This window comes from Urtica dioica, chromosome 12 (genome assembly GCF_054948205.1).
Source record: "Urtica dioica subsp. dioica isolate 48M chromosome 12, U.dioica_male_clone48M_v1_H2, whole genome shotgun sequence".
Taxonomy (NCBI): domain Eukaryota; kingdom Viridiplantae; phylum Streptophyta; class Magnoliopsida; order Rosales; family Urticaceae; genus Urtica; species Urtica dioica.
The window spans coordinates 9793882-9854829 of NC_142767.1; the positions used below are offsets into that span (position 1 = coordinate 9793882).

The 60948-nt window shown below is 39.9% G+C and overlaps 3 protein-coding genes, 1 long non-coding RNA gene and 1 pseudogene across 6 annotated transcripts in view; 2 read left to right on the forward strand and 3 right to left on the reverse strand.

Moving 5' to 3' along the window:
• LOC149379003 (uncharacterized) overlaps positions 1–1638 on the reverse strand; it is a 3532-nt gene extending 1894 nt beyond the window's left edge. For both annotated transcript variants that reach the window (XR_016294202.1, XR_016294203.1), the window contains exons 1-3: positions 1497–1638; positions 933–1037; positions 1–351 (exon numbers count right to left, since the gene is read on the reverse strand). The exon at positions 1–351 is cut by the window's left edge and continues 82 nt beyond it. This is a non-coding gene — a long non-coding RNA (uncharacterized LOC149379003). The remainder of the gene's footprint in view (positions 352–932; positions 1038–1496) is intronic.
• A 270-nt stretch (positions 1639–1908) lies between these two features.
• Positions 1909–2421, forward strand: LOC149379004 (auxin response factor 7-like). Its single transcript, XM_089603927.1, has one exon. It carries the CDS (start codon positions 1909–1911, stop codon positions 2419–2421), a length of 513 nt encoding a protein of 170 aa, XP_089460053.1.
• An 18575-nt stretch (positions 2422–20996) lies between these two features.
• Positions 20997–21401, reverse strand: LOC149379005 (uncharacterized). The gene has a single exon (XM_089603928.1). It carries the CDS (start codon positions 21399–21401, stop codon positions 20997–20999), a length of 405 nt encoding a protein of 134 aa, XP_089460054.1.
• A 144-nt stretch (positions 21402–21545) lies between these two features.
• On the reverse strand, positions 21546–25950 carry LOC149379006 (uncharacterized; annotated as a pseudogene).
• Positions 25951–41556: 15606 nt separating this feature from the next.
• Positions 41557–50170, forward strand: LOC149379007 (gamma-glutamyl hydrolase 1-like). 2 transcript variants are annotated; one of them, XM_089603219.1, is made up of 10 exons: positions 41557–41867; positions 44691–44777; positions 44900–44989; positions 45583–45677; positions 45816–45876; positions 46242–46331; positions 46396–46458; positions 49534–49622; positions 49704–49796; positions 49877–50170. In XM_089603219.1, the coding sequence occupies exons 1-10, from the start codon at positions 41634–41636 to the stop codon at positions 49917–49919; spliced, it is 945 nt and encodes a 314-aa protein (XP_089459345.1). In that variant the 5' UTR covers positions 41557–41633; the 3' UTR covers positions 49920–50170. The 2 variants fall into 2 exon arrangements, with proteins under 2 accessions (XP_089459345.1, XP_089459346.1); XM_089603220.1 differs by lacking the exon at positions 46242–46331.
• Positions 50171–60948: the final 10778 nt, after the last annotated feature.

A 60948-nucleotide genomic window follows, 5' to 3' on the forward strand; every position in this document is an offset into this window, starting at 1 on the left:
CCCATTTGAGCAGAGTTTCAGCCGCGGTAGAAGGGAAAAAAGTTACGTCTTATACTCTTTCCCCCAAACATTCTTGATTCGCATGTGTTCGGTGGCAAGTCATCAAGTGATCAAAGGGCTGGGTTTCTCTCCATCCCTGAAATCTCTCACTCGAGAAAATCTACGGCCTAAGTAAAGGGTTGGGTTTCACTCCTTTTCTCGAACAAATGTGTCGAGAGTTTGAACCTCGAGTCCATAAAGACTGATCCCGACAGTTGTGTTTGCCTAACAAAGGCCGTTCGAACTCTCGTCTTCGACAGAGGCTCTATCGAACTCTCGTCGCATCAGAAACTCCTTCTGACCAACCTCAGTCTGCGAATGAAAATGGGAAATCGTTACATGCCTTGATAAAGCGATGACTAGTCTTGCATTACAAACAAGAGTAATCTAAAATCCTGCCAAACTTTTTATATTACCAAAAGTAAAAAAAAAAAAAACCTCAAAGCCGTATCTCGATTCTCGAAAGATCTAAACATTTACAATTAATATAATAAACTACTTACTGCTTCTAGACGGTCTATAATTAATTAAATGTTAAATCTTTCTCCTAAATGAATCAAGCTAATATAAACCAAACGCAGAATTCATGAAATGCAATTTATTCTGGAATAGCTTATTCAAAGTATTAAATCGAATGAATTAGCACTTAGAAACCGTGAAATCGCATCATTTCAAACCCGAAATCCTGATTTCTGGTCATACCTATTCTCTGGCCTCCAATAACTTTAAGAATAAATAAAAATAAAATCATACCATATCCAAATAGGTCACGGATAATATCAAATCTACACTTATTTTAATGAACTGAGACAAAAACGTTCGAATGAGTAACGGCTTTCCAAACAAAATCAAATCGATGAATTCCATTACAAGCTAGTGGCTAATGGATTTACCTTTGGTATGTCGCTACTCCGATCAATTATAAAGCATTTAAAATTACCATCTCCGTCCTCGGAATCTTTGCCTTCATCAACCGTCAAAGTATCCATCGCACGGATCTGAGCTTGGCAAACATTTTGAAAATTGTAACCAAACAAACAAAGAGTCTTACATTTCGTTCATGGATGAAAATTTAATATACGCAATCTGTAACTTGTAGCTAAATCAGTAGAGCATATCATGATCTTGAAAATATCGTTTCACCGTTGTGACAAATCAAGAGTACACAATAGAAGTTTGAAAAATCATTCAAGCTGCTTATTATTATTCCAACTTCCGTCCAGGATTCATGCAACCAAAATCAATCATATCGATGAAATTCTCTCATGAAAAAATAAAAAGTAACAAAGACTTCATATACTATCAATTACCTAAAAGCTTTCTGAACAAGAAAGCTAAAAACATTGGGAGTTCTTTTGCTACTCAGATTAAACAATGACACTACAGAAAATCAAAGGCGTGTGCGAAAATACAAATTGAAAAAAATGAATGGAATGAGAAGAATCTAGAAACATTACCAAAAGAATAATCACCACGCCGCAGAAGATAGTAAAATCCAGCAAGGTTTCAGGACTGAAAGTTTCGGGGCTTTACGATGTATTTATACCTGATATCTCTGCCATTTTAGGTAATTTAGGATCAAACCTAGCAATGCGATTCTATGTCAAACCATTTTAGGTGATTTCAATAGAGGAATTGGCGGCATAAATCATCAAACTCTTTCCCTGTACTCAGTTTGGTACTCAAACTTTTTTTTTTTTTACGGAAATAATCACTAAACTGTATTTTTAGTACCGACGTTACTCATTTTAACGATTTTTTTTTTTATGGAAGTAAGGCTAAAGCATTTTGTTACCATGGTTAAACATATTCAGTATTATTAATGGTTTTTTTCTTCTGAACGCCAACAACTTCTCGAAGCCGGTGATGATGGTGATGAGAGCCAACTCGGGCCTCACCGACGGCGACGCTCCCTCGTGCTCCACCTCATCTCCCTTCACCAACAACTGCCGAATCTCTCCCTCCAACGCCCTTAACAGAAACCACCAAGCTCCGGCGACCATGTTCCTCGCGGATACGGCGGCGGTGATGGACCACCCTCCCGGGAACTTGGCCCAGGAGCTCCAGATCAAGCCCGATATCAGGGTCAAAAACGAAGTAGTGCCCATAGTGGTGTCGAAAGGACTGGACCAGCTCAAATACAAAGGAGCCACCGCGGATCCGTTGGAGGCTTCGTCTTCGGGGACGTCGTATCTCGATGCCGACACTATGCACCAGACTTTCCCTCTCCCGGCTTTCTGTTTGGACGGCGGCGACGCCCAATCAAGGAGACGCTCTGCGCCGGGACACACTTGCTGGTCTCCGGCAAGGAAGACGACGGAGTTCCGGTCGTGTGGCGGTACAGCCTCGTCCAAGACCGGTGGCTCCAAGGGCCATCGATGATCAACCCCCGCTCCATGTTCGCCGCCGCGGCTTCCGGCGACTTTGGTTACGTCGCCGGTGGGCTCCTCCGGGTCACCAATGAGGCCCACAGCCTCAACTCCGCCGAAAAGTACGTGTTAGATTGAGATACGTGGATTTCCGTCAAAAAAATCGTTAAAATGAGTAACGTCGGTACTAGAAATGCAGTTTAGTGATTATTCCAGTAAAAAAAAAGTTTGAGTACCAAACTGAGTCCAGAGAAAGAGTTTGATGATTTATGCCGCCAATTCCTCATTTCAATAAAAACGATTTTTTTTTTGTCCGGGCGTTAATTGAAAAATAAACTATGAATTGTGCTATAAAGTGTTGTATAGTTTACAATGACACACATATATAGCATATGTTTTAGTGAAATGCTAAGTTTAATTTTTTGTTTTAAAAAATGTATGAACTCCTAGTTTAATTAAAATTACGAAATCATACCATGAAACAGATAACAGTGTCACAAATCTCCATTTCATTGATATTAACTCTTATATAAGAAAAATCTAATCAAATCCAAACCAATACTCTAACTTTCAAATTCCCAATTTTGAAATAAAACTAGACTTAAATTGAAATTAAATAATAAAATTCATATTTTCCAAGATGATTTCATTCCATGTTCGAATTGCAACTTTGAATCCTGGATTATCTGTTTGAATCTGTGATTTTGATGACTATCAGTTGTCGATTTTTACCTCTTTGCATTTTTTTGTGTTCTTCACGATTAAGTGACTGTTGTTTCTTTTTTAGTTTTAAAATAAATTACATATATTGCACGAGTTAATAAAGATAATTGGTGTTTACATATAAATATTATAGTCAGCGTCAATGAAAAATCAATAAAAATTCAATAAAAATAAGATTTGTGACACTGTTGTCTATTTTAGTATATAATTTTATCATTTTAGTTAAGCAGATGCTATGAAGTCGACATTTTTTAAAACCAAATGTTAAACTCTGCATTTCACTAAAACACAAGGTATATATGTGTCATTATGAAAAAGTTTATACATTTATTATATTTTACTTTTGTGCCTATAAATGTATTATTAGCTTAGTTAATTAATTTACTAATTGTATTTCGTTAGTTAGTTAATTAATTCACAACTCTAACTCATTTAAATTTTTATGTGACTGTTGAGGTTGGATTACTTAATCAAATTACTTAAATAACAAATTTAGATTATGCATACTCTATGAACCATGAATTAATTTACTCCATAAGTATGATATTCAAAGTTAATTAATTTACTTTAAAAGTTAATGAAATTTACTACCTAGACATTAATATTTCTTTGCATACTATAATTATGCCCACTCTTCAAACAATGAAGAAACATCTACATTAATGATAAAGTTGTACAAGATGTTGAATAGTCATTTGATCTACATCTTTCACACGTTTACGATAAATTTGAATAGTCCAATAACATCAACACAAACCAAATCTATCAAAGGAAAAACTCCAAAAAATACGAACAAATTATACTGTTTTGGGATTTTAGTACCATTATCTGCTTAATTTGTTATACGATGACTTTTTGGGTTTTATAAACTTATTTAGTTGACGAACTATCAATGAGTTAATAAGTTTGACTATATTGGTTAATTAAATTACCAATTACAAAGACTACTTAACCATTCAACACCAAAAAAAAAAAAAAAAAAATCGACGTGTTTATCATACTAAGTTTGATATGCATAATATGTACATAATTAACGACTACTTAATGAAAAAAAATAAGTTTAAATGTAAAAGAAGAAATGAGTTAAGATGTTAATATACAAACATAGTAAATTTAATAAACATTTAACATGAACACCCATTATTACATTAGGACCACTATTCTAACAGTTTCACTTTAAAGCCTCTCTCTCTCTCTAAAACACTCGTATCAGAGAAAACCTAGTTGGTCGCCGCCGCCTACCCCCTTGGGTCACGGTCGTCGTTAACGCGACTCAGATCCGGGGGGGGAGGGCGGTGTTCGCGCGCAGTCGCGACTCAGATCCGGTGGTGTCTCAAGTCCAAGCGCCAGCGCCGTGCTCTGTTCTGGGAGGGCTTCAGTGGTCGCGCGTCGGGGAGCTCTCGGGCGGTCGCGGTCTCAGGCGGTGGTCGCGGGCTCAGGTCGGTCTCAGGTCGGTCGCGGTCTCAGGCGGTGGTCGCGGTCTCAGGTCGGTCTCAGGCGGTGGTCGCGGGGTCAGGTCGGTCAGGCGGTGGTCGCGGTCGGTCGCGGTCTCAGGTCGGTCACGACTCAGATCCGAGAGGAGAGGGCGTTGCGCCAGCGCCGTTCGCGCGCAGTCGTGACTCAGATCCGGTGGTGTCTTACCTTGACGAAGCTCGGAAGCGCCGTGTTCTCTGTTCTGGGTGGGCTTCAGTGGTCGCGCGTCGATGAGCGCTCGGGCGGTCGCGGTCTCAGGCGGTGGTCGGTCGGGTTCTCTCTCGGAGTTGCGGGACAGACTCGTGCTCACCCACCGGGGAATGCTTTTGGCGTCGGTGGTTCTGAGCGAGTCGTCACGAGATACCTAAGTTTCCATTTGTTTTCTGGTTGTTTAATTTACTATTTTTTTAAGACTTGGTTTTGGTAATATGTTTGTTTTGTTTTCTTGGAGGCGGAATAGCCGTCCTTCACCATCCCAGTGTGGATCTCCTGTTAGATTCGTGTCTATGCAGGTTGAAGAGTCATCTTCTTCATGGTCATCGGACCGCGGTCATTTGGATCTTTCCATCAACCATTATGGGTTTATCGAAAGAGCCAAATGTGTGCTCGATTTTGAGTGTGTTCTTTATTCTTCCTTCTGTTGGAAGTACGCACAATATGAGCGAACACCTGTACTTAGTGTTAGATTCATTCCGATCTAAGTCTGTGTCGTGTCTAAGATGTTATTCGTCTGTATCGATGGGTATTCTACCCGTTTTTTAATGAAAGCTTTGTGCAATTCTAAAAAAAAAAAAAAAAACACCCATTATTACAAGTAGTGTTATAGAAAAGGTGACGTAAATCTATGAAAAGATATAAAATAATACGAAATAACTAAAAACAATAGTTCAAAAAAAGAAGTAAAATAAAAACCAATTTCCATTGTTTGAAACTAAAAAGCAATCATTTCTTTAAGAAATATGTCAACGCCCCATTAATTGAGTAATGCATCTTCTCCGCAACAATAGAAGAAAATGCATATCTTTTCCTCCTGAGTAGCTTGTTTTCCACAAAGTTGCAATCGCGTGCCCACACGGGAAGTCATTCACTTGCCAATAGCAACATGTGCACGATTGTTTGTTGATATAGACAACTTCATTGATTCCATTATTTTTGGTATTCATCAGCTTCAATTATAATCAACTAGTTAATGAAATTGAAAAAAATAGTAATTTAAAAGTAGTTATACAACAAAATAAATCAACAAGGCAATAATTTAAAAGTAAATTAAAAAAATAATTATATAGTAAATTAAATTAACTATAAAGTAAATCAAAGCTATAAAGTAAAATTTACCCTTCGTTTGTAGCAGAATCCTACATTTGAATAGTAAATTTAAACTCTTTTGGAAAATTAATTTATTTCCCAAACTTTGAAATTTTCAGATGTAATTACAAGAATTAGAAGAAAAATTATGAGGCAGAAGAATTCGACATGATGTTATCATGAACCTGGAAGATAATTTTTTTGTTTAATGTAAATCAAAAGAATTGATGAATTTGGAAACAAACCCTAAAAAAATGAATACAAGAAAAAAAAATCCGTGTGGTTAAGAGATATGAAGAACTAAAATACACTAATTAGAGCAAACGAAAATTTTAAGAGCGATCACCAGAGCAAACAATGACAAAGCTGGAATGACAAAAAAAAAAATTATGGGTTTAATACGAAAGAAACATAACACAATGAAACATAACAAGGCTATTATGGAACCAACAAAAAAAATTGGACTATTTTTTTTTTAATAAAATGAAACTTAGGCTAGAATATTAAAAGCATCTAGAGAATGGTTTTGTTCCAACAAATTCTTCTAAGTAGTTTTTGTTGTCGGTTGTTTTCGGAAAACCAAAATCATTAAAATCCCTTGTGACTAATGAGGAATTCTAAGTCAAAATTCCAACTGACCGAGCCACGGAAAAGCCCAACTTGAGCCCAAGAAGGAAAAAGCCCATCCTAAAATAATACAGGTATCCCCATCCTCAACCAAAACAATCCGACTAATGCTGAGCGTCACAGAGCGCGACAGAGGCATAGCCTTTGCACCTTTTTAGCTCTTTTCTTTATTATTATTATTATTATTATTATTATTATTAATATTATTATTATCAAGGTCTCAGCGATAAACAAAGAACGACCTTGAAGCTAGGAGAGCGTACTCGTGACTGTCGAGTTTTGCATACCCGACTTGGGTGCAATCACTTGGTCTAACCTTGGATCGAACCTCTCAAGTAAAAAAATTCTTCGTTCAATTTTCAACGACAACAATTTTAATTTTGAAGAAACAATATCTAATAGCCAAACGAGTACTTGATAAGAGCAATTAATTCGCATTTATCAATACTTTTCGAGAGTGAATCGAGAATTGTTTTTGAGGTATTTGATGTTATTTTTGTAGTTTTTAGTGAAATTACAAGTTTTCGAATCAAAGAGAGCATTTAGAGCTTCAAGAAACAAATGTGTTTGGTAACCATTTCAAAAACAGTTTTTCACTTTTTAAGTTAAGAAAATTGGAAACAAAAAGTGAAAATGGTGTTTGTTTTAATTTTCCGGAAATTTTTTTAAAAAAATTTTGAAGTTGTTTTGTAAAAGAGTAAAGAAAACTGAAAACAAATAAAATGTGTTTTTGGAAAAAAAAAAAAAAAAAATCTTCTATTCTCTCCTCCTTCTCCTCATCTTCTCTTTTCATTTTTTCAAAAACAAAAATGAAAACTGTACCAAACACTTTTTTCAGTTTTTTAATTTCTCAAAAACAAAAATGAAAACTGTACCAAACAGCTTTTTGAAAACAACTGCAAAATAATTTTTCAGTACAACTAAAAAAATTAGAAAATAGAAAACAAAAACTTTTTGAGTTAACTACCTAAAAGGGGCAATCGGCACCTAAACGAAGACTTTTCAAAAAAAAAAGTTAGAGCAAAACAAGAAGCTTAACGCCTTGTTCTGCAGGATTTGGAGATTCTTAGTTGACAAATTTGGATGATTTCTTTACAGAATTGAATAGAGCTTTCTCTTAGCTTTTGAACGCATATTCATTTGCACAAATTAGACAACAAAGCAAGAAGCAATGGTCATTTCAAACACCATTGAGCTCTGCCCCCAGGCGCTGCGCCAACTAGAATTTACTAGTAGGCGGACTATGCCTAAAAGGTTTAGGTGGTGCAACACGCCTGTTCGCAGACCAGGCTCGTTTTCTCTACCTTTTTATGTGTTTTTTATCCTTGGATCAAATCCAAGGGCCTAGATTGCTCCGAAAAAAACCCATATACTTTGTGATATTGTTGGGGTTAGAGATCATTTATAGGAAAAAAAAACCTAGAGCTAATGAGAGCTTGGAGAGAGACGAAGAAGTCATTGAAGGAGATTGAAGCGCTAGAGAAGAAGAAGATGGAGCTGGATAAGAGTTTGTGACACGCTCTCTAACAAATTACCATCCATATCAATTCATAGTTTTATCTTTCTATCTGTTATCTGTATATTTGTTTCTCTTTGAATTCTAGTTGTTTATCATTTTCATTTCTTGTTTAAATTCTAATTAGTTGAGTTAAGATAACTTTTGTTGATCTTAATTGAGACTTGGATTTGTTGAATTGGATTTGATTGTGGATTTTTGTTAAATAGATATGTCTCATTTTACCTATGTGTTGATGCTTTTACTCATATTTGCTTGATTACAACTATGAGTAGCTAAACATGTATGAGGGGTGCAATGTAGTTGGGTGAATTGATTCGATTAGTAGAATACTCTACGTTTGTGCTTAAACGTGGTTTGGTTTATGGTAATCAAGAGAATCGGAGTGGTTAGTATCATTGCTTGACTTAGCTAAGTAGGTAGTGAATCTTTTGACCAGTTTAGACATCGAGAGATGGTAATCGAGTGTGTTTAACCCATCCGCTCATCCACCTACCTATAGATCTATAGAAAGACTAGGGGGTTTGTGTAATTTTTTGAATTCTCGTACTAACGGTGTCGTATATACGCCAAATTTAGAACCTCACTTCCTAACAATAGTATAGGGAAAATAAGGGTCGATCCCACAGAGACACGAATAGTTACGATTCTTTTATTTTCTCAACTAAATTAACCGGGGGATTTTTCTTATAACAATAATAATAATAACACGAGAGAAAATTAACTAGAACAATCAACGAATAAAAATAACGAGAACTTTCACTAATGAGATGAATATGGTCAAGGGATTTCTCGCCACCACTAGCCTAACATGAATTTCCTATTTCGCCATTCCTCCTAATATGTCTACTCAATTACCAGCCGTTAAATACCGAAGTTCAGTTTTTCATAAGATTTGCTCGAACCCAAAAGCACGAATTCTCACACTCAATCCTAATTAATTCCTAACACGCGTTATTGAACTAACCTAGAATTGGCAATACTCTCTAAAAACCGGCTAATCGAGTTTAACTAATCAAGCGCATTAATTAAACAAGGTCTTTCTCACAATATGTTCATAAAAGCATAATCCCATATTTTTGCCACAATTCAAACCGTTGATCATAGACAATCCCGATATTCAAACTAGCTATCAAAGCGTGTATAAATAATTTAGTAAGCTTCCTAAACAATTTAAACACAATTCATAAAAAACATCAAATAGAGAGAAACACAATTTAATAGATTACTCAAGGAACTTTGCAATATTCAATTCAAGTCATAGAACTAGGGTTTTGAAATTTCCCCAAACCAATAAAGAATTTAGCTACACATCATTCAATCAGAAGAACAATAATTAATCAAAGAGAGAAGAATAAGACTGTTTTGGACGTTGCGGCTGTCCACTAGCAATCGCCTCTCCTCCAATGGTCGAACTCTCCTCTTTTTTCTGTGCGTCCCAGTCAGTATTGTCCCTCCTCCCTTGATATTCGACTCCCCTCTTGTTGTGATATCTCATCTCTCATATCCCCCCTTGATATTCGCCATTTCTTTTCTTCGTAGTAGTCTGTAGCCTTTCTTTACTTTATTGGGCCTTATCCCAATCGTAAGATATGGCCCATTATGATTCCAATTCCACGTCAACCATTAAGCTTAAGTGAACCAAAGCTGGTTATCAATTTGATCTTATTTCCCCATATACCACTTTTCCATAAATAATTCCCTCCAGAATTGTCCATTTCCATAATTGCCTTTAACTGCTGGATTTCCACACCTTTATCATTCTTGATCTCTAAGTGAATCTATAATACCATAAACACATTATTTAGATTTATAGATATAATTTAATAATTAAAAATGCATATAAATCTAATATAAAAATGTATAGATTTAACACCCTATCAAATTCCCCCACACTTGAACATTGCTAGTCCTCGAGCAACCATTTATTGAATGAAAATAAAATACTAAAACAACGAAAGAAAAACCGTTAAACCCCTAGGTGGCCCATAGAGGACGAGTGTCGTCTCGTGAGGGCTTCCAGTGATGATACCCACAAACATCTTTTATGTCTCTTTTGCAGTCTCCTGAAAGTAAACAACGCTTCAAACCGTCCAATAAAAACACAAGTGATCCCTAACCATTTATTGAGTGGCATATTTTTCATGTTGAAGTGGTTTAAGTGTATGTGTGTGTGTGTGTGTGTGTGTGTGTGTGTTCAGCCCTGGAGCTGAGCATAATACCTTTCAACCATCAATTCCAATCAAGAACTCGGATGTTTTAATTACCTTCTCAGCATCTTACCTTCTCTATTGGGCTCTGCACTACGTCGAATGCTCCGCACAAGATCAAGAGGTCTTTGCAAAGGTTGTAATGGGGCCGTTGGATTTAATTTTGGCTCATGAGAAACGGGAATAAGGAGAATTTCTGAAAGGTTTCAAGGACTTCATGATAGAAACACTCCTTAGTGACAAAGAATTACCCTTTAATACATAAACAGCAAAAAACTGTAGAACTAATATTGGAGAATCATATACTCTCTTTTTCTTTTCTTTTTTCATTTTTTTTTCGCACATGTCCCGTGTTTATTCACTCAAGTATTGCTGCACTCTCATTCACCAATGTAGAAGCTTATTATGTTCTCTCTATCATTTTTTTAAGAGAGAAACATACGGCATTTTTTTTAACCCATATTACATTGATCACTCCCCCACACTTATCTTACTAACCATCTCTCAACACAAACTTTGACCTCAGATTTCATTGATCACTCTCCCACACTTGTCTCACTGTCCATCCTCTCAACAACAAACTCTGTCCTCATTCATTGTCATAGCAAAGTATTTCTATCAATCGGTTCAAGAAACAAGGGTAGGATTAAAAAAAATATAGGCTAGGTAGGAGTGGCTCAGAAAAGAAAATCGGCTAAAATGTATAAGGCTCATGGAGCTTACTAATGGGGATGTTTTAAAAACATCAATTCAGGAACTGGTCTTTTTTGGCCTTGGTGTTAATTCCTAATTGCCTCAATCATCTCCTGTGTTTTGCACCACGATCCACTACTACAAAAATAGGATTCTACAACGCTTAAAAAACGTTGTAGAATGATTCTACAACGCTTCTTAAGCGTTGTAGAATCCTGCGTTGTAGAAGCTTCTACAACGCTTAAAAATCCGTTGTAGAATCCAACAGCTTTCTACAACGCTTAATTATCCGTTGTAGAAACTACGCTTCTACAACGGATTCTTAAGCGTTGTAGAAGCTTCTACAACGGTCTAATTCCATTGTGTAATTTTTAAATATTTTCACACATGTCGCCGCGGCGAAGTATATTTTTCGCCGCGGCGACGTGCTTCTACAACGGATTGATTTTCCGTTGTAGAAGGACATCGCCGCGGCGAGAATTATACTTCGCCGCGGCAAGTTATTTGCTGCGGCGAGGTACGTTCCGAGCCGCGGCGAGAACATTCTACAACGGATTTTCAATCCGTTGTAGAAGCACGTCGCCGGGGCGAAAAATATACTTCGCCGCGGCGACGTCAAATCTTAGCCGCGGCGAGATGATTCTACAACGGATATAATGCGTTGTAGGAAGGCGATGAATTTTTTTTTAGAAACTCGCCGCGGCGAAGAAAAAATCTCGCCGCGGCGAGACTAAGATTTCTAATTTGCTTGCTCTCGGTATCTTGTCTCGCCGCGGCGAGAAGTATAGTTCGCCGCGGCGAGAATCATTTATTTTCAATCCACAATTTGTTTTTTACACGATACTAGCACCTGAAAATAATCTTCAATACAAAAAATATCTAATATATACATTCATCTCAAATATCCTCATCTTTAAAACATTCAAAATCTAATATATACATCTTCAAAAAAACTAGCTAATCATCACAGTTAATAAATGTTTGTACATAAGTTACCCATTCTTCCCTAACTCTCTCTAAATCCTCTTTTGTATAGGATTTCTTATTTTCTAATTTTCCTACACCTCCTACGACTATATCACGCATATAAGAAATGACAAAATACCCGCATTCCGTGTTTCCCGTTTGTCTCGGAGCGTCCCAAGCCTTGATGTACGTTGATTGCCCGTTACTATTGGCGTTTTGATGCTCGAGCTTGAAATCAACAAGAACCCTATATAACACGGAGATTATAAGAGAAAAAACATCTAGAACGGTTTATAATAAAAATTATTTAAGAAATCAAAATATTACCTTTTTATCAATCGATTTAAATCCGTTGGGATTTTATTTCTCAACGGGTCAAAGAACATAGCGCTATTTCTCCAAAGGTCGAGGACAACGAGCATCCAATGCGCACATTTGTTATACGGCATCAAAACTAGTTCACCAAATTTGCAATGTCGTACCACGTTTCCAACGTCCTTGACTCGTTTTGACAAATAAGCCTCCTCGTCGTCATTGTGTATATACGAACTTAAGCTCGGATTTATAAAACAAAAATTTAGAGTCTTCTTCGCCTTTTCTAGCCTCGATCGTAGATAGCTATGACAAACAAATATTTAGTTGATCAAAACACTAAATATTGAATATTGATATTAAAAAACGCATATAAAGAAAACTCTTACTCCATATAAACCGTTATGCTCCCCGCGCCAATTTCCAAGTATTGCAAAAAATCGGAAATGTCTTCAAATGACACCGGAATCGGGATAGCCGCGAGACTTGGACTAACATTGACCATAATCACATCCCCTTCCGGTAACATTACTTTGTTGGCATGTTGAGCGAGCAATCGATACTTGGGATTAATCACCTTGTACGGAATCTTAACCGGACCGCGACTCTCTATTCCCGAGTCCATTTCCATGAGTCTCTTCGGCCACGAGACAAACCCGCCTATAGCATCTTCAACGGTTTGAGCTTCTTCGGTGGGAATTGGCAATTTTGCTTTTTTAATCAAAACCCCCAAAACGGCCACGCGTAAATTTCCTTCCTCCAAAGGTGAGAAATGAACTACGCCTCCATTCATGTACGCTCGCCCATTTGCAACATGAATTGTGCCTCCGAACTCGGTGTCATCAATGAAAAGAAGACACTCGACGCTTTCATCCGAACTCGGTGTCACCGGCGTGGTTGGATTCAAAGAGCAACTAGCACGAACACTATTTGGTTTTTCCACAACAATAGGATCGATCTTCGGACGATCATCAACAATGATAGGATCGATCTTCGGACGATCATCAACATCGTCGTGTTCTAAGCGAATCAAGAATTTTATCAATAACTTAATACCAAAACATTTATCTTTAATAAATAGATAAAAAAAAATTGAACATACCTAAAGAGACCGCTTTCATTGACGTGTTCTTCAACATTTGCCATCTCTTTATCATCAACAACCTTCGCGTTGAGATTCTCTTTCACTTGCTCGACACTAGGCGACTCGACATTAATGCTACCATTTCCACCGAATGCCTTTATCACCAAAGACTTTAACTCGCTCATTTCCCGACGCATCTTCATTACTTCTTCGTTGGGCGTTGGAGGAACAAAGTACTTAAAACGCGACGTGTGTTTGGATTGACCGCAAACTCGCGACGTTCCCAAAGCTTCTTGCAAAACACTCTTTCCCGATTCCGGCAACCATGTCCCTTGCGATGCTTGTTGTGATAACGTTTTCTACACATAAAATTATTTGAAAATAAAATTACAAGGTTAATTGTTATAACAAAGGTAAAGAACTTAAGATTTTTTCTCCCATCAATTTGTCTTTCTCATCCTTGTAGTTATCTACGTCTTTCATTCGCGAGTCAATCCAAAGTTCCTCTTTCGTAGGCCATTCCCCCGTTTCGTCATGCTAGTAAGAAGTAATTATATAATAAATTAAAAAATAATTGCAACATTTGAAATAACTAAAAGAAAAAAATGAATCTAACCTTTTCTTGATCAAGCTTTCGATATCCATTTCGGCCCGTTCGAGATTTGTACACACTTTTTCCGATATTTGATTTCCCATGTTCCGATGTTTGTTTGAACATTTCGGTTCGTCTATACTCAACAAATGCTATCCAATCTTCTTCGGTGATACTTGTATAGTATTTCAAAATACATGCCGGTCTCTTTAAGGCGATTGGTTCGTTGATTATGTCTTTGAGTAGATCGTTGTATATCTCATGACGAAATAACCTTGCGGCTTCTCCGACTCTCATAAGGCAATCGTGTTTTTGTTCGATAGGAATCGTAAATCCTCCTTGCATTTCGTTCCAAATCCGTTCTTTAATTTGGGCGTTGTCTTTACATCTCCAATCACGCATCGAAAGTGGAACATGTTCTCTTGCTAACACGCCAAAGTAACTCGACAACTCATCACCCTCTTTACCGATTGGTTGCCCTTTATCATCAAATTGTACCGGGATTTTTTTACCAAGTGTTTTAGCCTTATTAACCCGACCCATAAGAGTGTTTCTTCGTTTTCCTTGTTCATCGGAGTTAAGCGCTAGTTGTCTTCTAATTTTTCTTTTACCACTACCGCTAGAAGTAGTAGTAGTGGACGACATTGAATCTAATAAACAAAATTCAAATCATAATTTCAATTTTCAACTCAAATGTTATCAAAATTTCAACTCAAATATAACAAAAATCAAATATAAACTCAACTCCAATCACAATATAAACTCAAATCCAATCCGATTCTAAACAAAAACACAATTTCAATCCCAATTCAATCTACTATCAAATATATTTCTCAAATCAAATCAATATCAAACTTCAATTCAATAAACTCAAATCCAATACAATATCTCCTAATTTCAAATCAATATCGAATTCACACTAAATAAGTTCATGTAAAAATGTTCAAAAACATTACCCGGAGTTGGACGAGCACAAGGGCGGCGAAGAGAAGGTGGTGAGGCGAGGTGAGGGCGCGCGGCGAGGTGAGGGCGCGCGGCGAGGGTGGGCACGAGCAAGGTGAGGGCGCGCGGCGAGGGAGGGCGGCGTGGGCGCACGGCGAGGTGAGGGAGGGGGCTCAGCGAGAGGGCGGCGTGGGCGCGGCGCATGGCGAGGAGAGGGAGTTGAGGGTCGGAGAGAACGCGCGGGAGGGCGCGGTAGTTCAGCGAAGTGAGGGACGGAGAGAGAGAGAGGGGCCGAGAGAGAGAGTGGCGGAGAGAGAGAGGGACGGGCGGCAAGAGAGTGGCGGAGAGAGAGAGGGACGGGCGGAGAGAGAGAAGGACGAGAGATATAGTAGTGGAGATGAGAAGAAATGAGAGGGAAAAAAACGCTAAGTATAGATATGAATGTGCGCGGGTAGTTAAAAAAATTTGAAAATTTCAGATTTTTTAACGCTCCTACAACGCTTATTCTAAGCGTTGTAGGATCTCGCCGCGGCGAAGTGTATTTCTCGCCGCGGCGAGATGATTCTACAACGCTTAGAATAAGCGTTGTAGGATCCTCGCCGCGGCGAAACCAAATTCTCGCTGCGGCGAGAGTTACCCAGAAACATCTCGTCGCGGCGAAAATGTGGCATCGCCGCGGCGAGGTAACCCTAGATGTCCTCGCCGCGGCAATATACAATTTCTGCCGCGGCGAGACCTTTCTACAACGCTTAAGTAAGCGTTGTAGAAGCCTCGCCGCGGCGAAGGCTAATTCCCGCCGCGGCGAGGAATACATTCGCCGCGGCGGGAATTGTATGATGCCGCGGCGAGAGTATATGTCTGGAACATGGTGCTCTCGGTAAGTTTTTCGCCGCGGCGACGACTTGTTCCCGCCGCGGCGCAGGACTCCTGCCGCGGCGGGATTTGTACCTCGCCGCGGCGTGGTATGTCGCCGCGGCGAACGCATATTTTTGCCGCGGCGAGGACATTCTACAACGCTTATGGTAAGCGTTGTAGAATGTCTCGCCGCGGCGAAGTAGAATGTTCGCCGCGGCGAGTGACACGAGACTGGTGATATAAATTCTCATTTCTGGTCTTTTTCACTTTGAACTCTCTCATAACCTCACTCGAAAAAATTAGGGTAACCTCATTCTAGAGCGTCCTCGTTTACTAGTCTCATCTACACATTCAAATCTTGTAAGTTCTTCTTTAACTTGTTCTAATTGTTTTTCTCTTGATAGTTTACTAATTAGAATTTGGAATTTTTTGTATAATTAGGGTTTTTCTATGAATATGAGAAAGTGGATGTGGGAGAATAGATTGAATGAGATATATCGAAAAGGTGTAGACGAGTTTTGTGATTTTGCTAGAGAGAACGTGGTAGATTTGAAATCTATTCGTTGTCCTTGTATTAAATGTGGAAATCATAGACATTTTTCGATTGATGTCGTTCGGACCCATTTGTTTGCATATGGAATAATGACCTCGTATCAAAGATGGTTCTACCATGGTGAAGTTTTTCGTTCTACGGCAAATGAGGATGATGTTGAAGATGATATTGATGATATGTGCGGCATGATGAATGATTTGGAGGACGATTTTGTTGAGCGACCGGAATTGTTTTGAGTCCATGATGAATGATGCGGAGACACCATTATATGAAGGGTGTACAAGCTATTCGAAGTTGTCATTTTTAGTTACATTATTTCATTTGAAGGCGTCGGGGGGTTGGACTAACACTAGTTTTACTCTATTGTTGGAAACACTGAAAGAAGCATTTCCGAAAGACAATAAAGTACCTTTAAGTATGTATGAAGCAAGGAAGACTTTGGGTACATTAGGCATGAAGTACGAGAAATTCCATGCGTGCCCAAATGATTGTGTTTTATATAGACACGAGTATGAAGATCTAGATGAATGTCCGACGTGCAAAGATCACGGTGGAAGATCTAGAAGACTACGCCGCCGCGGCGAGATTCTGTTTTCAAAAATGCATGCTCTCGGTAAGTTTCTCGCCGCGGCGACGTGTAAGTTTCGCTGCGGCGAAGACTTTCTACAACGCTTCGGAAAGCGTTGTAGAATTTCTCGCCGTGGCGAGGTAGAAAACACGCCGCGGCGAGAGTTATACGCCGCGGCGAAATTTCTAAGTCGCCGCGGCGAGATTAGAATAGAATCACCTCACCCTACACATTTTTACTTTCTTTCCCATTTTAAACTTGGTTTTCAACAGAAAAATTATCATTCAAATAAAAAACCATCACACATTCAGATTTCACAATTTTTAAATATTAATCAAGTCTCAAACACACATTAACTAAAACACGAGTCTTAAACATAAACAAACCATGCGAGTCTTAATTTAAATTTAAAATGAAGCTTAAACAAACCAAACGAGTCTTGAATTTAAAATTTAAAGTTGGTGTTGTTGGTTTAGTCGTCATTCGGTGGTGGTGGTGGTGGTGGTGAGTGCGTCGGATATTGAGGAAGTGCCATATGCGGTGGCCACTGTGGTGGTGGGTACGGATAATCGGAGTATTGAGGATATGGAGGAAATAACACCTGGTTCTCTTGGTTGATGTCCCACCGAGAGTAGAGATCGTTCAGTTGGTTGATGTGAGAGGCGCCATACTCCGCTTGTTGGTCCATGTACTGTTGCGTGTGTTGGAACCCACCGACGAGATAGTTGGAGCATTGAGCTATGTAGTCGATGGTGGCGGGGTCGACTACCGGAGCTGCTGGTAAGAACAATCGAGGCTCGTTGACTGGTGGTCCCTCTTCCCCTTCCTCCTCCTCATCCTCCGCTTCCTCCTCTTGTGGTTCCTCCCTAATCTTGTAGCGATCGATGATGTTATTCGTAATAGGCCCCATAGGACCCTTGATCGTATCCCTTTTCGAGCGTCCTACCCCCGCATTTGTACAAAGGCCGGTAATGATCGACGGATATGGCAAACCGTGGCGTTCATTAGTATAGTCTAGACTCTTCATCCAATTGTAGATGAATCGACCGACGTTGATAGAATGACCTTTTATGATGCAGAACAACACCTGGATACGGCCCTCGTCAAGAGTGGTGAAGTGCTTGATCGGATAGAGGCGAGCGCAAACAAAGTAAATCCAAGCTTTAGCAATCCTGGTGAGTTGGTCACGCTTGAGTACCCTTTTCCCTTTTTCAAGGACCCAATCCTCTCCTGGAATGCACAGCAACCTCGCCATCTCCTCGTGGCTGCAAGTTCTCAACCATTCCCGATAGCCTTCATTCTCGAAAGGCACATCTGGGGTCCCAAGCAAATCGTTGATCGCTTCGATGCTCACATCGACCTTTTTACCTCGGACCGTCACAACATCTCCATTGTGATCCGGTAAGTTTGCGTAGAATTCGTACACGAAGTTTAAGTTCGTCTCGAACTCGGGAACGGCACAATACTTCACCCATTCATGACCAAGAATACTGTTGCGGATTGACACTCCTATCTCGGTGTTAGAGCTCACATTGAATCCCCGCTCAGGGATCACACTGCGCGACGAGATTTTGTCGTAACGATCCTCCGCGGCCTTGCTGGTGAAGATATTCGTGTTATAATCTGCTTCAGGGGACGATTGACGAGCTCGCTTACTTTTACTTTTACTAGGACCTTTGGAAGTGCTCGGAGCAGTGGCGCCCGCCGGATTTTTTGTTCGAACCATTTTTCACCTTCACAAAGCATAATCATAAAAAATTCAATCTCGACATCTACAATCAACATAACCATTTTAAATACTAACAATGTCACAACAATCACAAATTCTATATCAATTCCAACTTCACTTAAACATAACAATATCAAATTCATAAACAATTCCATTCTAACACAAATTCTAACTCAAATTCATTCTAACACAAATTCTAACTCTAATTCATTATAACACAAATTCTAACGTCTCAAATTCATTCTAACACAAATTCTAACTCAAATTCATTCTAACACAAATTCTAACTCTAATTCATTCTAACACAAATTCTAACACAAATTCTAACGTCTCAAATTCATTCTAACACAAATTCTAACTCAAATTCATTCTAACACAAATTCTAACTCAAATTCATTCATAATAAAATAACAAACCCTAATTTTGTTAAATCAATAACCACCTTAAATCAATAACCCTAATTTTGTTAAATCAATAACCACAACATGCAACTCGGGGAAATAACATGAAATCCATATTCAAAAACACGAAATCCATATTCAACAACACGAAATTAAATCAATAACCACCTTAAAAACTTAGAAAATCATACCTTTAAAAAGAGAGTGAGAGGCGGTGAGAGAGAGAGAGGCGCGAGAGAGTTGGGCGGCGAGGACGTGGCGAGCGAGAATGGCGGCGAGGATGTGGCGAGCGAGAATGGCGGTGAAGACAAGGCGACGGCGAGAAATCGGGGCGGCGAGGACGTGGCGAGGGATTTTGGAAGAGAAAATGAAGACAGAGTCGGCCGAAATAGTTTGTCTCGCGTTTGTATTTTGAGGAAAATGAGAAAAAAAACTGAAAACTGGTTTATATAGTGAAAACCTAAAAACCTCGCCGCGGCGAGAATATGTCTTCGCCGCGGCGAGAAGATCCTACAACGGATTTTCTAACCGTTGTAGGATCATCTCGCCGCGGCGGGAGTCCTACATCGCCGCGGCGAGGCAGTTTCATAGAAAACTGCTAGGCCACGGTATCCTTCTCGCCGCGGCGGAGTATATTTCCAGCCGCGGTGACATAATCTCGCCGCGGCGAGGGAGGACCATCGCCGCGGCGACTCTATTCTACAACCCTTTAAAAAAACCGTTGTAGAATTTGTCGCCGCGGCGAGGTTTAAATCGTGCCGCGGCGAGGTCCATCCTTCTACAACGCTTTGAACTTGCGTTGTAGAAAGTTTTCGCCGCGGCGAAAATCACATGGTGCCGCGGCGAAGGTTCTACAACGGGTTGTTTTAACGTTGTGGGAAATCTGAAATTTAAGTTCTTCTACAACGCTTTTGTAAAGCGTTGTAGAATCACCCAGATTCTACAACGCTTATCCATAAGCGTTGTAGAAACACCCAGATTCTACAACGCTTATCCATAAGCGTTGTAGAATCACCCAGATTCTACAACGCTTTTGTTAAGCGTTGTAGAATCCCTAGTTTCTACAACGCTTATGTTAAGCGTTGTAGAAAGTCCGTTGTAGAATCTCATATTTGTAGTAGTGATCGTTCGCCTCGAGTAACCGCCGAAGAAGTTCGTTACTATGATCTACAATTGAGATTGAGAAAGTTATTGAGAACATTAATAGGAACAACAATATCAGGCATTCTACTACTTTCCAGGACTGACTTCATGGTTTAAGTGATTTTTTTTATGGTGCATGAAAAACGTCCAAACAATAATGATATCAGGATCACAAGGTTTTGCCTTTCAGAATTTCACATAATTCACTTCATTTGACCACAAAAAGAAACATCCTAACCTCAAACAAAACTAAAAGTAAGAACATAAAAAGCAAACCCGACAACTTGACGTCCCCCCCACACTAAATAAGGCATTGTCCTCAATGTAAAAAATACAAGGGAAAGGTGAAGAAAAACTCCCTGTATGAGCACACATGCTCATTTACACAATACTCCATCATGAGTTCCATCTTCGTTGTTGTCGGGGATGTTATTTTTTTTTCTGAAACAAAGAGGAAAACAAAATAACAATTTTTATACTGTGCAAAAAATAAAACTGAATAATTTTTTAAAAAAATGTGTTTTTTTACTGGAACAGTGGAAATTCGTGCAAATTTTTTTTATGTAGATTAAGTAAAATAAAGGATACGAGCTATTTCGTCATTCGGGTTGCCTCCCGATCAGCGCTTGGTTTAATGTCCTCGGCCCGACACAATAAAACCATCACTCGTTATATGTTGCCTCTGCGAGAGTGATCACGTCAACCTCTTCCGTTAGGAATGACTCGTAGTATGGCTTGAGTCTATGCCCGTTAACTCTGAAAACCTTTTGTGTGTCGAGGCTCTGAATCTCTATGGTTCCATGCGGAGCAAATTAAGGACTACGGACGGTCCGAGCCATCGAGAACGTAACTTGCCTGGAAATAATCTGATTCTTGAATGATATAATTAAGACTTTCTAGCCAACTGCGAATTCCTTCCGTATAAGCTTCGAATCATGATACGCCTTTGCCTTTTCTTTGTAAATCCTTGAACTTTCATAAGCATCATTCCGAATTTCTTCCAGTTCTTCAATCTGCAATTTGCGCTGCTCACCCGTTGCATCACAGCTCATGTTGCATTGCTTAATGGCCCACCAAGCTCTATGCTCCAACTCCATTGGAAGATGGCATGGTTTTCCATAAACCAGGCGGTACGATGACATCCCGATGGGTGATTTGTAGGCTGTATGGTAACCCCATACAGCATCATGAAGCCGCGAGGACCAGTCTTTATGATTCGGTGCAATCGTGTTCTCTAAAATCGATTTGAATTCATGATTAGAGACCTCTGCTTGCCCGTTCGCTTGTGGGTGATAAGCCATAGTGACTTTGTGTGTGACACCGTATCGCTTCAAAAGAGCTTCCACAGATCGGTTGCAAAAGTGGGTTCCACGATCACTTATAAGAGCACGCGGTGTACCGTAACGTACTAAGATATTATCTTTGATGAACTCAACCACTGTTTTTTAGTCATCCACGCGTGTAGCCTTGGCTTCAACCCATTTAGAGACATAGTCGACAGCGAGAAGTATATAGTTGTAGCCACTCGAAGTTGGGAACGGTCCCATAAAATCGATGCCCCAAACATCAAATATCTTAACAACAAGAATCGGAACCTGAGGCATCTCATTCTTTGAAGTAATGTTGCCTGTACGTTGGCATCGATCGCAAGCCTTGCAAAAAACATACGCGTCGCGAAAAATAGAAGGCCAAAAGAACCCACACTCGAGCACTCGTGCGGCTGTGCGTTTCGGTCCGAAGTGTCCTCCGCATGCTTGAGAGTGACAATGAGTAAGAATAGACTGAAAATCGGATTGCGGAACACAGCGTCTAATGATCTGATCGGTACCGTTCTTGAACAAATATGGATCTTCCCAAAAGTAGTATCGAGCATCTCGGCGTAGCTTATCTCTTTGGATCCGAGAGAATTCTGGAGGTATTTTTCCAGCGGCTAAAAAATTTGCAATATCGGCATACCACGGTACCTCGACCAAGTTCACGGACATGAGTTGCTCATCGGGAAATTCATCCCTCAAAGGCAAGTCTTCCTCTGCCCGAATGAGTCGGCTCAAGTGATCAACAACATAATTCTCGGACCCTTTCCGATCTTGAATTTCCAAATCGCACTCTTGAATGAGTAAAATCCAGCGAAGTAGACGTGGTTTGGCTTCCTTTTTCGTCAACAGATACTTCAATACGGCATGGTCAGAATAAATTATCACCTTTGTCCCGAGTAGATAAGAGCGGAATTTCTCAAGAGAGAAGACGACCGCGAGCAATTCTTTCTCGTTTGTTGTATAATTTATTTGCGCATCATTCAGCGTCCGAGAAGCATAATACACGACGTAAGGTGTGTTGTTGACTCGCTGCCCGAGGACTGCTCCAACTGCATAATCATTAGCGTCGCACGTGATCTCAAAAGGCATATTCCAATCCGGTGGTCGGATAATAGGCGTTGTGGTCAACAGCTCCTGATGTCTTTCAAAAGCAGCCATACACTTTGTATCAAACGCAAATGAAGTATCTTTTTGCAATAGATGACAGAGCGGGTTTGCAATCTTCGAGAAATCTTTTATGAATCTTCTATAAAACCCCGCATGACCAAGAAAACCTTGACCTCTTTTACATTTGTCGGTGGGGATAGAGAGTGAATTAGATCGACTTTGGCCTTGTCGACCTCAATTCCCCGAGATGAAATAACGTGCCCCAACACAATCCCATGATCCACCATGAAGTGACACTTCTCTCAATTTAACACTAAGTTGGTTTCACCGCATCTTTTTAAAATAAGTGTTAAATTAGAGAGACACGAGTTGAAAGAGTTACCATGTACGCTGAAATCATCCATGAAGACTTCGATGATGTTCTCGACATACTCCGAAAATATGCTCATCATGCATCGTTGAAATGTTGCGGGCGCGTTGCGTAGGCCGAATGGCATTCGGCGGTAAGCAAAAGTGCCGAATGGACACGTGAATGTCGTCTTATCTTGATCCTCTGGTGCGATCACGATCTGATTATACCCCGAATATCCATCGAGGAAGCAGTAGTGGGAGTGGCCGGCTAACCTCTCTAGCATTTGATCAATAAACGGTAGAGGAAAGTGATCTTTGCGAGTAGCTTTGTTGACTTTTTTGTAATCGATACACATTCTCCACCCGTTTTGAACTCGCATGGGGACTAGCTCGTCTTCTTCATTCCTGACCACCGTGATCCCCGTCTTCTTCGATACACATTGTAGGGGGCTCACCCATCGACTATCCGATATTGGGTAGATCACGCCAACATCAAGGAGTTTCAATACCTCCTTTTTCACAACCTCTGTCATCGGTGGGTTAAGTCGCCTTTGACCGTCTCGAGCGGGCTTGGAGTTTTCCTCGAGAAGAATTTTGTGCATGCAAATAGAGGGGTTGATTCCCTTTATATCCGCAATTGTCCAACCGATCGTAGTTTTGTACTCCTTGAGTACTTGCACTAGCTTCTTCTCCTGATTTTCGGTGAGGCTTTTGGCGATAATTACTGGAAGTGTCTCGTTCTCTCCAAGAAACACATACTTCAAATAATCTGGCAGTGGCTTCAATTCAAGTTGGGGAGCCTTTTGGATTGAAGGCAGCACCTTTTCTACAGCGGCGGGGAGCTCGATGTATTGTACATCCTTTTGTTTAAGTTCTGGTGGTGCATTGAGTGCCGTAATGTTCTCCATCTTTGCGGTGTAGCCCGAGGTGGTGATGATTAATTCTCCATCTTCATCACTGATCTCGACACTTTCCCAAAAAGCAATATCTACATCGTCGTCTCCGTATAGCTCAAACACTTTTTGTGACAATTCCTCGATGACGTCGATGCCGCAAATAGTGTGCACGTCGCTGGGATAACGCATGGCTTCATAAATGTTAAAGCGGATTATCTCTCCGTCAAACTCCATCGTGAGAGACCCGTCATGGACATCAATTTTTGTTCTTGCGGTCTTTAGGAACGGTCTGCCAAGTAAAATCGGTGTCGTCGACGGTGATGAATCTGATTCCATCTCTAAAACATAGAAATCCGCTGGAAAAATTAGTTAGTTGACTTGAACTAGGACATCTTCAACGACCCCAATTAGACGAGTTGTAGAACGATCAGACAACTGTATGATAATTCCAGTCTCCTCAAGTGGTGCCAGATTTAGAGAAGCGTATATAGAGTATGGCATCACATTGATAGAGGCTCCCAGATCAAGCATAGCTCTTTCGAACCGTCTATTGCCTATTATGCACGGGATAGTGAACGTTCCCGGATCTTTGCACTTTTCTGGAATTTTCTTTTGGAGCACCGCTGAGACATTCTCTCCTACTTGTACTTTCTCATTGCCATTCAGCTTCCGTTTGTTGGTACATAATTCTTTCAGAAACTTTGCATACCGTGGCACTTGTTTGATGGCATCGAGAAGTGGAATATTGACTTCAACCTGTCGAAAAGTTTCCAGCAGCTCTTGCTCCTTTTCCTCCTTCTTTGAGTGGGCTAATCGACTTGGAAAAGGAGGCGTCGTCTTGAATGAGCGAGTTTCGGTCGAAGCTTCCTTGCTTGCACTTTGGATGGGGGTTGCAGATTCTTGTCTCGTTTATCATTCGCCTTATTCTTCACATTTGACTCAATGGAACTGCCACTCCGCAACGTGATTGCTTTAGCGTCCTCTCATGGATTAATTTGCGGTTGTGATGGGAGTTTACCAGAGTTCTGAGCTTCTAACCGGTTGAGCACTGTAGCCATTTGCCCGATCTGATTATCTATGTGTTGAAGATGTGTGTCGGTGTTTTGTATATATGCTTCAGTTCTCTGCGTGAACTGTGTTTGAGACGTGCAAAGAGCTCTTACCATATCACTCAATGACATTTCTTGCCGTTGACCTGGAGCTTGTTTACGCTGCTGAAACTGCATAGGCCCTTGGCGTTGATTCCCGTAGCTCAGATTGGGGTGATTCCTCCAAGAGCTGTTGTAAGTATTTGAAATTGGCTGTCCTGGGAACCCACCAAGTGCATTAGCTTCTTCGGGCGATGTCTCTTACAAAGTTGGGCACATATATGTGGGATGACCCACCACCGCACAAATCCCGCAAGGTCGTTGTTGTTGTACTTGTCCCATAGCAAGTTGCTGGACTAACGAGGTTAGTGTAGAAATTTGTTGATTAACCAAAGAAGAATCAACCTCGTTCACTCGTTGCACGGTGCTCGAACGAGTTCCAAACTGTTGGGAATTCGCTGCCATGTTAGAAATAAGTGCACGAGGTGCGTTTGGTGTTTTGTCAACCAATGCACCTCCACTCGCGGCATCGATCATGCTCCGCTCCATCGGTAATAAGCCTTCATAAAAGTATTGGATTAGAAGTTGCTCAGCAATTTGATGGTGGGGGCAGCTTGCACATAGACGCTTAAATCGTTCCCAATACTCGTATAGCGTCTCGCCGGAGTTTTGACGGATCCCGCATATCTCCTTGCGGATTGAAGTGGCTTTTGACGCCGGAAAATACTTCTCTAAGAATAACCGCTTCATCTCCATCCACGTAGTTACAGAGCCCGGCGGAATAAAATAAAGCCAATCCCTCGCTACATCAGCGAGTGAAAACGGGAAAGCCTTCAGCTTGATCTGATCTTCTGTGACTCCGGCTGGCTTCATGCTCGAACAAACAACATGAAACTCCATGAGGTGCTTGTTGGGGTCCTCTCCGGGAAAACCATGGAACTTGGGCAATAGATGAATAAGCCCAGATTTCAACTCGAAACCCGCATCGTTTGCCGAAAACTGAATGCACATCGGTTGTTGGTCTAGCAACGGGGCTGCCAACTCCTTTAGTGTACGATTTTTATTCGCCATTGTTTCTTCCACTTCCTTCTCCTCTTCTTTGAAAAGTGGATTAAACTGTGCACTAAATGCTTTGATTCTTACTAGTCTTTCGGCGATCTCGTTGTGCGACATACACCTGAGACAAATCAAATAAAGATTGAGAAATAAAATAAATATATATATATATATATATATATATATATATATATATATCAGAAACTATTGCCGTGTCCCCGGCAACGGTGCCAAAAATTTTACGGTGTCGTATATACGCCAAATTTAGAACCTCACTTCCTAACAATAGTATAGGGTGTTATGCCGTCTTTTTCTTATGGTAAAAACGACGCCTCAATTGCAAAAACGACGTTACAATATAAAAGGACAATTTAGTCAAATGCTAAAAAGATGCATGACTAAAAACAAGCGACAAGCGAATTTTCAACAAGCGACAAGCGAATTTTCAACAAGCGACAAGCGAATTTTCAATAAGCGACAAGCGACAAGCGAATTTTCAACAAGCGACATGTTTTCCCTATAAATAGCTCACTCACACAAATCAAAAGGCAATTCACAACTCAAAGGCACTCTGAACTCAATTGACTCCGAACTCAGAATCCCCAGAACCCAAAATTCTCTCAACCCCAGAGACTCTCAACCCCAGAATTCTCTCAGCCAAATACTCTCCCAACTTCAAAATTATCCCGGATCATAGACAAAGACCGAGAGCCACCTCTTGGCGGGAGGAAGAAAAACAAAAATCCAAGAATCCACTCACATAGCAAACATACTCGCCCTGAACTACGTCATGACCTGATCCCGCAAAGCGGGTACGTAGGCAGCTCACGAGGAGCACGGTCACACCCCCAAGGCGAGCTCGACCCCCCAGACGAGCTCGACCCCCCAGGTGAGCTCAACCTCCAGGCAGGCTCGACCTCCAGCCAGGGTCGACCTCCAAGCGAGGCTCGACCTCCAGGCGAGCTCGACCTCCAGGCGAGCTCGACCTCCAGGCGAGCTCGACCCCCAAGCGAGCTCGACCTCCAGGCAGGCTCGACCTCCAGCCAGGGTCGACCTCCAGGCGAGCTCGACCTCCAGCCAGGGTTGACCTCCAGGCCAGACTCGACCTCCAAGTAGGCTCGACCTCCAGCCAGGGGCGACCTCTAGGCCAGACTCGACCTCCAGGCGAACTCGACCCCCTAGGCGAGCTCGACCTCCAAGCAGGCTCGACCTCCAGCCAGGGTCGACCTCCAGGCCAGGCTCGACCTCCAGGCGAGCTCGACCCCCAGGCGAGCTCAACCTCCAGGCAGGCCCGACCTCTAGCCAGGGTCGACCTCCATGCCAGGCTCGACCTCCAGGCGAGCTCGACCTCCAGGCAGGCTCGACCTCCAGGCCAGGAATCAAAGACGAAGAACGCATTCCTGACGAAGAAGAAGGCGAAACATTATTTCCCTCTTTGCGATTCTAAGATCCTCTGAAGCTCTTGGACGCTTTGGGCTTTGTCCCTAACTTCCTTGAGCCCCTTGGACTCTCGAAAAGTAATTTGGGCCGATCCAATACTAAGCACGTGACTATTCCAGGCACACCACGTGTCCTCAAATGTTAAATCCAAAAAACGGCTTAACATTTTGGCGCTAGAAGGAGGGGGACTCGAAAACAACCACGAGTTCTCCACCGGCAAATCCACCTCCCTCTACGGGACCATCACAAGCCTCCCTGGTAGACCTTCTCTTTTCAAAACCAGAAGAATCCTCCACCGAAAGTCTCAAGACCGGAGGACTAATCCGCCAAATCATCATAACCGGAAGATTCCTCCGGCAAAAATCTCCTGCAAGATGTCCATCCGCGTCGCCGCTTCTGGAAGCAACGCCCCTCAACGGGCAGAAAGCGTAGCGCTTCATACGCGAGCCCGGACTCAAGCTAGACATAGCCAAGTCCAAGAAACATTGCCACCAAGCGTCGTCCCAGCAGCAAGCACCGTGCCATCGTCGCACCCGAATCCCACCGGCCTGGTAAATCCCGCTGCACCTAACTCCGTCTTTATTGAACGAGACGATCGCATGGAGCGCCTCGAGAACAATGTTTTCCTGCTAGCAAGCGAGTTCGCAAGGGAGCGAGAAGAGATGGCCGTGACATTACACTCCCAAGCAATAGAGAGACGCCCGGGGAATGCCCGCTTGGGAGGTCAAAGGCATGAGACAGAACAAGCACTTAACGAGGAACCTTCCAATGAAGGTGGACAAGACGAAGCTCCCGACCCAAGCATCCGAGACATCGATCATCACAACCAAGCTGAGTAGGCAGAGCAGCCTCAACGCTCGCGAGAAAACCAAAATGAGGCACCAAGACAACAACTCCCTCAAACCGCACGCTCTACGGCAGGAGCAAGGACTGAACCATCACGACGGTCTGCCTTCGAGCGACTGGGACAAGAAGAGGAAGTGGAAGACAGCAGGGACGCAAGACATTTTTCGCCACCTAGACGTACCGGGTTGCCAGGACGCCTCGAACCCAATATGGACCTAAGAGGCCATCTCAGCGCCCGGTGGGAGATGCTAAGGCGCCAAGCCGCCCCTGAGCAGCAAGAAGCCGTCCTTCCACCAACCACAACACCACATGTGCCACCTGTCACTCAAACTAACCAAGCGTCGAACGAAAGAAGGCACATTACCCGATTTGCGTCCGCCGTCCCTCAGGGGAGAAACGACGAAGTAACCAACATGTTCAATGTGTTAAGGAAAGAAATACGAGAAATACGAGCGGCACAAACCAGGACCCCGATCATGAGAAGCATGATCAAAGGAGTAGCCTCGCCGTTCGCTGCGACCGTCCTCGCCGAAGATGCCGTAGGAAATTTCCGCCCGCCAATCATGGCACTCTACGATGGGAGCATCGACCTACTCTATCATATCCACAAATACCGAATAAACATGAAGATGACAGGGTAAACACCCTCGACAATGTGCCAAGCATTCTGCCTCACACTCACCGGAACCGCGTTCGAATGGTTCCAAAGGCTAAAACGGGGATCAATTCAATCTTTCGAGGACCTTCAAGAAAAATTTCTCACGCGTTTCGCCACGTCACGCGTCTGAAGGAAAGAAAAGTCGTATCTCATAACAATCAAGCAAGGACACCACGAGACCCTTCAGCGTTACCTGAACAGATTCATTGAAGAGTCAAACAAGGTAGATGAGTACGATGACAGCGATGCTATTTTTGCCTTCATCGATGGGGTCAAAACCAGCAACTTTCTGATATCATTGGTGAGCCAACAACCATGTCAGAACTCATCACTCGCGCTACCCATGATATCTCCGTCGACGAATACCTCGACAGTCGAAAAGCTAACGATATGGGAAGCCGTCAAAGAGAAGATGAACAATTCGACAACGACTCACGAAGAAAGAAGAACCGGGCCACGACAGTCACGGTCTCGGACGTCCGTCCCCTGCCAAATCCACGACCCCTGCTTGCTGAGAAGTTCCAAAGAAACACAGACTTTACTCTGCTCAAAACCACGCCAGATAGGATCCTTTCATTGCATAGTAACATGTTCACCAACCCGCAGCTTATGTATACAGATCCATCCATGCGAGATAAAAGGAAGTATTGTGAATTCCACAAAGATCACGGCCATCTCACCGCCGACTGCATTCAACTCAGGAGACAGATCGAGGACCTCATCCAAAATGGAGAATTAAAAGATTTCGTCCTATTGATGGTCACTAATCCAGATGCCACTGAAAGAGGACGGGCCACTCAAACCAACAAGCAACAAGACCGCGGAAAGAGACCCGCCACCGATGACCACAACCGCGGCACTCAAAGAAATGCGGTGAACACCCCGCTTAACATCGTAACGACCATCTTTGGTGGACCTAAGACGGGGGACACCACCCACGAGCGAAAGAATTACGCACGAGTAGCGACTGGGGAAGCCCACTCCCACCATATCAACCTTACAGAAAATAAATGTCCGACCACTCCATACGAAACAATTCGCTTCACGGAGGAGGAAGCACTCCGAGTAATGCGATCGTCGTTAAAGCGCAGGTGGCCAACAACATGGTAAAGAGAATCCTCATTGACAACGGAAGCTCCGCCGACATCCTGTTCAAAACGGCCCTCAAGCGGATGGACCTCGGCGAAATCTACTCAACCCCGGTCAAGACCCCGCTCTTCGAATTCGCTGGAGAACGCGCCTACACAGAAGGATCCATCAGTCTCCCGGTTACCTTCGGAACAGAAGGGGAAGCTCAAACCACACGATTAGTCAACTTCTTGATTGTAGATCGTCCCTCTGCCCACAACATCATTATAGGCCGACCCACGCTCAATAAACTTCGTGCCGTCACCTCGACATACCACCTCCTCATGAAGTTCCCGACAGCATCGGGGATTGGAGTGATGAAAGGAAATCAGGCGGATTCAAGAATGTGCTACGTCCAAGGGTTCCGCAACAAAAATGTTGACGCCACTAAGAAATGTGACGGAAGGATAGAGGCTGTATATCATATCGGAAAAGATCTTCCGAGCCAAAGCGGCAAAGCCCAAATGTTTGAAGACTTGGACCCGAGGGAAGAGGCCAACACAAAAAAATAGAGAGCTCGCGGAGTCGAGACCTCTCAAAAAAAAAAAAGAGCTCGCGGAGTCGAGACCTCTCACAAAAAAAATAGAGAGCTCGCGGAGTCGAGACCTCTCACAAAAATAAAAATAGAGAGCTCGCGGAGTCGAGACCTCTCACAAAAAATATGGAGAGCTCGCGGAGTCAAGACCTCTCACAAAAAAAAAGGGGGCTACAAGACTACAAAGTTTCCCGCACGACAAGTCGCACGCGAAACTGGGGGGTTAATGTTATGCCGTCTTTTTCTTATGGTAAAAACGACGCCTCAATTGCAAAAACGACGTTACAATATAAAAGGACAATTTAGTCAAATGCTATAAAGATGCATGACTAAAAACAAGCGACAAGCGAATTTTCAACAAGTGACAAGCGACAAGCGAATTTTCAACAAGCGACAAGCGAATTTTCAACAAGCGACAAGCGAATTTTCAACAAGCAACATGTTTTCCCTATAAATAGCTCACTCACACAAATCAAAAGGCAATTCACAACTCAAAGGCACTCTGAACTCAATTGACTCCGAACTCAGAATCCCCTGAACTCAAAATTCTCTCAACCCCAGAGACTCTCAACCCCGGAATTCTCTCAGCCAAATACTCTCCCAACTTCAAAATTATCCCAAATCATAGACAAAGACCGAGAGCCACTTCTCGGCGGGAGGAAGAAAAACAAAAATCCAAGAATCCACTCACATAGCAAACATACTCGCCCTGAACTACGTCATGACTACGTAGGCAGCTCACGAGGAGCACAGTCACACCCTCCAGGCGAGCTCGACCTCCAGGCGAGCTCGACCTCCAGGCAGGCTCGACCTCCAGCCAGGGTTGACCTCCAAGCGAGGCTCGACCTCCAGGCGAGCTCGACCTCCAGGCGAGCTCGACCTCCAGCCAGGGTCGACCTCCAGGCGAGCTCGACCTCTAGCCAGGGTCGACCTCCAGGCCAGACTCGACCTCCAAGTAGGCTCGACCTCCAGGCGAGCTCGACCTCCAGCCAGGGGCGACCTCCAGGCCAGACTCGACCTCCAGGCGAACTCGACCCCCTAGGCGAGCTCGACCTCCAGGCAGGCTCGACCTCCAGCCAGGGTCGACCTCCAGGCCAGGCTCGACCTCCAGGCGAGCTCGACCCCCAGGCGAGCTCAACTCCAGGCAGGCCCGACCTCCAGCCAGGGTCGACCTCCAGGCCAGGCTCGACCTCCAGGCGAGCTCGACCTCCAGGCAGGCTCGACCTCCAGGCCAGGAATCAAAGACGAAGAACGCATTCCCGACGAAGAAGAAGGCAAAACATTATTTCCCTCTTTGCGATTCTAAGATCCTCTGGAGCTCTTGGACGCTTTGAGCTTTGTCCCGAACTTCCTTGAGCCCTTTGGACTCTCGAAAAGTAATTTGGGCCGATCCAATACTAAGCACGTGACTATTGCAGGCACACCACTTGTCCTCAAATGTTAAATCCAAAAAACGGCTTAACATAGGGAAAATAAGGGTCGATCCCACAGAGACACGAATAGTTACGATTCTTTTATTTTCTCAACTAAATTAACCGGGGGATTTTTCTTATAACAATAATAATAAAAACACGAGAGAAAATTAACTAGAACAATCAACGAATAAAAATAACGAGAACTTTCACTAATGAGATGAATATGGTCAAGGGATTTCTCGCCACCACTAGCCTAACATGAATTTCCTATTTCGCCATTCCTCCTAATATGTCTACTCAATTACCAGCCGTTAAACACCGAAGTTCAGTTTTTCATAAGATTTGCTCGAACCCAAAAGCACGAATTCTCACACTCAATCCTAATTAATTCCTAACACGCGTTATTGAACTAACCTAGAATTGGCAATACTCTCTAAAAACCGGCTAATCGAGTTTAACTAATCAAGCGCATTAATTAAACAAGGTCTTTCTCACAATATGTTCATAAAAGCATAATCCCATATTTTTGCCACAATTCAAACCGTTGATCATAGACAATCCCGATATTCAAACTAGCTATCAAAGCGTGTATAAATAATTTAGTAAGCTTCCTAAACAATTTAAACACAATTCATAAAAACATCAAATAGAGAGAAACACAATTTCATAGATTACTCAAGGAACTTTACAATATTCAATTCAAGTCATAGAACTAGGGTTTTGAAATTTCCCCAAACCAATAAAGAATTTAGCTACACATCATTCAATCAGAAGAACAATAATTAATCAAAGAGAGAAGAATAAGACTGTTTTGGACATTGCGGCTGTCCACTAGCAATCGCCTCTCCTCCAATGGTCGAACTCTCCTCTTTTTTCTGTGCGTCCCAGTCACTGTTGTCCCTCCTCCCTTGATATTCGACTCCCCTCTTGTTGTGATATATCATCTCTCATATCCCCCCTTGATATTAGCCTTTTCTTTTCCTCGTAGTAGTCTGTAGCCTTTCTTTACTTTATTGGGCCTTATCCCAATCGTAAGATATGGCCCATTATGATTCCAATTCCACGTCAACCATTAAGCTTAAGTGAACCAAAGCTGGTTATCAATTTGATCTTATTTCCCCATATACCACTTTTCCATAAATAATTCCCTCCAGAATTGTCCATTTCCATAATTGCCTTTAACTGCTGGATTTCCACACCTTTATCATTCTTGATCTCCAAGTGAATCTATAATGCCATAAACACATTATTTAGATTTATAGATATAATTTAATAATTAAAATGCATATAAATCTAATATAAAAATGTATAGATTTAACACCCTATACGTACCAAATACAATTTTTTTTTAATATGATTCAGGACGAGAAGTGTAAGTTCGTCAAAGAATTAGGTCCGTTTCTACTCGAGAGAGATTAGTGCATATTCAAGAGGAAATTAGAGTAGGTTTACCCAAATAATAACCGTTATTTGAATACATATAACCGACCAAATCGAAGAACCCAACGAAGTTGCGCCCATTATTGTTTTAAATATTTGTTTAATTGGTTTTGTTCTTTTTTTAATTTTATTTAGGTTTAGGTCAAACACCATAAAAGAATCCCCTTTTTTATATTTTGCACAAATCTTAAAGATTTTCAAGTTAGTTTATATTAAAAAAATAGAACAAGTTCCTCATGGCATTGATTAAAAAATCATAAAGCAAAAAAAATCTGAAAAAGGCATGTTTTTGTGTAGTATTGACTAATATGATTTGATTTGATTTTTTGTTATTTGAATGTTTGGTAGAAGGTAAACTTTACCATATTTCTTAAAACGTAATCAGTTGACAACTAAGGCATTTTGAAAACAAATGCATGTCTCTTCTTTTTTGCATCCAAGAATCTAGCAATGCTTGCCCGTCGAACTTGGAGGCTATTTTCTATCTTTCTTTAGAGCCTATTGAAATCCATATTGCAAAAAGTACCGGTAGTGATCCAGGTACGAGAGTCAATGAATAGCGATCAGTCTTTTATCTTAAAACATATTTAATTAGTGTGAAACCTTATGTTATTTTTGTTTCCCTAGATTGTGGTTGATTGGAGTTAAAGACAACAATGTTATAGACAAATTTTTGATATCTTTGTTAATTCAAGCTATTAGACAACAATGTTTCTGGAGGTTAGGATTTGAATAACATATTGGATTATTAGAATACAAATTAATTTGAATGTTTTTTTATGGTTTTATCATTGGTTATGAATTAAGAATATTTTATGATTTTCGAGAGCTTTGTACGCCAGTTATAAACTGTTGTGCAATGACTCCCATCGCGGCGGACATAATATCTGCCATTGCACAATAGTTTTACTGCCATTGCACAAAACTTTTACACTCTCGTGCAAACACTTTGTACGATAGTTTTAAGCTGTCGTGCAAGCTCAAATTTGTACTAGTGATTTTTGGTGTGTTTTTTATTGGTGATATTGGTATTTGAATTACTTTGGATAGGTATTGCAAGTCGAGGTCAATAAAACTAGATGTGATATGGTTACAAATTTTTTTTGTTTGTTTGAAAACATGCACTGATGTATCTTTTTTAAAACTAGATCCAAAGAGCAAACCCATAATATTTATCCTTGAGCCCCCTTTCACAAATAGTCGAATGTAATTTTTATCTGTTTTTAATTAGTTAGAAAGAGCATTTAGCCGAATTATTTGAAAATACCACAAAGAGCCCATCAACTTAGCAACAAATGTGAGTCATTGAGTAAAAAAATTGTGTATCAATCTCTCATCATCGATTAGTTCTCATGTTTATCTTGAATGGTTAGACAATACGCTAGATTTTTTTTTATTTGTTTCTTGTTTACTTATGTCCAAATTAAAAGAGAGAGAGAGAGAGAGAGAGAGAGAGAGAGAGAGAGAGAGAGAGAGAGATAGAGAGAGAGAGAGAGAGAAAAGAAAAGAAAAGGGGGAAAGAAAAGAAAAAAAATAAGGAAAAATGAGATGTGTTTGTGCAAGTATTGCTCGATGTTACCAATAATACTTGTCTTTAATTTTGATTGTGAATATTTTCTTTTTTTTTTTGCTTTTGATTTGAGTAGCATGGTGTCGAACATTATTTATAGAGACTTTTATGGGATTTTGAATAAAGTGAAACTGTTAAGGTTTGGGGGTATTTGTGAGAAAATTGTGGTTGTTGGAGTGTTCTTACGAGTTTGAGAGTGAATCGAGTCTTGAAACTTTCAATTTGATTGTTAAAGTGCTTTATTTTTGTTGGTGAAGTTTTGAGTCACAAGTGTTAGCTAGGTTGATCCTTGAGCCACTATATATCCATACCCTTAACTTAGCCGAACATTATAAGCCAAGTTAAAACCTACGTACATCTAAGAACACAACTTCTTGCGTTAATAGAAAGCGAGTGGTGATAAGTGTGCCTATGGTGTTGTGATTCCAATAGAACATTTAAAATGAGATTATATCGTTTAAGTGCTCGAGCGAGCTACTTTTCATAAAACTCATAACCTCGAGGCACATATCACAGACACAGATCAATGAGATTGAAGAATTGCCTACTTTGTCGTTTTCCATTCATTGATTTTAGAATACTATTCTTGAGTAACCATTGATTTTGAACTCTTTCATTTTCTTGGTTAAGACACTAAACAATTTTCATAGCAAAGCTTTCACAAAAATTACCATTCACCTTTTAAGTATAACTTCTTTATCCTGTGTGTTTGATAGCTTTGTTAGATTTTCTATTTTTGTTTTGTTACTTGACGAGACTTGTTCTTGAGGTTTTTGATGTTATTTTTAGTTTTAGTGAAATTACAGATTTTCGGATCAAAGAGACCATTTGGAACTTCATGGAACTAAATGGGGCATTCGGGAGCTCAACGAAGACTTTTCGGAAAACTAATAGTAAAATAAGAAGCTTAACGCCTTCCTTTGCACAATTTAGAGATTCTTAATTGAAAATTTTGTATTATTTATTTCCATAATTGAATAGAACTTTCTCTTAGCTTTACAACGCATATTCATTTGCACAAATCAGACATCGAAGGCCATTTCAAGCCCCATTGTGCCCTGCCTCCAAGCACGCAGCCCCAGCCAGAATTCACCAGTACACTTAAGATCCGGAATAACTCTAATAACGTTATACGAGTTCATTAACCATCATTCACTACTACAAATACTATTTTTCGGTGCGGAAGACATTCGGGTGCGACGTTTCGCACCCAAAATTCACACCAAATGAGTCTTTCAGGTGCGACTTGTCGCACCCAAAACTCAAACAAGCATATAAAAATTTTCGCTGATTTTTTAAAAGTCCGTCAAAACTTTTAGGTGCGACTTAGTCACACCTATAGTCTTAAAAAATTTGAGCTGTCAACTTTCCCTCTCTTTTTTGTGAAATACTATTAGGTGCGACTTTTCGCACCCAAAAGTACTATTGGGTGCGACTTTCCGCACCCAAAAGTACTATTGGGTGCGACTTTTCGCACCCAATGTCTTAAATTTTATCGCGGCCAAATTTTCCCTCTTTTTTTTTAAATACTATTAAGTGCGACTTTGTCGCACTCAAAGGTACTGACACGGATCATTGGGTGCGAAAAGTCGCACCCAAATTCTAGGTCATGATATAAAACAAATCAACCCGAGCCTCTCTCTCTCTCCGAGTTCTCTCTTTTCCCATCTTCTTCTTCTCTTGTCCGTGCGCTAGCTGTGACCCCGAAGAAGCAAGGAGGCCGCGAGTTAGAGCGGTGTCACCGAGCTGAGCCCCCGCCGGACCTCAGGTGAGTTTCCTCTTCTTCTCTCTTTTTCTCTCTGTCCGACTCTCTCTCTAACTTTGTCTCCCTCTATTTCTTGTTGTAGGTCTGTAGACCTGGTTCGCCTCTCGCACCCCTGCCGTCGACTCCGATCCGACCACCGAGCACCAGCCGAGAATAAATCGCCGACCCCTCATCCACACGACCCAGCCAACCATCGAGACTCACCACTGGACGCGCGCGCGGACCGAGAAGGAAGGGGCCGAGAAGAAATGTGTTTTTGTGTGTGTGTGTGTGTGTGTGTGTGTGTGTGTGTGTGTGTGTGTGTGTGTGTGTGTGTGTGTGTGTGTGTATCCCTAGTTCGGAAGCTGTGGAGCCGGTCGCAAGAGGAGCGGCAACGGAGATCCGGTCCCTCTCAAAGAGAAGCACCTAAATGTAGCCATTTTTTTGTGTGACTTTTTAGGAAAGTCGCACCTAAATGTCGCACCCGAAAGTCAAGACTTTTGGGTGCGACTTTTCGCACCCAAGACTTTTAGGTGCGGACTTTCGGGTGTGGAAAAGTCGCACCTAATGATATCTTTGGATGCGAAAATTGACTTTTGGGTGCAAAAAAGTCGCACCCAAAGGTCTTTTTTGTACTAGTGATTATAGAACTCTTTTGTTAAACTCTATTCTTAGAAAGCCTAAAAGAGGCGCAACGCACCTATTCACAGACCAGCCTCGTTTTATCTGTCTTTTTATGTATTTCTTACCCTTGAATCAAATCCAAGGGCCTAGATGTTGGAATCAATCTAGGGTTTAAGAAAAAGTTTAATGCTTCGGTAAGCGGCGGAATTTTAAAAATTTTCTTTTTCAAGTAAAACGTTTTTACTAACCTAGACAAAGAGCAAGCACATGTAAATAAAAACTATTATGCGCATAAAAGATTACTAACCTTTTAGAAGCTTGAACGTTGATGAGCCTTCAGAAGGTTGAAAACGTTCGTCTCCCCTCGCAGCACGTCTCTCTTCTTTCCTCGGGAACTCGAGCAACCACGAAAGTTTCTATCACAAGAATCACTCGAGAAAGAAAGGAATTAGTGTGTGGGAACTTTTAAACACGACGACTCGAGAACAAGTCTCAAAGTCGAAGAGCTAAAACACTAGGTCAAATGTGGACCTAGTTGCCAAAACAAAAGCCGAAAAATAACTAGAGAGAGAGAGAGAGAGAGAGAGAGAGAGAGAGAGAGGATCGGCCACCACAAGGTTTCAATCTCTAACTTATGTGGAATTAATAAAATGAGGGGAATGAGAGTCCTATTTATAGGAGAAGGGTTGGCCTTGGAAAGAAGTAGTTTTCTCTTATTTTCCAAGCTATCATGAGCAACCCTTTATTTCCCATTTCTATCCAAGTCACACGGCCAACATGTGACTTCATGACACCTTGGATTTGTTTCCTCTTTTATTCTTGCTTCCCCTTTGACTTGTCTTAAAATACTTGTTTCCTCATAGAGGAAATTTGTTTCCTCTTTTTCTTTTGGCAAGTATCTTGATACATTTATGCACAAAAAAATCTCCCTATTTCTCCTTTGGGTTGGGCGGCCAAGAAGGCCTTCTAGAAGGCATTTCTAGATTTTCTTCACTTGTTCATGACAACATAAGAAAAACCCATTAAGAATTTTCAAATAAAATTCTATGAAATGAAATTAATTCACAAGGCCCAATAAACATGTTATGGCCGAGTGATATAATACGTCATCATATGACATTGTCAAAAAATTTATTGACATTCATTTCATGCCATGTCCAAAAAGACAAAATTACCCTCTCGAAAATTTTCGTGGTTGTTTTGACTTAGCTTCTAGTTTAACTATTCCTACTCGATATGATTTGTGATAGTGACCTCATGGATCCAAATGAACAAAGCTTGAGCTAAACACTTGGACTCAAAAGTTCACAAACTTTTTCCAAGTTTAGCTTAATGCCAACTGACTCCACTAAAGAGTTGACATTGAAAATCTCTCGGTTCAAATTAATTTATTTTCTACTCAAGAATTCAACCAAATTATGATGAGCGGATCCACTGAATATTATCTATCTTCCTTCATGAATATCATCAGCTAGTCGGGATTTACAATATTACCATTTTACCCTTCTAGCTGTTATTTCCTCAACTCCTTTGTCGCTTGTGATTAAGTCAGAAACAATGTATTTACGAGGAGCTAACAAGTCACATTGTTTCATCCAAAAGAGTCAGGACTCAATTTGGACACTGGCCAGTTCATTTATTCACATTCCAAGGAACAAAGCATGAGGTGATATACATTGCATTTCAGCAATCTTGTACATGAATTCCATATCTATGAGAACTTCACAAAGTTACTCATGACATTCTCACAACTAAGTACTTCACCAATAGGCCCTGTTCGGAATCACATAGTGAGTCCGAACTCTGACTTTCTCAAATGAGAATACGTAAGTTGTGAAATGGCATGTCTCATTTCAGGATTAAGGTAAGCATGATGCAATTCATACGTAGTGACTTCGAGACATAAGAGGTTAAATGGTTTGTTCTTATTTTGTCTCTAGAAGTGCACTGGTCAATTCAGTACCTCCGGAAGATACCTAGAAGAACTATAGAGTCTCCAACTCTCAATGCCCCATAACCAAACATCATAGATTCTCCTAACAATCGTACTGAGGTCAATAGTCATTTGACCCTTAGATTGCGAATATATCGTTTTAAGCAAACTACGAAGAGTTTGTTCATGCAAATCTACATTTGTCTCTTCGTAAGTTGTTTAGTTTGTTTATGGACTAAAGACTAATGTTTCATCATAAAGCTTCAAACAGACAAGGAGGAATGAATGAACGTTTCAACTTTTTATTAATGAATAAGCAATTACAAGCAAGAGTCTTCATGAGACTTTATTACATCAAATGTACAAAATAAAGACTACAACTCTTCTTGTGGGCACCATTGACAACACTAGATTGCTCCGAAAAACCAATATACTTTGTGATATTGTTCATTTTGGGTTAGACATCATTCTAGAGAAAACAAAACCCGTATAACTAAGGAGAGCTTGGAGAGAGAAGAAGAAACCATTGAAGGAGACTGAAGTTTTTGGAGAGAAGCAAAAGGGGGAGCTGGAGAAGAGAGCTTTTGACATTATCTCAAACCAAATCCTTATCAACATCGATCCATAATTTTATCTTTCTATCCCCTTACTCTCTCTATTTGTTTCTCTTTGAACTCTAGTTGTTTATCATTTCCATTTCTTGTTTGAATCCTAATTAGTTTATTTAAGATATTTTAGTTGATCTTGACTGAGACTTGGATTTGTTGAATCGAATTTGATTTTGGATTATTGTTAAATAGATGTCTCATTTTATCCATTTATTCATGCTTTTACTTATTGCCATGTTTATTTGCTTGATTACAACCACGAGTAGCTAAATACATAGGAGGGGTGCGATGTAGTAATTGATTCGGTTAGTAGATTACTCTACGTATGTGTTTAAATGTGATTTGGTTTGTGGTAATCAAGAGAATTGGGGTGGTTAATATCATTGATTGGCTTAACTAGCTATGTAGTGAATCTCTAGACCCGTTTAGACACCGAGAGGTGGTAATCGAGTGTGCTCAACCCATTTTTCTCAACCACCTACCTAGATCTATAGAAGACTAGTGGGTTTGTATAGTTGTTTGAATTACTGTACCAAATACAACTGTTTGTTTTAATAGGATCCAAGCTTAGAATTGTAAGTTCGTCAAACAATTAGGCCCGCTTCTACTCGAGAAAGATTAGTGGGTATTCAAGAGAGAATTAGACTAGGTTTACCGAAACAGTAATCGTTATTAGAATCCGTAGAACCGACCGAATCAAAGAACCCAACGAAATCGCGCCCCTTCATTTTCTTTATTGTTTGTCAAATATTTGTTTAATTGCTTATTTTGTTCTTTTTTGTATTTTAATTAGCTTTAGTTTAAAAACCATAAAAAAATCTTTTTTTTTTTTTAACATTTTGCACAACTCTTAAAGATTTTCAAGTTAGTTTACATCGAAAAACAGAACAAGTTCCCCGTGAGATCGATAATGCCTTGTGCACATCTACTACTTGACATCACATGCACTTCCGTCGTGAGAGTTTTTCGTGAAACGAAAATTCACCATTACTATGCTCAATTAAAATTATAGTCAAGCTATTCAAATAATTAAAGATATAGCCCATTGTATACATACGACTCCATAGAATGAAGCCTGCATCAAGCTTTAGTTTAAACTATTTTCTTAAGTTTTTAAATAGTTCGGCTAAAGTTTTAGCGTAAGAGATTTTAATTAGTTGTTTGTCTAACTCTCCTTTAATTTTGTTTTCTTGTTATGGCTTTTAAATTAATTGAGTAGTCTTTTTTCACGCACTGGCAAGCGACGTGATCGATTCTTGAAAAGAATCAAACGTTTTTATTGATGAATCCTTAAATTAGAATTTTCGAAGAAAATAATATTTATAATGCGTCCAAATATAAATACTAATACATAATGAGAAAGAAAAAGAAAAATTAAGATTTATTATGTTTTTCTCCTTATTAAAATGAAATCATAAATTTGTAATAATTACATGAGAAAACAAATAACAATAAGACGTTGTAATTAAGAATCTGGGACTGGTCGGCGATGAGATCTGAGACACCACCAGAGAGCTGTCATCTTCTCCATCATTACTTCATGTCTCCATATCTAAAATTAACTGGTGAGGTGTCAGCTGTGATCGATCGACTTAATTTACAATGCAAAGTCGGACCCACAAATCTTAAGAATTACTGACGAACAGGCAATTTAAAACCATTAATATTTGTATCCTTTTTCGTGCACTCGTGTCTTCTCTCTCTCTCTCTCTCTCTCTCTCTCTCTCTCTCTCTCTCTCTCTCGGTCAAGCCTGATTAAGCAGCAGCCGGAGATACATATGTGGAATCCCTCGCCGATCTCCCTCTCCGTTCCCGCCAAAGCCCAGCCATCATCTTCGCCGGAGGAAGTCAGTCAGCTGAACTTCCGACCGGTGATAGGTATCCTCACCCACCCTGGCGATGATGACTCCACGACGTCCATTATCCCAGCCACGTATGTCAAGTTCGTCGAGTCCGCTGGTGCTAAGGTTATTCCGATCATCTACGACGAGCCTCTCCATGATATATACCAGGTCACTCGCTCACCTTTACCATAACCATTTAAAAAATAAAAAATAAATTTGTTATCTATCTTCTTGGAACTGACGAGAATATATTTTCTTGAGATTCCAAGTTTCATCGAGTTTGACAGTAACGAATATATATTATATGTTGGAATATTAGAGAGAAAAAGTTGATAATAAAGAGTATTTATTGTCTAATAAGCTGCTGACTTTAGGTAAAGATTAGAGTGGGTTACACTTAACGGAATTTGATAATTTTTTCGTATTATTCTTCTTTGCGGAATGGGGTACAATATCGATTATAAGTTTGTCAAAATCGGAGCTATAATGAATGAGAAATTGATGCTCAAAATATGCTTAAAGAACACATTTGTTATGTGTAATTGAAGTGAAAATCAAAAGTCCCACATTGGTTGGGAATGAGTCACTACTACAAATTTAGTTTTCTAATACGCATGACTATTAGGTGCGACTAGTCGCACCTAAAAGTCGTATCTAAATGACTTTCGGGTGCGACTAGTCGCATCAGATTGTCAACCAGAAATCCAAAAAATTTCGCTAAAATTGTTTTTTCTTTTGAGTATCAGGTGCGACTTTTCGCACCATATAGTTAAAAAAACTTTTAGGTGTGACTTTGTCGCACCTGATTGTTTAAAATTTTAAGCGGGCCAATTCTCCCCCTCATTTTTTCATTCAGTTTTAAAATGGGTGGATTTAAGTGATTTTTATCACTTGGCTGACAATCAGGGAGAAGAAGAAGAGGGTTGAACCGAGAGAGAGAGGGAAAGAGAGTGAGAGAGAGGAAGAAGCTGAGAGAGCGAGAGAGAGAAGGAGAGCGCGCCACCAGCCGAGATGAGAGAAACGCCGGACAGCAGCTCCTCCACCAAGCCGCGCGCGCGCCACCAGCCGAGAGGAGAGAAACGTCGCGTGTCTCAGGAGCTCTGGCGAGCATCTCCGATGAGAGAAAGAGAGAGTAGACGGTCTAGGTAGCTCAACTCTTCAAGCAAGGTAGGAATTTTTCTTGGCTGGATTGAAGAACTCGAAAATTAGGGTTCATATTCCAATTTTGGGGGTTTCGAGTTCTATGGTTATTTATGAGGAATTGAGTGTTGTTGTTTGAGCTTGATAATTAATATTGATAACTTGAACTCGAATTTCTTGTCTTGGTTTGAATTTGGCCGAAAATGGCTTAAGGGTATGAACTTGTTTTTGGGTTCTGATTTTGAGCGTGAATTGTTGTGTGTTTAGTTGTTTGGGAATGATTGATGAACGTTTGTTTGAGGCTATGATGAGGTTTTGGAATTGTTTGGTTTGAGTTTTGTTGTGGCCGTGTGTGACTTTGCCGTGGGTTTGGTTTTGGTTGGTTGTGTGTTTTTGCCGTGGGTTTGGTTCTGAGAATCGAGTATTAATTTTTTTTTAAAAAGATAAAGAGCATCAGATGCGACTTTTCGCACCTGATAATCAAGACTTCCAGGTGCGACTTGTCGCACCTGATAATCAAGACACTTTCAGGCGCGACTTTTCGCACCTGATAATCAAGAGGATTATCATGTGCGGACTTTCAGGTGCGACTTTGTCGCATCTAAAGTCGCACCTGAAAGTAATTTCAGGTGCGACTTTTGCATTTTCAAGTGCGAAAAAAGTCGCACATGATGCTATATATATTTTGTACTAGTGAGTGGTGTGGTAGTGTTTATATATTATCCTCTTTATTTATTGGTCATCCAAGTGCAAGAGAGGAGAGTGTGTGAGAGTTATCTGTTAACCCCTCACGTGCACACACACGCGCGCGCCGGGGTTTCGGGAATGTCTCGGGCTTGGGCCTTGGGCCAATTATTATCTTTTTCCTGAAAGTTTCACTTCATAAATTTTATTAATTCCACAAATAACTTGAGTAGTTAGTGTGTGAATTAATTTTATAACCGTGCATTAACTTGGACGTTTGTTTTGATTCAATAACCGTGCATTAAGACTGAATTAAGACCAAACGGTTTGATTCAAATTCTGTGACCTCATTGATGTTAGCCTATAAATAGAGGCTTACTCCTCTCATTCAGAACACCAAAAATACACTGATCTCTCTATTCCTTCTCTCTCTCTCTCTCTCTCTCTCTCCAAAATTGTTATTTTCTTTGTAGTCGATGCTCAGTTCAGCTACAGGTTTTGTTCGCCGGAGAAGTACGTTTGGTGCAAACCTCTTCTCGTTTCCGCCATTGTATCTTGGGAGGTAAATTGCTCGTCGATTCCGGCACCCACGGGAAGGGCAATATTACTTAAAGGAGACCGTCGAACGGTCCTCGGCTTTTGGTTTTCGTTTGTGTCTTCTGTTATGTTTCTACTTAATTTTGTTGTTGTGATTTATTTTTCTTTTCCTTCTTATAAGAAAGCTGTTTTCTTTTTAATTCCCGTAACATAAATAACTTCTACGAAATATTTCTAACATTATATATCCTAAGATGCATTTTATTTTTTAATTAGCTGTCTTAAAATTTTAAAATATTGTTGTATTCTGATTTCTTAAGTATAGTTATTTTACATTTTTAACCAAAACAAAAACAATTATTTTACATCTATGTTTTACAAACTATATCAAATATGATGGCTATTTTACATTGGCATGATAATACCATTGCAAAAGTGCTGCGGTTTAGCTAAAATTAGTAAAATAGTCGAAAACTCAATGCACTCCGAAATTATCTTACATCTGAATTTAACTACACCGTATAGATTTACAATATAAAAAAAAATGTAGAGAAATGAAGGACGTGACTAACACACTGTGTATATGTACGTGTAGCTCCTATCTAATGCATATACAGTTTGTATTTGCAGAAGCTTAGTTTAGTGAATGGAGTGATTTTCACTGGAGGATGGGCTTGTACCGGTCTGTATTATGAAATTGCCCAAAAAATATTTGAGGTGCGATTGTATACCTCCGTGATTTTTTTCTTTCTTTCTAGATTTGATAGTTTCAAATGGAAATTGTCTTCTGTGCGCTTATATAATATTTTAAAGAGTGAGATTTTGTTTGTCCGCCGCAGAAAGTTTTGGAGAAGAATGATGCGGGAGATCACTTCCCATTATATGGGATTTGTTTAGGTTTTCAAATTCTATCAATGATGATTAGCGAGGTAACTCATCCTTCATGTTTCTTCTACCTTCAACAGTTACTTTGACTAGTTGAAAATGCGATTATATTAATGGATAATTATAAAGCTGCTGCCTTAACATTTTGCTATGCTTCTCGTGACATCAAACGAGGATATATCTAAGTTTTGACGTGCCCTAGTGAAAATTAATAGGACGTCCTAAACAAAATTTTAAAGTAGTCTAATTATTTTAATTATAAATCTTTTTCATTATTTTAATTTGAAACATCATATATATATTGACTTTCAAACACAATAGAATACTTTCGATCGAATAAAGCCACGGCATATAGGACTTTTAGCGGCAGCTTTCATATTATTAGATGCGACATTGTCGCGGCTTAAAAGCGCTATATGTTGTAGTGTCAAATTTTTCCTTGCGTCATGTAGGATTTTTACGCACGTACGCATTCAATAAAATTTGCCAAAATTATGACATTCAATGCAGATATTTTCCATGGTGTTTAACAAAACAAACATTCGATGCATTTTAAGAGCCAGATTTTATTATGTGTGATAATTTATTAACTTAATGAATCTAATATTTCAACGGACAAACTTTTGCTTCACTACAGAACAAAAAAATTCTTGAGCCATTCAGTGCTTTAGATATGGCATCTACGCTAGAATTCGCCCCCAATGTGAATATCGAAAACTCTGTTTTTCAGAGGTACAGTTTATTTTCTCAGGAGGAAATAATAGAGAGAAATATCTACTATATGTATTTGTACATGCACATTTTATGCAGTTATTATGTCAAGCCATACTCTCTCTCTTTTTTTTTCTTTTCTTTTTTAATTATTTGCAGATTCCCCCCAGATTTGCTTAAGAAGCTGAGCACAGATTGTCTTGCACTTCAGCATCATAAGGTGAGTTTGAATTTGTGAAAGCTATATGAGGGTGAAGAACTGCTCTTTTATGCTTTGTATTTCTGTGTATGGTTTTTTAGAGGTGTAGCTAGCTATTACATTACGAAATAAAATAAGTATCATCTTAAAACTTATTTTGCAGTGTTGCACCAATAATTTTAAAATGATTTTTGTACTGGTTACACATATGAGCTGAAAATATAACTCTTAAACACCTAGTATATTGTGATGATTTATGTATTTTAGTACATTCTTTTAGAAACTTGCAGGCCATTTTTTAGCATGTTCTTGACGATTTCTTTCTACTAAAGAAAGCTAGTTCATTATTATTATTTTTTTTAAACTATTTTTTTTTATTGCCTCAGTGTGGTATCTCACCTGAAAGATTTCAGCAGAGCCCTAAATTATGTAGCTTCTTCAAGATCTTAACGACTTCTAAAGATGAATATGATGCGGTATGGGACGGGAGTATTGGAATTTTTATTATTATTTTTTTTTGTTTAACGTTAAGAATTTCAGGTTTACGTGTCGACCATACAAGCACATAACTACCCTGTGACAGGATTTCAATGGCATCCAGAGGTATTATATTATCTAACGTGGTGTTTCACTTCAATATAAGGATATAATTATTGTTTTTAGCATTACTATATAAACCTATAATATAATTTTAAAAAAAAAAGATTGGAATCGAAAATGAAAAACGAAATCATCATAAGAGTATTAATTAAAAAATTAATTTAAACTATTAAAAAGGTAACTTCTAGACTTGAATGAGGCACTCGTTGACCAAAGAAAGTTGATCCCGAGCTCGAGATACTGTCACGCCTTGACAAGGAGCCACTAACTTATCTCTAAGTCGGTCGACCAATTCGTATCTTGACACGACAAAATGGAGTCGACATTTTGCAATATTGATTCGTCATTAACTACAAAGAGGTCACTACCTACGGAGCCTCCAAGAAGACTTGTCCTATGGAACCTCTTCGATTAGGAAAACGTACCATCGTTCGAATCAAGGAAACCCTAAAACAGGCTATTATGCCGTGATTTTCACAAAATAAAAATGACACCCCGAGAGCAAAAAAGATAAGATTTGACGAAGTTCAAGACCTAATTATCGGCATGCTTAAACCATCATCATGCAAACCATCGGTAAAGTTCAAGATCAAACTATCGGCGTCCCAAAGCCTTTGGCAAAGCAAGACTATCGGCAAAGAAAAGAATCCTTGAGCTATCGGCAGCCATACCATCAGCAAAGTCCAAGACCAAACTATCGACGAAGAGAAGAATCCTTGAACTATCGGCGGCCATACTATCGGCGAAGTTCAAGATCAAACTATCGGCGTCCCAAAGTCTTCAGCAAAGCATGACTATTGGCAAAGGCAATCATTTTTGAACTATCGGCGCACAAAAATATCGTTCTCAAACCTTAGACAACAGAAACCTTAGGCAAGAGGAAACCTTAGGCAAATAGAACATTGTGCAAGAGGAAACCTTAGGCATCATGGAAACCGTCGGCGAACTTCATGACCAAGACTATCGGCACGGAACCATCAGCGTTAGACCATCGGCGAACTTCATGGCCGAGACTATCGACATAAAACTATCAATATGGAACTATTGGCGTGGAACTATCGGCATGAAACTGTTGGCAAGCCTCTAAACCTTCAGCAGACACTGACCATCTGTCATCCAAGGCACACCATCAGCCAAAACGACCTCCAAGGCTCAATTGCCTCCAAAACTCACTCAAACTTCAAAGACGATGGATATAGATACCCCATCAACTCACAACATAAGCTAAATTTTCTCAACTTATCAAAACTCTACACAATTGAGAACACGACTCTCTCTCTCTCTCTAGAAAATATAGAGACGAACACAAATCATTTACTAAGAATGAAATACAACACAATTAATGTTAAGCGTCAGAGCGCGGGCCAATGTAAACCTCTCTGCGTCCCTCTAGTTCATGCTTCTTGTTCTTTTCACGTGAAGAACATGAAGCACGTGAAGAACTCGAAGATCGCGAAGAACCCTAAAAATACGACGAACCCGAAGAATTTGATGAACGCGAAGAACACGAAGGTAAACTATTGACAAAGTGACGAGACGGAGATGACGAGAAGAGTATAACTTCACAACACTCAATCTACGTGCGGTCATAGAGTCCGGCTCTAGATCGAACCACGAACAGTTCTAAGCGTCAATCCAAAAATGCGGTTAACACAGACCACCCCAGAAGCTGACCACGCCACCTCTATCAAGGAGTTACGACGCTTGGACGACACATGTTAGGAAGCCGCGAGATTGCGATAGCTTTGTTTTTATTATGTCAATTTTAGTTAATTGACACACAAAAAAATCAATCAAAATATTGATTATAAGAAATAAATTATTAATATCATTATAATATGAGGAATAATTTAATACCTAATATCGAATTGTCATCCACTAGAGAACACAAGATACGAAGACATGACATTTGGCTAAAATATAGATGATATTCGTGATGATATTTTTTTCTAAGACCATCTAGAATGTTAAACTCTAAAATTTCAAATTTAGAGTTTTTCTCCTCCAATTGTAAAATCACAAAAACTCTAAAACTTTATATTTTGTGCAACTTTTACACCAAATGGACAGTGTTGCACCATATTTGATGTAACATTGTTCATTTGGTGTCAAGATTACACCAAATGTTTAATCACTATTATAATCTAATTAATTTAAAAAAAAATAATTAAAAGTACATATTTTAATTAATCCAACCTAATCAATATGTTTTTAACTGTTTAGAGTTTTGTTTATAATCCAAACTAATTTCCTCAATACCACTTAAATTAAGTCAATATTTTATAAAAATTATAAATATCAAATCAAATCATGTTTTTTTTTCATGATATATTATCTATTCCCTAAAAATTGTTGTATTATCTATTCTCTAAAAGATGTTGTATTATCTATGTAATGAAATTTATTAATTTTCACTTTTATTAACTATATTTTTTATTTTTAAATAATTTATTATTGATTTATGCTATATGTTGTATATAATTGAGAAATAAAATACAATTACATTTTTATATATCTAATTAGACATAACTCATAAAATTAAAACACTAAATTTAAAGTATGTTAGATTAAAAACTTAATCAAAAAGCATTTTTCTAGAATATTTTCTTTAGTGTGAGATTTGATGTAGTACCAGAGCAAAAAGTAAATTTGGTGTAAAAATTACACCAATTCAGTGTCAAATTTAATGTTAACATTGGATATGCTCTAAGTCTCTTAAAGAAAATTGTTGGCTTCCTCTCTAGTTAAAAAAATTGATTTTGTATTTCTGTTTTTTATTTATATTAAACAAATAAAATGGTTTCGTTTTAATATCTTGAAGACAACATTAAGGATGTAAGCCACTAAATATTAAATAAAGAAAATTAGGAAAATAATCAACGTTTGATAAATCTTAGGTAAATAGCCGTAAATAATGACATGGACTAATATATGGAGGCGCCTATTTATTTAAGATTTACGTCTGTAAATACATGAAAATTGCTATTTACCTAAGATTCATCAAACGTTGACTATTTAGTAATATCAAACGTTTATGTTGGCTATTTTCCTAATGGACCCTATTAAATATGTGTGCAGAAAAATCCTTTCGAGTGGGGCTTAAAGATGACTCCACATACTGAAGATGCTATTTGTGTCACCCAACACGTGGCAAACTTTTTAGTCAGGTTAGAGCTAACCAAATGACATGTATGGTTTAGAAACGGCAATAGAAACGTGTCATTGACGTAATTCTCCTTGTGGTGCAGCGAGTCAATGAAATCTTTGAATAAACCGCCTCTTCAGACAGTACTTGACAATGTGATCAATAATTACATTCCTACATATTGTGGCAAAATCGGGTAATGATGGAAAACATATAGCGTGATGAATCTTATTTCCTCCGCCATCTTAATTTATGGGAATTTTTTTTTAATCACAGATCTTACAAGGAAGTCTACATCTTCACACGGCCTTCGACGTGAACATTAAAGATTTCCATCCGAAACGTCGAACTTTATCCGAGAATCATTCATCTAACCATTTATTTTATCGAAATCCATTGTTCTATCTTATCGTATATAACCTTGGACATTATTTTGATTTATAAATGAAGGATTTTAAATGATTTCTTTGTAAAAACGGCTTCTCAAACTTTTCACAAACATTATTTGCAAAAGTAGATATCAAATGGAAGGGTTGAGTTATATGTTAAGATCTAGAGAGATATTGATAGAATGACATATAATCCTCTTTTTCTCTTATATGTTATGTGAATTTGATATAATAAAATTCAGTTACATGAGTTTTAACTTATATTATAACTTATAGTGTGAACTAACTTTATATCTTATAACTAACTTTTTTCGAGTGGGCCAGCTTATTCTTGAGCTTAAAGAACTGACCGACTTATAATGCCTTCGTATGGTTTCCATGTACCTAATTTCAAGCTCTTTTCATAGCATCATGTCACGTAATAAATGTATATCAATTTCTACGTGTTTCATTCATGCATGGAACACGAGATTAGTCGTCATTGCCGCTACACCAAAGTTGTCACACCACACTACTATTGTTTGAATAGCCGAAACCTTGAGCTCGCTAAATAACGATCTTATTCACATGATCTCTGCAGCAACATGGGCTAGGGCTCTGTATTCGGCTTTCGTGATCGACCTTGCCACATCAGCTTGATTTCCTGAGCCCCACGATACTAGGCATCTAGCGAGATAAACACAGTAGACACTCATAGACGTTTTCAATCTGCGTCTGCGAAATTGATTAACACGAGATTCCTTGTAGGGTTGAACGTTATACCATGAGTGAATGTGCCCATATTCCTATACCTCAGCACTCGTTTGCATGCCAGCCAATGAGCTTCACTTGTTCGTTGAAGAAACTGACTCGGTTGTCTATGAACGATATATCGGGTCTCATAATGGTTAGACATTGTAGTGCTCCAATGAAACTTCGGTAAAGGAATGGGTTTTTGTTGAACGATATATTCTCCATAATACACGCCTAAAGAGTTTTCTACTTTTTAGCTATATCAGTTTTGTATATTAGGCTAGTTTGTTATCAGCTTTTACTGCGTTAATTAGTTTCCCATTATTACGTTATAATCTGTTGTAAATATGGCTATATATTCAAGGCACAATCAATGATAAATGCATCGCAATCCATTCTATATTCACACTGCTTATTTTTCTTTATGGTATCAGAGCAGATTCTTTCCTTCTGCGTTTTTTTTATCTCCTTTTATCTTTGCGATATTCCATTCCTGCGTTATTTTCCCATATGCTATAACATTTAATTCTCATTGATTGTCTCCATCAATATCTAATTCATTGTCATTCATGATATCACTCATATCAATTATCATATCTTGATATACGTCCTCTGGCACATTTCAAAATCAAAGTATTTGCATATACAATGCCAAAAATATATCTCTGCATTTATTGAAATCATATTCATATATCTCTGTTGTTATATCAGCTATCAAAGTATTTTTTTTCTAGTCAATCAACATGTCCAGCGAGGTGAACGCCACAGAAACGCACATGTCCGGTGAAGCCACTGTCGCTAATCCTCTGAATCAATCCAACCCGTACGCGATTCATCACTCCGACAGTCCGCCCACTGTCCTCGTCATGCCCATTCTCACCGGCGACAACTACGTTTCATGGAGCCGAGCGGTCACCATGGCACTGCGGGCGAAAAGCAAGTTCAGTTTCGTCGATGGCTCCTCGTCCAAGCCGACCGACGCGAACGCCGGCGTCAATTGGGGACGCTGCAATGACCTTGTGAGCAGTTGGATCCTCAATTCTGTCTCTCCCGAGATACGACCTAGCATCCTATACGCTGAGACGGCTAGTCAAATCTGGATTGACCTCAAGGAGAGATTCTCGCAGTCAAATGCTCCTAAGATCTATGAACTCAAGCACTCCATTTCCGTGCTCAAACAAGATGGTATGACTGTTTCCCTTTATTTCACTAAACTCAAATCCCTATGGGATGAATTGTCCAGCATCGTTCCGATGCCTCCGTGCATTTGCGGTAACGCAAAATGGCTAGTCGATCAACAAAATCAAGACAGAGCCATGGAGTTTCTACAAGGTCTCACCGACAACTATTCGGCGGTTCGAAGCCAAATCCTCTTGATGGAACCTTTTCCATCAGTCCAGCGAATTTACAGCCTTGTTCGCCAAGAAGAAAAGCAACAAGAAATCAACCTTCGCTCCACTGTCTCCGCCGATTCATCTGCCCTTCATGTTGCCAAGCAATCAGCTCCAAACAATCGCTCATACGGAGAGCGCCAACGCCCTTTTTTTCATCATTGCAACCATCATGGCCACACTCAAGCGACATGCTACCAGATCCATGGCTTCCCCAACAAAGATCAGCGGCAAAGCAACTCCGGACCACCTGCAAAGCCCTCGGGACCACCCGCGGGAAGCTCGGTACAACCAGCGACCTCCTTCACAGCCGACCAATACAACCGTCTGCTGTCTCTCTTGGCCAAAGACTCGTCCAATGATGCCTCGGCAAATTTAGCAGGTACATCGCTTTCTTGTACATCCCCTTGTTGGATCATTGACACTGGTGCATCTAATCACATTTGTACATCTTTATCACTATTTTCCTCTTATGCTCCTATAAGTAAAAATATTTGTGTCCAACTACCTGACGGTTCGTATTCATCGGTGACTCACATCGGTATCGTTAAGTGTACATCTTCACTTATTCTCAAGGATGTGTTCTTTATTTCATTCTTCAAATTCAACTTGTTGTCAATCTCACAATTAACACGTCAACACAATTGTGATGTAACATTTTCTTCCACGTCTTGTTTATTTCAGGACCGTTCGAAGAACATGACGATTGGTCGGGGTAATGTGCAACAAGGGCTCTACTACTTGGATGTCACTCATTTAATAAATTCAGTTTTTTCATTTTAGCACTCCAATAAATTTGATCTTTGGCACTCACGCCTTGGACATCCTTGTAATTCTCGTTTTCATTTTCTTGTTAAGCATTTTCCGGATATTGTTGCTAATAAGAATTTTATTTGCGATGTTTGCCCTCAAGCAAAACAATCGCGCAATTCATTTCCATTAAGTGTTACCCGTTCTTCAAAATGTTTTGAATTGCTACATGTCGATATTTGGGGACCTTTTTCCGTTTGTTCTAAAAATGGGTCACGTTTCTTTCTCACTATCGTCGATGACTATTCACGTTGTACTTGGGTGTACTTATAAAAGCAAAAATCCACAACCTTTGATATGTTAATTCATTTTACAAATCAAATACAACGTCAATTTCAATCCTCCATTTCCCAAATCAATACAGGCAATGGATGAATTTTTATTCCACAAATTCAAACCATTCGATCTGATAATGGTACTGAATTTCTCTCCACTAAATTTCAAAATTGGTTTCATACCCAAGGGATTGTTCATCAACGAAGTTGTATCTACACTCCTCAACAAAATGGGGTGGTAGAACGCAAACATCGTCATCTTCTCGAAGTAGCCCGCGCATTACGCTTTCAAGCACACCTTCCCTTATCCTTTTGGGGAGAGTGTGTTCTCACCGCTGCCTATCTCATTAATAAAATGCCTACTCCGCTACTCAATTTCAAAACTCCACATGAACTCCTCGTTGGGAAACTCCCATCTTACTCTTCGCTCCGTGTTTTTGGATGTTTATGCTTTGCCAAAAACATGCATATTCAACATAAATTCGATGCTAGAGCCAAACCATACATTTTCATTGGTTACCCATATGGTCAGAAAGGGTACCGTATTTACGATCCATCTACTCATCGTATCCACGTTTCAAGAGATGTCATCTTTCATGAATCTACATTTCCATACCGCGACATCTCAAACCTTCCGACCGATCTCACAATTACTCACATTGATGATGACGATGGTCCTCTCTCACCTCAATCGAATCCAAGCTCCTCAGCACAAACTTCCACTCCGACCGATAATGAAATTGTTGATCCCCCAATCACCGAATCATCAACTCAGGCTTTATGCCCAAGACCTCGGTATGATCACCCTCATCGTGTTCGTCAACCTCCACCACATCTTCGTGACTATGTATGTAATGTCACTTCTACACCATCTACTCCATTTCCCCTTCAGCATTACATGTCATTTGACTACCTCAGTTCCTCCCATCGTGCCTTCCTCACAAATATTCTTCTCCACTCTGAACCTCAAACTTACTCTCAAGCGGTTAAATCTACTACATGGCGTGATGCCATGACCGCTGAACTTCAAGCTCTCCACACCAACAATACGTGGACGCTCTGTTCTTTACCATCCGGCAAGACCGCGATTGGATGTAAATGGGTATTTAAACTCAAATTTAATCCTGATGGTTCGATCGAACGCCACAAAGCTCGTTTATGTGCCAAGGGATACACTCAAATCGAAGGTATCGATTATCATGATACTTTTGCCCCTGTCGCAAAACTAGTCACTGTTCGCGTTCTTCTCTCTATTGCCTCAATCCAAAATTGGACTCTCAATCAACTTGATGTAAATAATGCTTTCCTACAAGGCGACTTGGATGAAGAAGTATTTATGAAACTACCACCTGGTCTTTCTCACATGGGGGACACTCGAGTGTGTAAACTGCACAAATCCCTCTACGGTCTCAAACAAGCCTCTCGTCAATGGTTCTCCAAACTTTCATCCACCCTCATTTCTCGAGGATTCTGTCAATCAACTTCTGATTATAGTCTATTTACCTATATTCGTGGCGCAATCTCTGTCTTCGTCCTCGTTTATGTTGATGACATCATTGTCACAGGAAACAATGACGTTTTTATCAACAAAACAAAATCTCTCTTAGCTTCTTCCTTCTCAATTAAGGACCTTGGACATCTCCGGTACTTCCTTGGTATCGAAGTTTCTCGTTCCAAAAAGGGCATATTTTTATGTCAACAAAAATATACGCTCGACATTCTCACTGACTCCGGACTGATTGGTTCTCGTCCCTCTTTATTTCCAATGGAACAAAATCTCAAACTTCGCCCCACTGACGGAACCCCCCTTCCGGACCCATCAATTTTCCGACGTCTCATTGGTCGTCTCCTATACTTGGCTGTCACTCGTCCGGACATTCAATTTGCTGTCAATACACTCAGCCAATTTATGCAACAACCTCACTCGGTTCATCTTGATGCGGCACACCGCGTGCTTCGCTACTTAAAAGGTACAGTAGGTCATGGAATTCTCCTCCCTGCCTCTAGTACTCTTTCTCTCATCGGGTTTTCAGATTCTGATTGGGCAGGATGCCCTAATACTCGCCGATCCACCACAGGATATCTCACAATGCTAGGCTCCAGCCCTGTTTCTTGGAAGACTAAGAAACAACCTACGGTTTCACGTTCTTCCGCTGAGGCCGAATACCGTGCTCTCGCTGCCCTGACATCTGAACTTCAGTGGCTTCATTCTCTCATGTCGGAACTTGGATTTCCCCAAACTCACCCAATCACTGTTCATTGCGACAACAAAGCTGCAATTCATATTTTTGGGAATCCCGTATTTCATGAACACACCAAACACATTGAAATCGACTGTCCTTTTGTTCGTGAAAAAATACTATCTGGACTAATTTCGCCGTCTTATCTACGTTCCTTCGACCAACTTGCCGACATCTTCACCAAGCCACTTGGTGCCCAGACGCTACAACATTTATTAGGCTAGTTTGTTATCAGCTTTTACTGCGTTAATTTGTTTCCCATTATTACGTTATAATCTGTTGTAAATATGCCTATATATTCAAGGCACAATCAATGATAAATGCATCGCAATCCATTCTATATTCACACTGCTTATTTTTCTTTAGTTTTCCATTGCCCCTCGCATTCCTTTGACAAAGTGCAATTTGGAGCGACTAGACTAGAGCAAGCCTTGGCACCAGTCACGTTCACCTTCTTGAATAAGTCAGAAACGTATTTAGCTTGATATAGATGAAGTCCATGAGAGTCTCTGAAAGCTTTAATTCCTAAGAAGTAATGCAAAGAGCGTAATTTCTTGAGTGCAAATTGGGCATTCGGTCCATTTCCTAATCAACCAAACTCTATATTCACACCATTCCCCCAAAAGATTCCATAAAAATCCCAGCTCTTTTCCTAGATAGATACCGGTACAAGAAATGAAGAAACCAAACATCTTCTTCGGAGAGAGGCTTGCACTGGATGAGCTACGAGATCTGCTCATCGAGATCGCTCTTTATCCCTGTAGACACTTAATTCAGTTTTCCCTTATCACCAAATTATTGGTCTCTTTTTAGTTTCAATTGCACACATTGGGATAAATTACACAAGCGTCGCTCACTATTAACAGGCTTGGCCTTCCTGGTAGTACCAAGTAAAAGAATGAATGATTGCTTTATCAGTTTTCATGGTTTTGTTGTCGGCTTGACTGAGTGAGTGACTTACCTTCAAAGCTTTTGTCAAGACTTCCAGTCCTCTTGAAAATTTGATCAAAGTGTGGCCAACAATACAGTACTCCCGCAAACGAATTATAGTTGCTTTGCTGCAATTTTTTATATATATTTCAAATCACAATATATATTTCCAAGTGATTTAGAGGAAAAAAAAACAACTATTACTAATAAGATATGAATTTGACCTTTACAAGGCAGATAAAAGCTTACAGAAAACACAAACAAACCGTACAGGTCAAATAACTAGCTAGGAAAAGTATCTATTGATTGGTACCAAGATGAGATTTGAGATAAACCAATAAATGGATTGAAAAACCTCAAAAGGAGAATAATGAAATATTAGCCTTTAGAGTTTCCTTGCAGTGGTGGCATCTGAAGCAGGCTTTGTGGTAAATCTGATTATCGGCGTTTAGCTTTTCAACGGGATGAATAGTCTTGTCGCTAGCCATACACTCATGGGTTGTCCCTACAAATGCCCTCTCTTTCTCTTGAACAGAAGAGTAGTGGGATCGAGGAGATCAGGGAAACATAAACTCGAACCAGAAATAGCTTAAATACCCAAAATTAATAAAAAAAATCCGAACCAGAAATACCTCAATCCATACGATAATCCTTATCCCAACCCCTCCAAATACTCACTCGACGGCCAATCTCTCTCCCTCTCTGTCTTTCGCTCGGTCTAAGGCGATAAGTTAGGTCCTTTCCTTTTCAAACTCTCAGTCTCCTGAGGGCAAAACAAGAAAATAAAGAGAGAACCACAACTAAGAGAGAACATGATGAGAAAAATATAAACGATTATTTGATAAATGTGTAATGAAGAGAGAGAGAGAGAGAGAGAGAGAGAGAGAGAGAGAGAGAGGTGGTGTAGACGTAGTGATATGATAGACAACCAATTGAAGCTGATGAATATAAGAAGTCGGAGATAGAGAAAGATGATGATGGGAAACAAAGCATTTCTATTTGAAAGTTAATGCAGCGGAATAAAATAAATAATGAAGAAGTGTACGTAACCAACTAACCATCCTGCTCATAAAAATAGAACATAGCCAACCTGTTTTTATTTTTTCACGTATCATGTTGCCTATCATTGATAAAATGAGCAAAGCTATGCACTCAGAAGTCTGGGGCCCACATGCCAAGGTGGGACCTATTTGTTGTGAGTGTGTGTGTAATGAAGAGCGAAAGTGACGTCGTGTTACTGTTGATATGATAACACCAAAGGATTAAAATACCGCTTACAGGTTATCGTACCCCGCAATTTCCATGGTATACCAGTAAGTGGTGAAAGTTTACCACGAGATATTACATAAATAAATAAATAAATATATAAATAATATGCATATTTGCTAAAATAATTTTGGTATTTATAAAATTTTATAAAATAATTGCGATATTTGCAGAGTTTGCAAAAGATGAAGATATTAGCATAATATACTCAAACCTCTACCGTGGGACTGCAGTACGTAGAAACTCGCGTGAAATCCGTGTGGTGCTTAAAATGTTGGATAGAACAATAATTGAATATGAGAAGCTTTTTTTTTTCCTATAAATGAGTATGAGAGAGAGGGAGGATGAAAATACAAAAGATTATTTATGCAAGTGTGGCGAAAATAAAGCGATATTTGTAGTGATTTGAGTGAATGATGAGAACCAAATAATAATTTATGAGAGGATGAATGATTTAATGTGAGAGGATGAATAGGATTATAAAGTTATATTATTTAAAGAAATAATCTGTAGATAATCAATCCAATCTATTCAACCAGTTTTTGTTCGGTTTGGCTTTAACTTTCAATCAAACTGATTTAGGCTTTACAAGTAAAATTAGTACATCGGTTTGATTGATAGTGAAATTACTGAATCTGCGCAACTGTTTCAGAAAGTGTTTGTAACAGAAAGTGCGACAGTTGCTGAAATTTAGAGAAACAAAATATTAACGATATGAGTGCGGAAATAATAAATAGACACCAGAGTTGGTAACCCAGTTCGGCAATTCGTGCCTACGTCTGGAGGGCCTTTGCCCGGTGGAAAGCAATTTACTATGATAACGTGGTACAATAAGGATTTACACTCAACGACTCCCTCGCTAGCTACCCAACCTACGTCTATCCTCTTCAACAGCAACTTAGGCTCCCCTAAGTACGAGATCCCCTCGATTCCCACAGAAAATCTCTCCCGAGACTTCTAAACGTGTTTCCCAATAAAAAACAATTGAAAAACCTAACCTCTAGCTTCTAATACAATCACCCGTATATAGGCAACAAAGCAGAGGTAAAAGACACCTTAAAAGCTTGAACACATGTCGTTCTAAGCTCAGCTAAAACACTCGAATAAATCTCTCCAAAGGCGTGAGTGAAGATGGTGTGGTTATGACCTATTTATAGAGAAAATTAGGTCAAAACGAATCTTGAAGTCGGATTATGATCACGAGCCCATTATATCATCAATCCACGCTGGAATCATACTTTAATTCGGAATAGAAAAGCCCAAAAGCGAATGGGTCGTAATTGTTGCGCAAACTGTTACAACAAAAACTGTAACGCTTCCAGAATAATCGTAACAAGACACAATTCTATCCGAAATAATATATCACGATTCTTTAAATATTTTGCCAACATTAAATCGCCAATTAATGTAACAATAATATCCCCCTTTGGCGTTTAAAGGCAAAACAGAATCGTACATGTGACAAGGTGACGATGACGACGACGACGAAGCTTCAACACCATTATAGCAGAGTCACCATGATTCACATAATCTCCCCCTTTTTTCCATAAACATACCTCCAAAATTGAACAACCACCAAACAACAGTTTGCTCCCTCTGAATATGATGCATCATCGTAGAATTCGTTTCTTGTCGAAAAGAAAATATCACGACGTCGGAAAAAATATGACCCAAGCTCAATACAAAAGCTTCTAACTCAATGAGTGTAGAAAATAGGCGCTCATGGTAGTGTAAATCTACTCCGGAGGTGGAGAAAAACGTTGGTTCATCGGAGAAGAAAACAAAATTTTAAAAAAAAAAAATCGCAACTACTCCGATCAGCCATGCCAAACACATGTTTCTGAATTCGTTAACCGTTGGATCGTCACGAATTTTGTACATCATGGTCGTAACATATAAAGGTACATTCTGAACGGTGGAGATTGGATTCTGAAACTTTGAAATCTGTCTGTCAAGTGAAGAACCAGAACAGTAAAATCTAGAAATCTGCAACTTTTTTTTTCGAATTTCTACTTTTTTTTTTTTTTTGGATTTCGACTTTTGACCCTTTTTTTTTTTACGAAAAACACAAAGATAACTCCTCGGACGAACACTAAAAATCCGAATTAATATGACAACTCGCACTTGAGGTAAAAAATATCGTACCTCAATAAAAGTGTATTCGAGGATTAATTTTCCATATTTATACTCGAATACATGTCGATGATAGATCACGAATCAGTCACACAAAGACCCACGACAGGCCTAAGTGATTCGAACTTTGAATCGTCTTTCATGAAAATATCTGCAAGTTGTTGTTTCGGAGCAACATCCTCTTTTATGAAGTTACCGCATACGATAGATTGCTCGTCTTTGGTCGGGACTTTCAGAGGAGTACACACGCACCGCGATTTTGTGGATCTTTGACTTTCCAAACTTTTTTCATGGAAAGAGGGTTTGACCTTGAACGTCTTTGCTTTTCAGATCTTTCAGGAGCTTGTAACACCAGGGTTTAATATGACCCTTCTTCGCACAGTAATGACAAACCCAAAAATTTTGGCTCGCCTTCGCAGGTGTTGCAGAAAGTGTTGTAACAGTTGTTGAGCCAGCAGCTTCATTCTGGGAATTTATGCTTGGGACGAATAAAGTCTTGCTGGATGCTCCTCCTCTCTGATAGCCTAGACCATGATGATCGCCATTGGTTTTGCCTATACACAAAATTTCATCAAGTTTTGACGTTCCAGAATTGAGCATTCTAATATTTTTCTTCAAGAGAGTTATTTCAGAATGAAACTTATCTTGTTGAGATCTTTCATATTTCAATTCTTCATTTAAGGAGGCAACAGAGGCAATGAGTTCATCCTTTTCTTTTGAAGCGGTGGCAATCTTCTCATAAAGCCTTTGTTTAAGACTAACAACATCATTCCACTTGCTGTAGAGAAGTTCATAAGCCTTGGTAACAGACTCAAGTGTTAATTTTTCTTCATCTTCTTCGTTCCTGCTGACTTTAGAGTCGCTATTGTAGAAAACGTCACTAACACAACCTGCGACAGTGTTGCATGGCTTCAAATTGTCTTGAGAATCACGGGCAGTAAAAGCAAGGAATTTGTCGATAATGTCTTCCTCTTCTGAATCCTCATCACTCCAAGTACGTGTGTTGTAGCTTTTGTTACGCTTCTTGAGGGTGTTGGCACATTCTGCTTGGATATGACCGAATCCATGACATTCTCGACATTGAATCCCTTAGCTTTGACATTCAGATCTGTGGAAATTTCGTTGGCGTTGGATCTGTTTTGGGAACTGTCAGAGACAGTTTCTGAAACACTTCTGTGAGTG

Coding starts and splice junctions, on each gene's coding strand:
- LOC149379005 (XM_089603928.1), bottom strand. CDS start 21,401: ATGGCTTATCACCCACAAGCGAACGGGCAAGCAGAGGTCTCTAATCAT.
- LOC149379004 (XM_089603927.1), top strand. CDS start 1,909: ATGGTGATGAGAGCCAACTCGGGCCTCACCGACGGCGACGCTCCCTCG.
- LOC149379007 (XM_089603219.1), top strand. CDS start 41,634: ATGTGGAATCCCTCGCCGATCTCCCTCTCCGTTCCCGCCAAAGCCCAG. Junction 45,678..45,815: donor GAAAACTCTGTTTTTCAGAG/GTACAGTTTATT, acceptor AATTATTTGCAG/ATTCCCCCCAGATTTGCTTA. Junction 46,332..46,395: donor CTAAAGATGAATATGATGCG/GTATGGGACGGG, acceptor TAAGAATTTCAG/GTTTACGTGTCGACCATACA.